Genomic DNA, 53,289 nt, shown 5'->3' with positions numbered 1-53,289 from the left:
GCAAATTTTATTTCAGTACAGCAGTTGGATTTTCTGTGCACAGTAAGGGGCAGATTTATCAAGGGTTGAATTTCGAAGTGGAAAGTACTTTGAAATTCGACCATCGAAAAGAATCCTCCAACATTCGAATTCGAAGGATTTTATTCATCATACGATCGTATTCCAATTGTAGTACGATCGTACTTCGGATCGCACAATTCGAACGATTTTATTGTACAATACGATTTTCTTTCAATACCCAAAAACTTAAGAAAATTGCTCTGGCAGGTCCCCATAGCCTAATATAGCACTTCGGCAGATTTAAGTTGCTGAAGTATTGAAGTCGAAATTTTTTAAAGAGACAGTACTTTGAATGGTCGAATATTCGAACAAAGTAAATTCGAAGTCGCAGTATCCTATTCGATGGTCGAAGTACCCAAAAAATTACTTCGAAATTCGAACTTTTTTAACTTTGAAAATTCACTCAAGCTTAGTAAATCTGCCCCTTACTGTTATGAGACTCACAGGCAGTTGTATCTCGTATTTATTAACCAGTCCTTAAATGAAACCATCAGACTTGTATCTCTGGTATATATAGAGACTGGGAATAAGCTTATTATTGACAATGATAAAATGAAGGAACTCACCTGTGTGTGTAGAATTGCTGGGAGATGTATCTTAACATTTAGGCAATGGATTTAGTTTCTGCCCCTCTGACAGCAGATAATAGACTCCTGTGGGAGGGATTGACATAAATATTATGATTTTGTATATCCCACATCCCCACACTGACACAGGTAGAATATAAATACATTATTTGCCTCTTTATTATCCTCTCTCCAGCCAGTGGGTAAATAACTAAATAAGAGGAATATAATCTGTCCCTGTGGATAGAAGTGATTGCTCTTTTCTCTGGTTTGGACGTATTGGTGTCAGATCTCAGGGATGTGTTGTGGCCTCACCAGTGACTCTTTCAAAATAGAAAATATCTTCCCTTTTGCTTCTCATATACTGCAGTTCAATTGCTTAACCCATAAGCCATTCAATTATATAGTCATTACATAGTTGTGTAGCCTTATTACATAGTAGAAGCAGGTTTAGTGGTGTAGTATATGTCACAAGCTAAGTTCATGGTTTCCAGTAAGTCACAGGCTCAGGTCAGGATACAAAACAATAAAGCACAAATGTAGTTTTCTTTCCAATCTCTATCTCATGTACAAGTATTATAACATCCCACACCTGAGTATTTACTATCAACACGTGTGTGTGTGATACATGGACTGACTCATATATCATACATATAACATAGGGAGCAGGTCATGATTGTCTATTCATCTCCAGTAGAAACCATTAGATGGTATTAGAAAAATGTGTTAGTATGAGCCTGTGTGTGTGGGTATATAGATATAGGATTCCTTGTTGTTACTTACACTAGTGTATATAGTTTATAGTAGGGCAATGACACCCACAGACAAACAATATAACCCACAGGTAATGAAGCCTGAAGAACTGAATTAATTGAGTGATCCTGAGATGTTTGTTACCTGCTAATCAGGAGGAACAAGGATACATTGTATCCCAGCATTACCATATAATTAAATGATATTTATTCACTAGCAGGTTACTTTCTGGAGCAACTGATGCTCTTTAGTTTAATGATAATGTGATGCATTTTACCTGTTCCTTTTTATGTTTGGGGGTTACATGCTTGAACCTTTATGAGAAGTATATTTGGAAACAAAAGTAGAAACAGTGCAAGTTGGATTAAATAGTAAAAATAAAGGACTGCACCACCATTTGTAATTAAAGCAATTGCAAAAGCAGCGTATGAGGGGTGTGACAAACTGGCAGCTTGTACGTGTAACTTTTGGGGGGATTAGTCAATGGTGGGCAGGCAGCGTAGGACAAAGGAGCAGAAAGACAGGGACACAGGTAAAAACAGGAAAACAGCAGTTTTTTTCCCCAATTTAAACAAAGTTAAACAGTCAATTATCCACAGACACAGGGGTGACCATTGTATCAAACAAATCATAAAATAAAGACCTTGCCCACTGAGTATTACCTTCCCACGTTGGAGCAGTCCCTGACTAGACTGGGCCCCTTGTGGACGACTATCACAACAAAACAGTATTGTTTGGTTCTTTCGTGTTAAGGGTAAGACCACACTAAGCGATAGCGCGGCGATTTGACTCGCGGCGACTTTTCGCCGCAACTTTTAATCCGCAATCGCTGGCGAAACTTTGGCGCTGGCGTCTATGGGGAATCGCGCAAAATCGCCAGCGTAAAAACACACGCGGCGATCTTTTTTCTATTGTCGCTCGAAATCGCCTAGCGAGGCGATTTCGAGCGACAATAGAAAAAAGATCGCCGCGTGTGTTTTTACGCAGCGATTCCCCATAGTCGCCAGCGCCAAAGTTTCGCCAGCGATTGCCGTTTAAAAGTCGCGGCGAAAAGTCGCCGCGAGTCAAATCGCCGCGCTATCGCTTAGTGTGGCCTTACCCTAAAGAATTCAGCTTTCTGGCTTCCTTCACTCTTGTAGCCAGACTCACCAGCTTGACCCACTCACGGTCCTGGTCACTTTCTGCTTCAGGCAGCGCCTCCAGCTCCTCTGAGAGATCTTTACACAGTCAGGTCTCCTACCTGCTATACCTGCTGAGAGACTCACTCTCCCATTCCAATTATGTTTAAATAGCCTTTCCACCAGACAGCTTTCCTGTGGAAGGTGAACTCCTTTGTCCGGACTGGATCTGAGGAATGGAGTACCTGGCTACTGTCATGGGGAAAAAACATTTTTCCAAAATGAATCAGTTAATAGTGCTGCTCCAACAGAATTCTGCTCTGAAATTCATATCTCAAAAGACCAGATTTTTTATATTCAATTTTGAAATCTGACATGGGGCTAGACATATTATCAATTTCCCCGCTGCCCCCAGTCACGTGACTTGTGCTCTGATAAACTTCAGTCACTCTTTACTGCTGTACTGTAAGTTGGACTGATATCACCCCCTCTCTTTCCCCCCAGCAGCCAAACAACAGAACAATGGGAAGGTAACCAGATAACAGCTCCCTAACACAAGATAACAGCTGCCTGGTAGATCTAAGAACAACACTCAATAGTAAAAACCCATGTCCCACTGAGACACATTCAGTTACATTGAGAAGGAAAAACAGCAGCCTGCCAGAAAGCATTTCTCTCCTAAAGTGCAGGCACAAGTCACATGACCAGGGACAGCTGGGAAACTGACAATATGTCTAGCCCCATGTCAGATTTCAAAATTGAATATAAAAAAATCTGTTTGCTCTTTTGAGAAATGGATTTCAGAGCAGAATTCTGCTGGAGCAGCACTATTAACTGATGTGTTTTGAAAAAAACATGTTTTCCGATGACAGGATCCCTTTAAACAGAGAACGGATTCTGTGTTTTACAACTCCCTTCCTGCAGTCTATCTCAGTACCTGGGGAGAAATTAAAGGCTACAGTGACCTTTTTCCACCTTTTCCTTGTCCCTCTACCAAAGGAGATAACTCACAGTTCACCCCAGTCTGCAACCTCATGATACGAGAATTTATATGAGCTTCTCAATAATCATAACTATAGTTAACAAAAAATTCATTGAATAGGAATAAAAAACATGTTCCTCTCCAAATAAATTAGCTTTTACTTTGATTAACTATAGTTTTGATTTTTGGAAAGCTCATACAATATTTTCATTTGGATTTACAGGGCCGAGGTGACAGAATCAACATTTTGTGATATTTATGATATTTTATCCTTTAGATAAGAGCAATAAACTTTCTACTGTTTATACACATTGAACCCCTGAACTGGGAACAGCCACTTATATTGCAGTGTTACTCTAAATGTGTCTGTAGGTTACCCACTTAGATTGTAAGCTCTACAGGGTACGGACTTCTGTCTTCTTGTGTCTTTGTATTCTGATGATCAATAACTGTACTTTGTATTTATTATTGTAATTACCTCCTATGAGTTCTATGAATGTATTGTTGTGCTGTACAGAGCTGTATAGTGAATAAGTACTGCTATATAAATACATATATACATACAGTGTGTTCCCACATTCCAAATGGTAAATGTAACATTAATTGTGCCAGTTTGTTCACCTGCTGAGGTATAAATAGGGGTAAAAGGAAACCACACAGGCAAATGTCTGTATCTTTTGTACCAACATTGCCTCTAAGTGCCAGAAATCCCAAGTAGCCCCAATATATATATATATATATATATAGAATGAAACATAGATATTTGGCTGTTACCTCTCTCCCGTAGAAACTCTATCTTCATTGGAGAGTTCAGTGTCTGATGTTGCACCAGAGAAGTGAAGTAGAAATCAGATGGATTCATCTTATCCACAAGATCCATTCCCTCACATATACTGGTGAGTCTGTAGGAGTCGTCACTGTTTGGATATAGTTTATTCTGTACATCAGAGATCATCCAATAATCCTTCTGCTTCCCCACAGCTTTGTACCAGGTAATCTCAATGTTCTGTGGGTAGAACTGATCTATTTCCATGATGATTTGTCTGTCCTTCTGTGTAATGTTTGTCACAACTGGGACCCCTGGGAATGAGAGAGTATATAAAACATACAGCCTTTAAATTTGCAAAACATATATATGTAAGTAGATGTAATTCATTTGTGAATGGGGGCTGCTGTAATATGCCATAAACAGTATTTATTGGGCTGCTGGGGGCTGTTTTGGCCTCTGTGTACTTGAATCTTAGTTTGGATCTAACGTAGTCTTTATTTTTCAATGCAGCATGGTAGAAAATCAAAATTGGTAAATCTTTTTTCCTACTTACAAATAAAAAAACATTACCAGAGTGTTTTGTTTCAGTAATCGTTTTGCTGAAGGACTATTTCAAAAACATTTATTCTGATCTTGGGAACTATTTTACTTCTTGTCCATAAGGACAGATACTTTGCTGCTCTTATAAATAGGCTTTTTGTACATAACAAAAATCTTTTAAAGTCTGTGGAAGTTGAATTCAAGTCACTTTGGGCTCATTTTAGTCTGTTCTACAGCAAAAATTGTCAGATTACAGTAGCACTGTCAATAGATAAGTTGGCCTCAGTATACTTATAGATTGATTTATCAAAAATCAATTTTCAAATTTTTTTTCATTTTGAAAAAAGTTGAAAACTGGCCAATCTCAAATGTGCACTTGTTTATGAAATAATTTGAAAAGTGATTGCCTTCCCTATACTACCTCTGTGTGCCATAATCTGCCTGTCCTATTTTCCCTGTGTGTGCTGTAACGATTGGTATCCCAAACCCAGAACTAACTCCAAGGTTCTGGTCTTATCCTATAGCATATATCTTCTGCCTATAGCAGCTGCCTTTGGCATTGGGTGGAGCCCTCCGCTACTCAGATGCCACCAGGTCTTAATATGGGAGAACCGGGGAAAGAGTTCTGGGCAAGCACGGGAACCAAACATGGATAGGATGGAGGAGCAGTTAGCAAAGTCAAGGAACAGGCTGGGTTGAACCACACTGGCAACGAGGTACCAAAGCGGATGGCAGGAGCAAGGTCGGAGTCAAAGGCCAAGGTCATACACAGATAGGACCACGCAGTACCAAACGGAATCAGAAGAGTGGTCAAAACAGGCAGAGATCAAACCAGGCAGCAAGAGTCATGGACAGGCAGGGGTCAAACACAGATTACCAGGACATGAATCACTATAGAATATATATATATATATATATATATATATATATATATATATATATATATATATCCCTGAGTGTGCCATAATCTGTCTGTCCTATACTCCCTGTGTGTGCCATACTGTATGGATCGCTTACCCTAGTGGCCTGCGGGGATGTCTGCCACATAGTTCCTTGTGTCTTCAATGCCGGTTTCTCTATGGCGTGAATGGAGCGCACTTCCAGGTTTTACAAACCGGCGTGATGATATCGTTGCGCTTTGGTGCAAAATTCAAAAGTATTTAAAGGGACTTCGGATTTGAATTAGTTGCCCGTTGTTAGGTTTAACTTGTTAATTCCTGGGTGCTTATTCTACGTGAATCCTACTGTGTATCCTTGTTTGACCATTGCCTGTCTACCTGACTATTCTGAACTCTCCAATCCTGATCCTTTCCTGCCTGGCTGACTATTCTGAACTCACCAACCCTGATCCTTGACTTTCTGACTATACTGTGAACTCTGCCTATACTGACCCGGCCTGTCTGACCAAGCTTTTCCGATTGATCTTTCTGAGTTGTGTTGCCTTCCGTCCTAAATCCTTGGTGAAGAATCGTGGCATTTGCTTGTCCAGAACTCTTGATTGGCTTCTCTCTCATTAAGACCTGGCAGCCTCTGAGTAGCAGTGCTGGGCCTACTCGGCCAGGCGCCCTAGGCAACCCGGCCATCTACTTCGCCCCCCGCTGCTCATGCATGCGCAGAAGTGTGCTAGTGGAAAGGAAGCGCGAGTTCGCATGCGCAGAAACCGCACAAGTGCACGTGCGCAGAAAATGCGTGAGTGCGCATGCGAAGAAGACAGTAAACTACGTAGAAGTACGGCCACAGATTCTGAACATAGCGGTCCGAGCTAGGGGAAGGCGTCAGAAGAGGTACATGCCTGGGGCCCCTGTGCCTTTGCACCCTAGGCAAGTGCCTCTTCTGCCTACCCCTAGTTCCGGCCCAGCTGAGTAGCTTACGACTCCTCCTGAGGCCAAAGGCGGCTACTATAGGCGGAAGCAGAACCTGACCAGGGAGCCTAGAACCTGTTCTGGATTTAGGATGCCAATTGTGACACATGCTATGCCTGCCCTATGCTCCCCATACTTTGTATTTGTGGCATTTTCTGCAACTTGTGTGTGCCCTACTCTGCCTGTGGAAAATGAGCCTTGCGGGGGTTTGTTAGAATGTGGAAATTGTTAAAATGGGTTCCTAAGGTGTTTAATCATGTGCTGGGGGGGAGCTGTGTTATCCACAGGGGAGGAGGAGGAGGCATTTGGATTTAAAGGGATGTAAAAGCAAAAAAAATACTTTTTAATAATAAAAAAGTAACCTACATCCTGTACACTTTAAATAAAAAATGTGAACCGTTTTTATAAAAAAAACCTGACTGTATGCAGTGAAAGTCTCCCTTCATTTACTTACTTTACTGACTGCTGTGGATAGGAAACTTGAGATGGTCCCTAAAGCTGACCATAGACGCAAAGATCTCATCGTACGAATCAAGGAGATCGGTCGTTTGGTCGATGGGACAGGTTAGAAAATTTCTGTCGGCTGCTGATATTATCTCTGTGTGTATTGCTGATCGTACGATTTTTAGTGTCACTGGCTTTGTCTATCGTAGGATTACTGTCAGGGGCAGAACATCGGCTCATCTGTTCTTTCACTAATTCATTTGGTCGGAATGGTAAGACTTTGATCTGAATGTTTAGTGACAGGTTGGGAGATGGGAAAGTCCGATCGTACATTGATTTGTACAATCGGATCTTTGCGTCTGTGGCAGCTTTACTGCTCTGCAGGGAAACAATCATACTTATGAACAGCAGGGGGAGCCCCCACCTTACTTCCTTTTACACTTTTACACTTACCTCTCACACTGAGGGCCCCAGTGCTTGTCTCTAGGGGTTCCCCCAGACTGGGGTGTCTCACCCGGCAGATAAACTCCGCCCCCTGCTCAGTTATTGCTGACACAGAGACAATGAGACTGACTGTGCAGGAGAAGGTCCCATCAGCTTCTCTCTTCTGCTCCATCTCTGGGATCTTGTATTTCTCACTGGGACACACAGAGAATAATTCCTGCCCTCCTGCTTCTCTCCTCAACCATTTCACCTCCAGAGCATCAGGGAAATACCCCCAGATCTTACACTGGAATTTGCCCTCTTTGCTGTGTATCAGGGTATCAGGATTTATTATCTCTCCCATCTGTGGGTGCCAGGGGAATTCTGTAAATACACAGAGAGAGGGATAATACTAAACACCTGTGTGAAAGAATAAATTGATACAGCACCATTAGTATATATATATATATATATATATATATATATATATATATATATATATATATATAATTCTCCTCTTAGTAATGCAAATTTCAAAAGTAAAAATCATAACCTCCGCTGTATGCTGCAAATGCACAGAGTTTGTCAGGTAAAATGGGAGGAGACCTAGAATTAATTGCTCTAAACATTATGATATAATTGGTGGAGACCTGGTGGGATGAAACATGTGACTGGATTGTGAATTTAAATGGTTACACCCTTTTTAGGAGGGACAGAGGGATTAAATAGCCGGTGGAGGAGTGTGTTTGTATGTAAAGCCTGAATTAAAGCCATGCGCTAAAGAAATAACAATAGCTGCCACTGGTGAGGGTGTAGAATCCCTCTGGGTAGAGATTTTGACTGGGCAAAAGGTAACAAAGAGAATTATCATTGGTGTATGTTATAAACCACCTCATATAAGTGACAAGTATGAAGCCCAGCTACTCTATTCAAAAAAGGATCCCATTCTCAGCCTCAAAACTATAGGCCAGTTAGTCTGACGTCAGTGGTAGGAAAGCTTTTCGAGGGGTCAATAAAGGATAAGATACTGGACTTCATAGCAAATCATAATACTATGAGTTTGTGCCAGCATGGTTTTATGCGTTATAGATCTTGCCAGACTTAATTTCTTTTTATGAGAAGGTAAGTAGAGACCTGGATTCTGGGATGGCAGTGGATGTGATTTACTTAGACTTGGCTAAAGCATTTGATACAGGGCCACACAGAAGGTTACTGGTTAAATGAAGGAATGTTGGCCTGGAACATAGTATTTGTACCTGGATAGAGAACTGGCTAAAAGATAGACTACAAAGAGTGGTGGTAAATGGAACATTTTCTAATTGGACCAGTGTTGTTAGTGGAGTACCGCAGGGCTCTGTACTAGGTCCCTTGCTTTTCAACTTGTTTATTAATGACCTGGAGGTGGCCATTGAAAGTACTGTTTCTATTTGTGCAGATGAGACTAAATTGTGCAGAACTATAGGTTCCATGCAGGATGCTGACACTTTGCACAGTGATTTGTCTAAACTGGAAAACTGGGCAGCAAACTGGAAAATGAGGTTCAATGTTGATAAATGCAGGTTATGCACTTTGGCAAAAATAATATAAATGCAAGTTATACACTAAATGGCAGTGTGTTGGGAGTTTCCTTAAATGAGAAGGATCTTGGGGTCTTTGTAGATAACAAGTTGTCTAATTCTGGGCAGTGTCATTCTGTGGCTACTAAAGCAAATAAAGTTCTTGTATAAAAAAGGGCATTAACTCAAGGGATGAAACATAATTGTGTCTCTTTATAGGTCCCTGGTGAGGCCTCATCTGGAGTATGGGGGCAGTTTTGGACTCCAGTCCTTAAGAGGGATATAAATGAGCTGGAGAGAGTGCAGAGACTAAGTGCAACTAAACTGGTTAGAGGGAGGGAAGAGTTAAATTATGAGGGGAGACTGACAAGGTTGGGGTTGTTTTCTCTGGGGGAAAAAAGGCGCTTGTGAGGGGACATGATTAGACTTTACAAGTACATTAGAGGACATTATAGACAAATAGCAGGGGACCTTTTTACCCATAAAGAGAATCACGTACCAGAGGCCTCCCCTTCAGACTAGAGGAAAAGAAGTTTCATTTAAAGGAACAGAGTAGGGGGTTCATCACAGTGAGGACAGTGAGGTTGGGGAATGCACTGGCGGGTGATGATTCAGTTAATGACTATAAGAGGGACTTGGATGATTTCTTGGACAGACATAATACAAAGGCTATTGTGATACTAAACTCTATAGTTAGTATAGATATGGGGATATATCATTTATGTGACAGTAGGGAGGGGTGTGTGTATGGGGCTGGGTTTTCATTTGGAGGGGTTGAACTTGATGGACTTTGTCTTTTTTTCAACCCAATTTAACTATGTAACTATATAACTGCCTAGCAAGGTACAGAAAACCTCTAGTGACCACCAAATATTCAGTGTCTGAGGTCATGTGGCAGAAAGTGTCCATAAAGAAGTCACACACAAGACAAAGTTCATGATCATTGCTATTATTATTATTATTATTATTAATGTCATCTTCGCCCTGATGGCCTACATGTTGTCAATGTGATTTGATCTTTTGGCCCGGGGCCAGATGATTGAAACAGTTTGATTTTTCATTATTATTATTATTATTAATATTTACAACCAGGGGTTCTATGGGACTTAAGTTTAGGTCTCACTTGTGTCAGTGTTTTTCTCCAGGTACTTACATGACTGTTTCTTCTTTGACAATCAACTGCAGTGCTTTTTTGCTTTATGGCACAAATTGTCTCAGAATCAGAACCCATAACACACACCATAAAGAATCATCAAAGCTGGCCATACATGCATATAATCCCTCATTTGGAAACCTCTTCCAAATGTTTGGCTGCACCACATAATTTGGCCTACAAATCCCATTACCCTGGAAGGCAGTTTTTGGCCGCTTACATTGGCCATTTATGGAAGGATGCAGGGGCAGTTTTGGGCACTTTGTCAGTGGATTAAAAGCCTCATATGCCATCAGCCTTAAAGTGATCATACAAAGGCTGATTAAAACTGCTGCTGGACTGAGTTGGCAGATTATCAGCTCGAGCTTGGGGCCCTCAGATGGGCCTACCTGACTGATATCTGGCCAAACATCTGGCATATGTCGATCGGACTTGCTTAAAAATCCAGTTAGTTCAAGGAATGCATCAGCTGGTTAATGTGGTCCTCACCCCGATGGTCTACATCCTTTTTAATGTGATTCAATCATTTGGGCCAAGGGTCAGATTATTGAATCAGTTTGATATTGTCCACCTCAAACTGGACATAACAGGGAAAGATCTGCTCACCCAAACGCATGGATCTTTAAGTGCATGGCCACCTTGATTTTTTTCAGTGAAAGCGTCTATTACCTTTTGTGCAGAGTTGGTTAGCAATGCCTGTGGTTCAGGCAGGGAAAGTGGAAGTGGAAGGAAAGCTGAGCTCACAGATGTGCTAAAGTTATTTTTATATAAATTAGACCAGATCCCAGTATCTCTTTAAAAATCAATATCCAAGGGAAGAGAGGGTAGACATGTGAAAAAGCTTCTTTAAAAACATCATAGATCATTGTAAATAAATAAAAGCATTGGATCATCCCTCTGCCCAAATCTTGGATTTTGCCTTTTCACATGGATGGCACAACCATTAAGTCATAACAACAAGGGAAAGTTGTGCTCACCACTAATTTTTAAAAACATTAAGCGGGGAAGCAATGAGGGTGTGACCACACAATTCACACAGATAACTACAAGAGGTGTTCTGCACTCAACCTATAATCAATATATTAAGGACATTGAGACATTTTGTGCATTGAGCTACTTAAAATGCCTTACCCTTTAAACAACACAGGGATTGTTTGTCCATATATTGCAATATATTTAAGCTGAACAACTACGTCAAACTCATCCCATATCTGGCCAGTCCTAAGCTTAATTTTCATCTGATTCATTAAGAATTCTATTGCTTCATTATACATTATACACAGAGACTAAGCTTTATCTGCAACTTACTTGCTGCTTTTCAAAATTAAAACTCACAAACATGGCTGCCCTTTTATTGGCCCCCACTGTGTAGCTCAAGGCACAAAATGTTTCAATGTCCTTAATATATTGATAATGGGTTGAGCGCAGAGGACTCTTGTATTTGTCTGTACAACCATTAAGTCACCTTGGAGTTAGAATAATAAGTAACTAGATGATGCAGTACAACACTGATGTTGAAAAATCACCAAAACCTTATTTCGTTGAAATAAATAGTAAAATATATATTCAGCAAGACTTATTTACCTCACGCAAGAAAAAGGCTGGTCTTGTTACCTGGATCTGTTGCTGAGAATTCCCTGGGCTCCTCCCCATCATTGGATTGGTGGTTCCAGGTCACTCGCACTTTGAATCCTGGATCTTTGAAGAGATGTCCTGGGACTATACATTTACTCTCAGTATTAAATGTGCAGTTAGGATTGAGAGTAAACGTTTCATTGGACTCCAGTTGTTGGTAGTGTCCAACTCCACAGCTCCATCTGATCTGGATGTCTCTGGGGTAAAACTCCCTCAGGGTCAGACAGCTCAGAACCTCTCCTGACTCACTCAGGGAAAACTTCATGGAATCCTTGGGCTTTACTGGGAAATAACATGGAAAAGGGTCATTGATTAAATCAGAAAAGTACCATGTACAATCTACCAAGTTTTTCCCCTCAGTCCGAAAAGTAAAGTAAAGTTGTCTTTGGTTTATTTTTGGCAATGGTGAATTTTTTTCCAATCAAATATATTTTGCTGTGTTTACTAAAGTGTTTTTTTTTTTAACTACAACATTAATTCCCCCCCAAGCTTTTCCCAAGGTCTATTTTGGCAAAAAACATTATAACCAATTATAAAACTTCTGTAAATTTGGGGGTGGAATTGCTCCTAAGGAAATGTTATAATTTACAATAAAGACCCAATATAAGAAAAAAATAGAAAAAAAACAAGAAATATTTAATTTGACAGATTTTTTAATCTGTCCTGTAGTTTATAATAAACCGTATTTAAATGCCAGTTTAGGGATATCAGCACCAGGTAGGATATTTGAGGTATAAAAACAGAAACTTATATTTGATCCTAACTGAGCTGCATGAATCCATATTGGAGCCAAACAACCCTACTGAGTTTAGTTACTGTTTAAATTATTTTTAGCAGACGAAAGCTATGGAGATCTAAACTACAAAAGACCTCAGAATCCAGAAATCCACCAAACATTTTGGAGAATGGATCCCATGCTTGTACAGGCACAAATGTGTTTTTGTTCTAAATCAGGCATGTCCAAAGTCAGGCCCGCGGGCCAATTGCCGCCCAATTTCAAATTTACACCGGCCCTCAGCCTCCATCAAAAAAATTAATAATGTGGCCCGCCAGCACAGTGCAATCAGGAATCGCGTAGCCGTAATAATTGGGCACATGAGTGAAATGATCTGCCACTACATGCCAGTACATGTCTATTGCTAACACCTTCAGCACACAGGCAGCAGTATAGACGATTATTTCACTAATCATGTGCCCAAATATTACTGCTACAGCTGCGCGATTCCTTAAATGAGGCGCGGAGAACAAGTCCAAACAGACTGCACTTCTCCACTTCCAAAACTCCATGTATGCGTCCATCTCCAGGATTGAATGATCCTGATCGCAAGCTAGCTACCTCGGAATTGATGTCAGGCTGAATGGTCGGCCCCCACACATTTTCACCTCACCAAATCTGGCCCTCATTGCAAAAAGTTTGGACACCTCTGTTCTAGGTCAATATTAATGGGCTGACCATAAAACCTAAGATCATTTGTCCACCATTTACTTTTGCAAACATTTTAACTCATTGGATTGTCCTGAAATGCTTGTGTACAAGTCATCAAACTAGCAATTGTCTCTGCCAATACAGCTGCTCAGGAAAGAGAAATCCATAACAAAGATGTGAGGATTTCTTACACAAGATGAAGGAACAGTCTAGTTTTTCCTCTTTGGCTCTTCCATCACAGACAAACTTGCAGAACACAGACTTCTTGTGCTTTAATAGATCAGGGGTGAAGCTGAGGGAGGAGGTGACATTGTGTCTCCCGTCTGTCTCTGTTCTGTCTGTTCTTACAGAGAATTCCTGACCCAGCAACATATTCCCTTCTCCTTCTGCCTGGGACTCATTCTCTGTCATCTTCTTCCGATCATTCTCCTCCACTGTCCATATCACGTGGGGGTCCTTAGGGCAGTCAGAGGCCACACAGTACAGAGTCACCTTCTCCCCATCCAACATCTGACTCCTGTGTATGTGACTCACCCGGAATCTCTGGAAATCTAAGGAGAGGGATAAGTATTACTCAATGTCTTAACGTACTCAGGAGACTTTGACATTTTTGTAGTTTTTGAAGAACATGAAACCCAAAATCAATTCCCTTCCCTGCTTGCACAAACGTCTTTGACAATTCTCTGACAATTGTTGCCCAGGAACTTACATAGCAATAAATGGGGGTCCCACCTTCTTAGCTAAAAATAAATATGTTGGTGCTGAAGAACCATGAGCCCTAGTGATATCTTGTCTGAACCACTTGAACAGAAAGACATGGAGACCGAAAATATCTCATCCATTCATTGTCTTTTTGTATTGATGTGGCACATTCATTCCAACTATGGGCCAGATTCAATTCAGTGAGAAAAAGGTTTATCACGTGAAAAGTCATGGATGAGATTCAATTTCTGATGCAATTCAATTCAGAAAAATTTAACTAACGGTTTCTCTATTGAAGTCTATGGAAAAAACTGGAACTGAGTGTACAGAAAAGTTTTTTTTCCTCAAATTGAATCTCGTCCATGAATTTTCACCATGAGATAACTTTTTCTCACTGAATTAAATCTGCCCCATTATATTCAAAGCCTTTGTTTGGCAAGCAAAAATATTGGTTCAGAATGTTAAAATAAACCATGTCCTATGTCATTTGTATATATATCAGTAATACAATGTAGAGAGGGCCATGGGCACTGCCATTTATAGGGAAGAAAAAGCTTCCATCAAACTTCAGTTCAGTGTAGCTCACGGTGAGTTTACTCATTTTACATTCCTCCTGTATCTGGGAGTGTAATAATTATCTGTTATATACAGTCATATTCATGGAGGGGCTTGTGTTCTTCTGGGGCAGAACCAGATTTTTGTCTTAGTTCAGTTTTGTTTCAGCACTGGCTCTGTAACTTTAAGTTACTGCTTCAGACTATAAATTCTTAATGATTCCAACCAATATAATCCAGTCCTGCTGGATCTGGCCTTTTTGTGGGCACAGTCATGTAGTTCCCCTGGGGAAGACCAGCATGTGATGTTACTGCAACTCTGGAACTGAAATACTTATTGTCCCATTTAGAATGTAAAACCATAAATCAGGAGATTTAGCTTATTTTTCAGGGGTCTTCTTTTCTACAATTTGTCTTTAAAAAATGAGAGGTTCTATGGAGGGTTAATGAAAACTGAGTGCTCTTACTTTTTCATCAAATAGGAATTTCCATGCTGCCATCTATAAGCTGTTATTAAATGGTTTAGAGGTTTAAAATGTGTAGTCAGTGGTCAGTATGGAATTAAACAGTATAAGAAGTAAAATGGCCACACACAGGGATTCTGTCATGGAAAAACATGTTTTTTTACAAAACACCTCAGTTACTACTACTAATACTACTCGGTGATACTCCAGTTGAATCCTGCATTGAAATCTGAATGAGAAAATAGAATTTTTTATATTTCATTGTGAAATCTGACATGAGGCTGGACATGTTGTCAGTTTCCTCCCCCTATCAGTCTAACCAAGATAGGATAGGGACATGGGAAGAAAGGGGTGTAGGCAACCTAGGCAACCCAGTTGGCCACTTCACCCCCACCCAGACATGTGTGTGATGTGACAATGCACGGTGGGGGGCGCACTGGAGAGAAGTGCAGGTGGGGGAACAAATGTCTGGACCAGGGGTAGACGAAAGAAGGGGTATATGATTGGTGCCCCCACTTCATTGCACCTTAGGCACGTGCCTCTTTTGTCTACCCCTAGTTCTGGCCCTGACTGGGTTATATATATATAAATATATAGATTTACACTTTAGTTTAGAGGAAGCCCTGAAGAAAGCAGAGGATAGAACTGAGAGAATTCCATAGAGCAGTTATATTAACATTGTGAGTCTTACCAACCAGAATTTATAGCTGAGGGTTAGCAGTGGGGGGAGTGTGAGAAAAAGAGATAAGATGTGATCTGAAAGAGGGAAGGGTCACTGTTACATGCAGACTGTTAATTATTATTTACTAGTAAGTCTAATCACTCATTCATGTCACAGGATTAGAGCAGTGCAAGAGTGAATAGTCCCATATATACAGTCACTTAACTACAAGAGGTCATAAAATCAACAAAATAGAGGAACAGGGAAGATGGACATGAGATACTGGAAATGGAAATAATAGTGCAGCAATTACTAATAAAAAGGCAAAAGAACAAACGGAATAGGAATAATAATAATAATAATAGTGGTCAGATGAATCAGAGAAATATTTCACTGTCAAGATAATTAGCCCATCAATCAGCTGCTTAGTTAAAGGGATCCTGTCATCGGAAAACATGTTTTTTTTTAAAACGCATCAGTTAATAGTGCTACTCCAGCAGAATTCTGCATTGCCATCCATTTCTCAAAAGAGCAAACAGATTTTTTTATATTCAATTTTGAAATCTGACATGGGGCTAGACATTTTGATAATTTCCCAGCTGCCCCCAGTCATGTGACTTGTGCCTGCACTTTAGGAGAGAAATGCTTTCTGGCAGGCTGCTGTTTTTCCTTCTCAATGTAACTGAATGTGTCTCAGTGGGACCTGGGATTTTACTATTGAGTTTTTTTCTTAGATCTACCAGGCAGCTGTTATCTTGTGTTAGGGAGCTGCTATCTGGTTACCTTCCCATTGTTCTGTTGTTTGGCTGCTGGGGGGGGTGATATCACTCCAACTTGTAGTACAGTAGTAAAGAGTGATTGAATGTTTATCAGAGCACAATCACATGACTGGGGGCAGCTGGGAAATTGACAAAATGTCTAGCCCCATGACAGATTTCAAAATTGAATATAAAAAAATCTGTTTGCTATTTTGAGAAATGGATTTCAGTGCAGAATTCTGCTGGAGCAGCACTATTAACTGATTCATTTTTTCCCAAGACAGTATCCCTTTAAGTGGGTGCTGGTTTATTTCATAGGGATTCCACATTATATTAAATATAAATTCAATCCTAAAGCTGAGAAGCTGAGAAATCTTCAATCAATCTAAATATGTTTTCCAGAGACCTATTTGGATGTTGTAATAGCAATAACAAATCAAAACAAATGCACATATATATGTACTGTATATAAACTCTTATCAATAACAATACTTGATATTTAAACAACCCCTACTAAGAGCCCAGAGAGCCTTTTCCATTATCTAAACAATAATTTAGCAGACGGACCCACCTGTCTGGTCCCCTATATATAATATAAAGAAACAACATAGATCCAGCTACAAAAATCTGAGATTTAGGATTTGAAAATAAATAGTTATATAATTAACAAAAGGACCATTGATACCAAAGGAATTTAGGCAATGTCTGTATGGTCCCATGATGTGTTGTGAAAAGCTCTCTCAGCATAGGGAATATTAGTTTATTTACAAGTCTAAACAGCTGCAGTAATGGCAAAATATTCTCAATAAAAGTCATTCTGATCTTTACATATAATTGAAGTCAAAAGTATTAATAATACATTTGCCAAAATCTTAGCAAGTATTTGAATTTCTTGTTTTAATAATTTGTCTATAAGAAGGAAGGGAAAGAAAAATGTAGACAAAGAGGTAGATGTTTTCCAGTTGGTGTATTACATAGAGGTGGAAAAAAAGTCCATGTTGACTTGCAACTTTATTTTTCTTTAACTTTATTGTAGATTGTAATTTTATCATTATTTGCTCTTAAAGCATGCATAAACCAAATCTGTGATAATTTGAATTTTTAAAAAACAAAGTACAGGATTACCAGGGGAGCAAGAAAAGAGAGATTCTGGTCTTTACATATGTTTACAGTTTTAGAAAAATACTAGTGGGAGAGTTAACCTTGTATAAATTATGAAAAATGTTTCTGCAACTCAAAATTGTAATAAGTACAAAATGTTTTGAAAACATGAATCTTATATTCACATCTTGTTTATGGAAATCCTCATCCAATGAACAGTAATGTGTGCAGAATATTAATAACATCCCAACCCATGATACAGTATTTACAGTATATATAATATATTAAAGTGATGTAACTTAATTTGAGTTTCAAGTATGGGCAGGAGGGAGTTTGTTCCCTTTTTAAACCACCCATGGTATGAAGGTTTCAAATTGTTTATAATTAAATACCAGAAGGTACTTTTTAAACATCATAACCTTTATTGGTGAATAAGAAGAAAAACCAGTACATGTACTTTCAGTGTTACATCGTCTGACAAACACTATAAATATTTGCATGTTGCTTAACGAGTGAACAATAGACTTTCATTGTACATAAATTTTGCATAATGGCCTGGTTCCAACTCCGTAGTTTATACTAACATAAGATTAAATAAAAGAAATTAAAACAAAACAACCAAAACTAAAATCCCAAGGTAAAACAACATTTGTACGTGTAAGGTAAAAGCAAGTGTGCTAGTGTTGAAGGGTTCACATTTGGTAAGTATACGATATTGGTGTAGTAAATACAGCCGCTTCCCATATTTAGCAGGTTGGCCACGTGCCCCAAACCTTTTCAAATTTCCCAGTAGATTTCCTTTTTGTATAAAGATATGACATACAGTTTATATACTTCTGCTTTAGTTCCATCCATAATTGATGAGTTGGGGGGTCTACTTTTTTCCACTTTAGAGTTACACATTTATGTGCCTGAAATAGACTATTGTGTATAGTAGTCAAGTGGTGTTTATTGAACTGAGATTCATTGCATGCTCCTAATATAGCTAATTCTGGAGTTGGATCAAGAGGTATTCCCAGTATGTCGGCTATTGTGGCGAACACTTCTGTCCAGTACCTTTGTATTTTCGTACAGTCCCATAGCATATGTTTAAATGTTCCCAAATCTGTGCAGGAAGGGGGAATCTGGGGATTTATTCTATGCAGGCGTACCGGGGTGAAATATGCTCTATGAAGGATATATCTCTGGATCATCCTATGGTCTGCATTGGGAGAGACATACCCAGGTGCCTCCAAAGTATCTAGTCATTCCTCATCAGTGAGTGAGGGAATGTCAGCCTGCCATATATCCTAAATAAGCTTGCATTGGTTTTGTCATATTTACTAGCTCTCAATACCTTGTAAACATTTGAAACTAAATGTTGATAATCCTGTCGTTCCAATATCCTACAGAATGATGGTTTCCCTATTTTAAACGGGTTGGTTAGATATGCATGCTGAATTTGTCTTTATAGTAACCAATACCAAATACCTAGTTGGAATCCCAAACTCTTGCTGGTTCTTGTCAAAGGTTTTAAGGTTGTTATCCTGTATCAAGTGGTGCTCCACCGTTATTCCCTTACTCTGCCATACCCGAGCTGCCTCCACATGAGCAAATTCCCAAAGTTGCTGATTTTCCCATATAGGGGTGTCTGACTGTAGTGCACATATAACTTGCTCTCGTGACAATATTTTCGTTTGTGCCTTGTATGTTGGGGATCTCAACACCTCTTGTAGCAGTGGGTTCTCTTGGTTATATAGTGCCATAAATAAAACAGAGAAGGGTAATTGTGGATCAATGAAAGTCCAAGGTTTTAGATGGGCCAGCTGGGTTGCCAAGTAATAAAGCTCAAAATCTGGCAGAACTGCACCTCCACTATCTGTGGCTTTCTTAAGGGTGTCTAGCTTTAGTCTATTTCTCCCAGCCCCCCACACAAATGGACTTATCAATTTGTCCAGTTTTTGAAAGAATACTTTGGAACTCACTATGGGTGCCTGTGTAAGTATATATAGAATCTTGGGGAGTATGGTCATTTTGAAAAGGCTAATAAGCCCTTATGGGCTAAGCGGTAGACCGGACCAGGCCCGGACTGGCAATCTTTGAGTTCTGGCAAATGCCAGAGGGGCTGCTGTAAGATAAATTTCAAAAATGGATTTCCATGGCTCGTTTTTGGTGAAATAATAAAAGCTTCTTTATTTTATGCTGTTCTGGGTAATGTTTGGATTACAGGGATGCTTTACATATAATCTTATATCCCTGTAATTCAAACATTACCCAGAAAAGCATACATGGATCTACGATGTTTATAGCATTCATCTGTTTTTAAATGTTTTTATTAAAATTAAAATAGAGAAGTGTGACAATAAATTGATATAAGAACTAGGGTATATCCCTTTAAGATAATGGGTGTGATATTTGCCTGTAATCAAGGTTAGCTACAGTATAAAGTTGTGAATTGCGTGAGAAAATGTATACTCTGAGGAAGTACCATGAGGTACGAAACCGGTCAGTAGTAATGTGCACTGTGTCAAAGCTGACATGCAATTAATATAACAATAAATAAAGAAGCTTTTATTATTTCAAGAAAAACAAGCCATGGAAATCCATTTTTGAAATTTGTGAGGACGCTCTGTTGCCAGGGAGCTGGATCTTGGACACGTGATTGTCAAGAGCCAATTGGGGATCTTCACACTGGTGAGAGAGCTGCTGTAAAATACCATAGACAGTCACTATTTATTGGGCTGCTGGGGGACTGGTTGGGCCTCTGTGTTCTTGAAATGCCAGGACCTATTTAGAGCCCCAGTCCAGACCTGGACCGGACCACTATTTAAACTTAGTTTCTACCATCCAATAAAGGTAAAACATTCATTGGCCAGAAGGAGGATATTGGCATAGATATCCTAACACCTAGGTATTTGATCTCTGAGGCCTCTACCAGTGAGTGCTGCTTGGGGATTTTATCTCCTTCATGTTTATCAATTAGGCATAGCATAGATTTTGACAGGTTCACTCTTAGAATCGAGTGGTCCCCAAAGGACTGGAGATGGGATGCTAGTTTATCTAAAGAGGCTTTGCGATTGGCCAAATATATCAATGAATCTTCAACGTATAGCTGTATTTTCTCCTAGATTTGTCCCACCTTCCAGCCTATTATCCCTGGGTCATGTTGGATGATTGCGGCTAGTGGTTCAATCACAATTGCGAATAGGAACAGGTACAGGGGGCATCCCTGCCTTGTTCCTTGTGCTAATGTGAAATTTGGGGAGGCCATTCCATTTACTACCACTGATGCCACTTGATTGGAGTATAATAATTGAGTGCCAAGAACTGAGGGCCGAACCCCATCTTATTCATCACCTGCCAAAGAAAGGGCCACTCTTCTGTATCAAAAGCCTTGGCAATATCCAGCATTGCCAGGGCTCTGTCCCCCTTATTGTCATACTCTATAGTTAAATTCGTATATAGCCGTCGAAGATTTATTGCGGTGCTGTTATGGGGCATGAAGCTGGTTTGATCAGGGGCTATCAGCGTCTCTATTACTTGCTGCAATCTTCTAGCCAACACTTTGCCAAGATTTTCATGTCACAGTTCAATAGGGAAATGGGTCTATAAGACCTAAGACCCGCAGTCTAGTGTGTCCTTACCGGGTTTTGGTAATACTATAATTGTTGCCTCTCTCATTGAGGGGGGAGTTCCCCAGTGGTAAGAGCTGATTGGTATATTGACAGTAGTTGGGGAGCTATTGTGTCAGCGTATGTTTTGTGGAGTCCATTCCTCCCAGGCGACTTCCCACTAGAGAGTTATTTAATGGCTTCTAGGATTTCTGCGGTGGTGATTTCCACCTCTAGACTATTTTTATGTTCAATTTGTAGGACTGGGAGTTGAGTTTGGTCCAGGTAGGTGGATATTTGGTCGCTATCATGTTCTAACCGAGATTGGTATAGCTGTTCATAATAAGTTCCAAATATCGTACTAACCATCTTAGGGTCTTCTATTATGTTGCTTGCTATATTCCTAATTGCTAAAATAATAAGGGGGGGAGCAGACTCGGCCCTTGCTAAGTGGGCTAGCATTTTCCCTGTTCCGGCCCCCTGTTCGAACACATTCTAATTGAGAAAAATATATTTCTTGTTGGTTTTGGGTTCTAGGAACTTGAGGTATTCTTCCTGAGCTTTCTGCAGAGCTGAGTGTGTGGGTTAGGGTTGGCTGTTACTAGTTGTTCAGTAAGGATGACCTGTGTTTGTAGCCGAGTTTCTGCCATTTTTGTTTTGGACTTAATAGCGTTAATTTCAGAGACATATATATGCCCCTCAAATATGCTTTGAATGCATCCCAGTTGTATGTTATATCCCCTAGGGGGGTATTGTTAACTGAGTATTCTTTTATTAAGGCTTCCATCTCCTCGGTTTTCCGAACTATATCTATCCAAACAGGGTTAAGGCGCCAGGTCCTTGAACCAGGTGCCTCTCCCCATGTCCATACCATTTACAAGGGGGCATGGTTGGAATTACCCCTTGGTAGATATTCTAGACTGTGAATCAATGGTATTATTTCCCCTCAGGGCTAAAGCCAAGTCTATTAGGGACAGGCACTGATGAGATTTGGAATAGCAGGAATATTGCTGCAGGGATGGGTGGAATGTTCTCCAGGTATCTATTAGTTCCACAGATTGGGGGAAGTTGCTAAATTTCATGTTATCTCCACTACCCATTGTTCCGTCCTTTTTCCATCTATCTAGGGCTGGGTTTGGGGTGGTTTTGAAGTCCCCCGCTAATAGAGTGATGGAGTTATAAAGACGTACCTCCCTTTAGGTTTAGTTTTAGGTGTAACAATTTAACTATTACCCTTTATTTATTAGGGTAGAGACTCCTCCCATATACGCTGAATAAGTAGAGCAGGCATGTCCAAAATCAGGCCAATTGTGGCCCGTTTTCAAATTTGAATGGCCCTCAGCCTTTATGAAATGAATAATATTGCAGCCCGCCAGCATAGTGCAATCAGGAATGGCATATCCATAGCAGTAATATTTGGTGTTAAGTGTTAGTAATAGACAAGTACTGGCACATAGTGACGCTCTCACATACTTCTTTAGGGCTGAAGGTGCAATAGATGTTCTGATGTGCCAGTACAGTAAACTAAAGAAGTATGGTGTCTCTACATGCCAGTACTTGTCTATTACTAACACTTCCACACGCAGGCAGCAGTATAGACCAAGTGGCAGTGGCAGATCATTTCACTAATGTGCCCAAATGTTAATGCTAAAGCTACGCCATTCCTTGTTTAAATGATGTTTATGGTTTAAAGAATGTCAGGCTGAATGGTCGGCCCCCACACATTTTCACCTCACCAAATCTGGCCCTCGTTGCAAAAAGTTTGGACACCCCTGAAGTAGAGTGATAGCTCCATCCTACCCAGGGCTTTTTGAGGGCTAAGGTTGCCGATCCTGTGAGATGGGTTTCTTGAATAAAAAAGAATATCAGGGTTCAACTTTCTGGCATAGTTTAAGGACGTGCGTCTCTTAATAGGATCATTAAGTCCCCGGACATTCCATGTTACAAGTTTTATGTTACCCGCCATAGTTTATACTATAAGGGTCTCCTGCTTGTCCCCCTGTGGATTCCATCTTGGACAATGCTCCCATTGCATATATCTTTACCAAACCTTTCGTACTCATGTATACCTTTGCAGATGGTACTTTTTTGAATTAATGCCAGGTTTCAAATTGATTTAGTACTTTTCAGAATTTTGATTAGCAGGAGAATTTTTCACAATTTGTATAAATATTGCCTGGTGGTTCTGGGGGCTTTATCCTACTCTCAGTGGCTCTCTTGACTGAGACTTTTTTATTTCCCACCTAGAAAAGACTAATAGATCCGGAGAGCTATCCTTACCCTTAATCATTAGAAGCAAAGATTGTTTTTTTCAAACTTTTCCAAGCTTGGCTTTAGAGAAAGTAGATCAAAATGAGTCTCTTAAAGGTTCATGTGTCTCAAGTTTCAAATGATAAAGACTAAATCACCTGCTTTCAAAATAATAATTCATTCCATTTACCCACAGAAAGAGACAGTGACTTACATTTCTTTTTGTAGATGAGAAACCAGAGCCCCGCAGTGATCCCGGCCACTGTCAGCAGCATGGTGAGAAATATGGCCCCCGCAATGTTCCCTGCAGAATATTTTGCCCCATCATCTGAAAGAGAATCCAGAAGAAAACATCTAATAAATTGCTACATGTAACTGTCATTACATAGTGAGAATCTGACAGCCAGAGTCCCCAATTGCAATAAATAGTGTTAAATGTTATAGTTGTCATATAGGCTTAAAGTGGAAAAAAGAAAGGGCTGATGGGAATTGTCCTTGCCAGGGGCCCACTGAGAGATTCTCATACTTGTTCCCAGTGTTGGACTGGGGGGGGGGTAAGGGCCCACTGGGTCTGCCACAATAAGGACCCACAAACTACTGGGCTTCCGCCACTTCCATGAGCCTCCTGCTGCATCCCCTTCCACTTCCCTCCATTGTATAACATTGTATTTATTATTCAGTCACAATCAGGTCAGTCAACTGTGGGGAGCTGGTCTGTGCCAGTTGGGCTGAAGCCAACCATATCCAACCAGTCCTCCTTGCTTGGCCCTGTCTGACCCTGTAAACAAATGATTACTGCACAGACCTAGAACTCACAGTGCAAACAGAGCACCTTTAATTAGTGACTACTACAAGCAATAACATCATTCTGGCTGGTCATTATATTGGATTTGTGCTGTTCTTACAACTGAAGAAAATATATTAAGATAAATGGCCAGGGGGGACAGATAATTCCTGCATGGAGCAACTCTACTATAAATGAAAGTTCAATTTGGGGATTAGGTAGAGGCCCTGGCCTAGCCACTCGCCAGTAATATACAATTTGAAAAAGATTGATGCCAATACCTTGTCTGTTGCAAATGGGGGGTTCCCAATCTTTATTCCATTCACAATGATCATTATGAAGAGTCATGAGCACCATTGAATAAAGATTGGGAACCCCCCATTTGCAGCAGACAATGTATTGGCAACTCTACTATAACCTGACCTGCCATTTTGTCTGTATCAATTACAGGGATTTCTGAATAATCTTCATGGATTACTGAGAAATTGATGTGAGAAAAATGTGTGTTGATTCTTTATACTTACCTTGCCTTGTTGCTGTTTGATTTCCACAGTGCAGAACTTCACTTGTTATCCATTAGGAGCTATACCAAGAATCAGAGCCCAAACAAGAATTGTACTTCCCTGCAGGATTGGCCTGAATCCAATATGGTGGCTAGTTAGTGGGTATGAGGGATAATGCACAGACTTACAATAGGGGATACGCTGTAAGTATAGGGGGTTATACCCAGAATCAGAGGCCTGAGGGATAGAATAAGAACTGTACTTCCCTGCTGGGTTGGCCTGAATCCAATATGGTGGCTGGTTATTGGGTATGGGGGGTGGAGGATAATGCTCAGACTTACATTAGGGGATACACTGTGAGTATGGGGGCTATACCCAGAATCAGAGCTCTGAGGGATAAAACTGTGATCCTGATGGAAGAGTTGGAAATATAACCACTAATGATCTCTGTTTACCTCCCTATAATGGGACTCTGAACTCCCATCTTGTCTTTCCTGGGACACACACAGTAACAGAAGAAATGGAAACTGAAATAATAATCTACAGGAATCCCCACATATCAGCAGTCAGTCACAAGATGTTTATTCCTACCATTGTTGCAAAGGGTCCCTGACCCCTCACATGACTCATTTGCAAGAAAAAGAAACCAGAAGTGAGATTTTGCACAATAACCTGGGCCAGCACACAAAAAGGGGGATTTTATTCTTATGAAAGAGGTGCTGACACCAGATTAAGGCAATCATTTCCCAATGAAGCGTTAAATAGTAACTGCAGGGTTAGTAGAACATACAGTAAAGCCTCTCTCTCTCTCTCTCTCTCTCTCTCTCTCTCTCTCTCTCTCTCTCTCTCTATATATATATATATATATACAGTTCAGGCTGTGGTACAATCCAATCCAGCAGAGTTTTACTGCCTGGGTGCTCTCATATATAGTGTAGATAGTCATGTTCCAAGGAATGACGCACTCCAGGACTTCATAATGAGATCAAGCAAAGTGAAGTTTATTTGTCAACGTTTTGGTCCAGTCTGGACCTTTCTCCAGACACATATATATTTATATATAACAATAGGAATGGTGCACTCCGTAGACAAAATTATTACCTGGGTGCCAGCATGGGAAATAAGCAGTGAAAAAGGATTGCGGCACTCACAGGGTTTTTATCCAGCCCAGCCATGGAGTGTGTGGTATTCAGGACACGATCGCTGTCAAATCGGTTCTCAGTGTCGCTGCACAAAAGTTGAAAGAACTAGAGGGTAAATAGACTCCAGGCCTGTCATCAGGGTAAAGGATTACTGTTACTGGTACACATCAGTACTCCCACTTGCGGTGGGGGATGGTATGCCCGGCGCTGCACCACTCCGGCAAGGTGGGTGGCTATCAGATACACAGAGTACTTTGACCACAACTCACATGCTACTGTGTTGCTAGGACCCGTCACGTATGGAAACACATAGGAGTCTAGTGGCTACTGGTTGGTCCGGTGCCCCAGTACTGCGTAGGGTTAAAAAAACAGATAACAGGACAGAACATGAACAAAAGGAAAGATGGGGGTTAAGGGATGGAGGAAGCACAAAGAAATGTTTCAATAAAAATCATAAAGCTGAAGCAAATAAAGAGAGCTACAAATGTAGCTTGTAAGCTTGTCAGAGAAAGTCTATAATGAGGATCTCTTACACCAGCAACTGCAGAGGGCCCTAACACATACTCAGGCGGACTTGATAAGTGAAAAACCGCATGTTACTAAATCAGAGAATACACAGTTCATTTTCACCACCACATACTCACATCTGTCCAAGGACCTAAAGAAGTGTGTGCAAAAAATTGGCCAATTATCGCCATGGACGAGACACTTTCCTTACACCATGTCCCAGCACCTATGTTTGGCCACAGCAGGAATCGTAGCCTGAAAGATATTCTGGTGAAAACTGACTTTGTGAACAGAACTAAGGAAGCCCCGAATTGGCTCTCGGGTCAACAGAAATTGGGGTGCTACCGGTGCCCTGACTGCACGATGTGTAGATCTATGTTTACTGGCAAAGACTTCCCCCACCCACATACTGGAAAACGCATAAAAATACAGTATTGATTGACTTGCACCACATCGTTTGTGGCTTACATTGTAACTTGCCCGTGTGGCCTCTATTATGTAGGCAAAGCCACTACACCACTGAAGGACAGGATCGCACACCACAGGTCAGCTATAAGTAAAGCCCTAAAAGAAAAAACCTCTAGATATTTTCTACAAATGGGCCACACCCTACCCACTTTCCGTTGTATGGCGATCGATCACCAACCCCCTTTGGCGACAGGGAGCAACAGAGATTTGGCCCTCCTTAGACGGGAGTCGAGATATCGCCTAGACACAGTCGCTCCCCGTAGATTGAACGAAACCCTCCCCCTTGGCTGCCTTATATGAATCCTTGGATTGAACTTCTATATGGGGATAGCTGATATCACTAAGTACATAACTCTGGACAATGGCGATATTGATATATTCATTATAGCCCCTCTCTAGAAAACGTGTAAATGTCTCTCAACGTTGTAACAGTGTCTTTTGAGGGTTACTGTTGTTGCGTATAGTCCGTAAGAATTGTGAGTATGGGAGGGCTCTGGAGGTGGCTGGTGGGTGGTCGCTGCTAGCGTGCAACATCGTATTACGATCCGTTGGTTTCCTATACAGACTGGTACCTAAGCCCTGTTCTGTTTTAGAACATATACACCCACCGCTGCTCAGTGATAGGTCGCCAGGCCCGCCTTTGTCACGCACTGACAGTTAGAGCATGAGTTGGGGGAGTGGCCTTTATACTGACACTTTGCACTCACAGTACTGCGCTCTTGTTTTCTTTTTCTCTTAATCTTTTTTGTGCGTTTCACCCTGCTCTTATACCTTTCCCCTTGTGCCTTTTAGATTATATCACTGGCTAATAGATTTGAGCACTTTCACTGACAACTGTATGTTGCCTAGCAACAGATTTTGGCACCATTTCAAGGCTTTATTACCTCTAGGGGGTTGTGGGTGCTGGATGTTTGTTTGTTTGTTTTTGCTCCTGACGAAGATCCCTGTGGGGGATCGAAACGTTGAGGCTTAATAATAAAACATTTTTTGTTTTTTCACTAAAACCTTGTGAGTGCCGCAATCCTTTTTCACTATATATATATATATATATATATATATATATATATATATATATATATATATATATATATATATATATATATATACTGTATATATACTGTATATATATAATATATATACACATACACTGACTGCACCCGGGCATATTTGAACTAAGTATCGAGAGTACTGACTCCTCTATGGATGGATATATTTATTTATATATATAACCCCAGCTCTAAGCTCATTCTCTGCCCATTGTAAGTCAGCTGGTAAGTGAAAACTCACAACTAAATGTAACTCTGGGACAATGAGACTCTCATATTGAGCTGGATATGAGCAAATGATTCCTGGAATGAGCAAATGAAAATGTTGCCGTGAAAATGTTTGTTTTTCCTATTAAATTCAATGCATGTTGTGCAAAATTAGAGGTAAAAAGACGCCCATTGACTTTGATGTGTTTTGTTAATTTTTCAGTGTTTTGCTCATCACTATACAATAACCATTGAGTTGAAGTGAGAGGGAGATACAGCGCCAAATTCTCATAAACTGAGATTAAGGAACAGAAAGGCAAAAACAGACTCTGTAGGTCACATAAGACAAATGCAAAACCAAGGGAGTAACTTGGTTCCAGTCTTGGTGAGCTCTTCTGCCTAAAACATCAGATTTAATCACACTAGAATCCACAGACTCCCACAAATGTAGAACTCAGAGAAGCATCTGGTAAGGACAGATCTAGTTGTAATCAGATGAACCAGATAATCAACCATAAAACAAGGGACAAGGGCAAGGGCAGGAACCATAAATAAAGGAGTATAAAGAAAACAGGAATCAGGCCCTGGTATTTCATATACTAAATTTGGCATTTGCCCAAATCCATAGTCAGTCTTGTGCTGTACCCAGTTACCATTAGGGATGTTGCGGACTGTTCGACCACAAACTAATTCGCGCGAACATCGGCCGTTCGCGTCCACCGAATGTTCGCGAACGTCGCGCGACGTTCGCCAATTTGGGTTCGCCTTAGCTGGCGCTTATTTTTGACCTCTCACCCCAGACCAGCAGATACATGGCAGCCAATCAGGAAGCTCTCCCTCCTGGACCACCCCCACACCCCCTGGACCACTCCCCTTCCATATATAAACTGAAGCCCTGCAGCGTTTTTTCATTCTGCCTGTGTGTGCTTGGAAGAGCTAGTGTAGGGAGAGAGCTGTTAGTGATTTGAGGGACAGTTGATAGTAACTTTGCGTCTTTGCTGGCTAGTAATCTACTTGATACTGCTCTGTATTGTAGGGACAGAAGTCTGCAGGGATTTGAGGGACATTTTAGGTTAGTTAGCTTTGCTGGCTAGTAATCTACCTTCTACTGCAGTGCTCTGTATGTAGCTGCTGTGGGCACTGCTGCTGATCTCTCATCTGCTGACTGCTGTAATAACCCAATAGTCCTTGTAAGGACTGCTTTTATTTTCTTTTTTGTTTTTTTACTTTGCTACTATAAGAGCCCAGTGCTATTAGTCTAGCTGTGTTGGGGAGTGGGACTGGTGTGCTGCTCCTCCTAGTAATTCACCACTACCAGCACCAACCAGAGTCAAAATTGTTACAAAGTATCTTATTTGCACCTGTTAGCTGTTCTGAGCTCTCTGCCAAAAGCTAATTAAGTTAGAAACTGTTTTTTTTCTGGCTGTTCAGTGCAGATAAGAGAGGGACTTTCCAGTACAAAAGAGGGACAGGGGGTTGAGTGGTCAAAAGAGGGACAGTTGGGAGGTATGCAAGTGCCACCTAGCTGTGTGATGATGTTTTTACAGCAGCAATAATATATTCCGTATCCACTACTGTATACGTTGCCCTTGCAGGCATTGTTTGCCCAGTCTTTAACCAAGTGCCACCTAGCTGTGTGAGCTTTTTCACATTCCGTGTCCAGAAACATCACCTGAGTGACGTAGTGTGATTTCTGCCCTTTACAGCACAAAACGCAGCGCTGTGTCAACAATGTATTTTTCAGATACATTTTTGCCCTTGATCCCCCTCTGGCATGCCACTGTCCAGGTCGTTGCACCCTTTAAACAACTTTAAAATCATTTTTCTGGCCATAAATGTCTTTTCTAGCTTTTAAAATTCGCCTTCCCATTGAAGTCTATGGGGTTCGCGACGTTCGCGAACCGTTCGCATTTTTGGACGCAAGTTCGCGAATATGTTCGCGAACATTTTTTCCGCCGTTCGCTACATCCCTAGTTACCATCTGACTTGGCCTACAACAGTTAGAGAGTAAGTTTAGAGCTAGGTGTATATAGGGAGGCTCATGGGAAAATCAGATAAAGAGCAGCTCAGCAGACTAAAGTAAAAGAAAGTATAGAAGCAGGACGTAGCTTTCTCTTCATATAGAAGTATCACATAGTAACCTGCAGGTCCCTGGTTCAGATCCAGACCAGATGTTACACGGCAGTTTCATTTCACCAACTGCACATCAGCAAAACTGGAAACTCTGAACTTATAGGGGCCCATCAACCCCTACAGACCCAAGAACTGCCATCCTGTGAATGTATTGCCACACTGCAGTAATATGTCTCCTGTTGGATAGAACATTTACTTTTCTCTGTTGGGTTTTTTTCTTTTGAAAATCATATGAAATACAAAAATGATGAGCACTTTCTAGATTTCAGCATTTGCAGCTGTGGATTTGAACCAAAAAAAACACAATATAATTGGAAGCAGATATTGGTTGGTGGCACAGTCAGTAGGAACACAAGGCTGACACAGGGATACAGTGAGGGGACAGTATATTGGGTTTGGGGGTCACTCACCCTCTTGTCTCAGCTGTAGAGTCTCAGTGATGGGATGTAGCAGAGTCTCATGTTCCACCACACAGGAGATGTTTCCTTCTTGGCTCCCACTCGTTGGGTTGATCAAATAATAGGAACCTTTTTTATACCCCCCATCTTTGCTTTTCCTCGGATCTTCAGCAATTTTCCCATTCAGGATCCATTTTATCTGCACTGGTTCTGGTTGGAACTGACTCGCTTCACACACCAATACCTGCTCCGGCCGTCCATTGATCTTGGCTGAATAGACTTGTACTGACGGAGGCACTGGGGAGACACGGCTCACAATTAAGTGTAGGAAATATATCATGGTACTTGTGTCTGACTTCTACACTGGTTCTGGCCCAATACTAAACACTACTTGTTCCTTTATCCTCTCTCTGTGCTCTGGTTTCCTCCAAAGAAATACAAGATTAGTTCTTGATAAATCTGATCCTACTGTCTGTGTGAATGTGTTTGGGACCCAATATGTGAAGCTATACCGGGGCAAGGACTGATGGGAATGATGTAAACGAAAATCTCACCATCAGCATAGGAAGGGGGTCTTTACTGTAAGGGCAGTCAGGTTATGGGATTCCCTACCAAGAGAGGGGGAATGAGTGATTCATTGGTGGGGAGGAAAGGAGATCTCACCATCAGCATAGGAAGGGGATCTTTACTGTAAGAACAGTCAGGTTATGGGATTCCCTACCAAGAGAGGGGGAATGAGTGATCCATTGGTGGGGAGGAAAGGAGATCTCACCATCAGCATAGGAAGGGGGTCTTTACTGTAAGGGCAGTCAGGTTATGGGATTCCCTACCAAGAGAGGGAATGAGTGATTCATTAGTGGGGAGGAAAGGAGATTTCACCATCAGCATAGGAAGGGGTTCTTTACTTGATCCAAAGAGAGAGAGAAAGACCCAAACTGACCCAATGTTTCACTATATAACATTAATAAAAGTGCACTCACCTCCATACTTCACCTTGTAACCATCTTGCCTGGGGGTGGGGAGGGATTCATGTTGCACCTGACAGACAATCTCTGGGTTATTCAGGGTGTCGGAGGGGGTGAGAGTCAGGGTGCTGTTCTGTCGGAACGTTCCATCTGCATTCCGCTGAAGGGGCCCCAGAGCTGAGTTGGCCAATAGCTTCCCATTCCTGAGCCAAGTCACAGTGATGGATTGTGGGTAGAAATCAGTTACTGAGCACTGAAGGGATGTTCCCTGGTTCTTAAGGAGAATTCTCTTAGCAACCACAACCTCTGGCACCGCTAGGGACAAGGACACAGATACACAATTTGCAGAGAAACGAGAAAACAGAAGAAATATGGAAAGAAGGTTAAAAAGTGAGAGGTGTCTGTGAACAGAATATGCTGAGGGGCTCCTAGTCCCCCCACTCAGCACTGTTCCTTTGTTACATTGTAATTCACTATCATTTCAAATCTACCAGATCAATAAGATAATAAATGTAACTTAATCATTAGTATCCTATGTAGATCCCCTTAAAGGTTGATTAGAGGTGGTTCTTAGGGTAAGGTGAGTTTGGTCTGAACAAGTATTTATAAATTGTCACTCACTCTTTGTACCTGTCCAGTTTCCTACCTATTTACAAACAGTTATTACCCAGCAACCCTTGGTTTAGAGAGCAATTGCTTATTGTACTGTATCAAACACTTTGGCACAACCTAATGGAGATAAAGAGAAGGGTTAAAATTGTGCTCAGCCACACGAAATCTCTCATTAGCCAAAACAGCTGCCAAACTTCAAGCTTGTAGAAGAAATATTTTGGTAAACCAAATTTTGAGGGGTTCATCATTCTGTAACTGTGAGGGAGTGAATGTAGGAGGATGTTCCCAGTTCCTTGGTTCCTACCATGAATGTGCAGCCTGATCTCCTTATGTTGGGTGTTTGGGCTGTAAATGACTGAGCACCTGTAGGTTCCTCTATCAGAGATGGTCACGTTGGAGAGAGACAATGAGGCATTGCCTTCCAGTATAAGTTTCTCATCTATGGATAACCGGGGGCTGGAAACCTTCCCTTTGTTGTCATATCTCAGAATCTCCTTGTCTCCAAAATGCCACAAGAGAGCGAGGAACTTGGGATTCACTGGAGGATTATCCACTCGGAATGTGCAGGGAAGTAGGACATCTCTTCCAATCAGGGAGGACTGAGAGGAGGGGGCTGTTACCTCCAGAGCTGAACCTAATTACGGAAAGAAATACTTTGAATTGTTATCATCAAACATGTGTGATTATTTACAGACAAAGTAGGATCGTATTGAATGAATACAGGAGCCCAGGATCTCTGGGAAGCACCAGAGCTGGTTCTACACAAGAAGGAATTAGAATGTACCAGTAGATGCCACCAACCACTGAATGTTCCTTCATTACATGACACGGTCCCTCCATCAACTCACTGTCCCATGTAACACAAAGTTTTTTGGGATGAAGATGTAGTTGCTGTTGTGGATCTGTGGGGGGGGGCTATTAACATAATAGTTACATAGTCAGTTACATAGTTACATAGTTAAATTGGGTTGAAAAAAGACAAAGTCCATCAAGTTCAACCCCTCCAAATGAAAACCCAGCCCCATACACACACCCCTCCCTACTTTTAATTAAATTCTATATACCCATATCTATACTAACTATAGAGTTTAGTATCACAATAGCCTTTGTATTATGTCTGTCCAAGAAATCATCCAAGTCCCTCTTATAGTCATTAACTGAATCATCACCCGGCAGTGCATTCCCCAACCTCACTGTCCTCACTGTGATGAACCCCTACTCTGTTCCTTTAAATGAAACTTCTTTTCCTCTAGTCTGAAGGGGAGGCCTCTGGTACGTGATTCTCTTTATGGGTAAAAAGGTCCCCTGCTATTTGTCTATAATGTCCTCTAATGTACTTGTAAAGTCTAATCATGTCCCCTCACAAGCGCCTTTTTTCCAGAGAAAACAACCCCAACCTTGTCAGTCTCCCCTCATAATTTAACTCTTCCCTCCCTCTAACCAGTTTAGTTGCACTTAGTCTCTGCACTCTCTCCAGCTCATTTATATCCCTCTTAAGGACTGGAGTCCAAAACTGCCCCCATACTCCAGATGAGGTCTCACCAGGGACCTATAAAGAGGTAGAATTATGTTTCATCCCTTGAGTTAATGCCCTTTTTTATACAAGAACTTTATTTGCTTTAGTAGCCACAGAATGACACTGCCCAGAATTAGACAACTTGTTATCTACAAAGACCCCAAGATCCTTCTCATTTAAGGAAACTCCCAACACACTGCCATTTAGTGTAGAACTTGCATTTATATTATTTTTGCCAAAGTGCATAACCTGCATTTATCAACATTGAACCTCATTTTCCAGTTTGCTGCCCAGTTTTCCAGTTTAGACAAATCACTGTGCAAAGTGGCAGCATCCTGCATGGAACCTATAGTTCTGCACAATTTAGTATCATCTGCAAAAATAGTAACAGTACTTTCAATGGCCACCTCCAGGTCATTAATAAACAAGTTGAAAAGCAAGGGACCTAGTACAGAGCCCTGCGGTACTCCACTAACAACACTGGTCCAATTAGAAAATGTTCCATTTCCCACCACTCTTTGTAGTCTATCTTTTAGCCAGTTCTCTATCCAGGTACAAATACTATGTTCCAGGCCAACATTCCTTCATTTAACCAGTAACCTTTTGTGTGGCACTGTATCAAATGCTTTAGCAAAGTCTAAGTAAATCACATCCACTGCCATCCCAGAATCAAGGTCTCTACTTACCTTCTCATAAAAAGAAATTAAGTTAGTCTGGCAAGATCTATTACGCATAAAACCATGCTGGCACAAACTCATAGTATTATGATTTGCTATGAAGTCCAGTATCTTATCCTTTATTAACCCTTCGAAAAGCTTTCCTACCACGGACGTCAGACTAACTGGCCTATAGTTTTGAGGCTGAGAACGGGATCCTTTTTTGAATAGAGGCACCACATTAGCAATTCGCCAGTCTCTCGGCACTATGCCAGACCTCAATGAATCCTGAAAAATTAAGTAAAGAGGTTTGGCAATCACAGAGCTAAGGTCGCTAATTACCCTGGGATGAATACCATCTGGCCCTGGACCTTTGTAAATCTTAACATGTTCTAGTCTCTTTTGAATTTCCTCATGTGTGAACCATGCATCATTAGTTGTATTACTAGAATTGGGACTGTTAAGAAGGAAACCTTCACTTACTGGTTCCTCATTTGTGTAGACAGATGAAAAATATGAGTTCAGAATCTGCGCTTTTATTTTGTTTTCATCAACCAGCTGACCCCCCTCTGATAGTAAGGGTCCCACCCCTTCCTGCTTCATTTTTTTACTATTAACATATTTAAAAAATAATTTTGGATTTTTTTTTTACTGCTTGCTGCAATATCCTTTTCTATAGCAATTTTAGCTTGCCTTATAGCTTCTTTGCATGATTTATTGGCCTCATTGTAACTTATAAATGTTTCGGCTGTACCAGCAAACTTGAAAGCCTTAAAAGCAGGTATTTTCTTACCCACCTCAACACCAACACTTCTATTGAACCAAAACGGTTTTGCTTTGCAACGACGTTCCTTTCTTACATATGGAATATAGTGACAAGTAGATTTATTAAGCAGCATTTTAAAGACTTCCCATTTTTGTTCTGTGTTTAACCCTGTGAAAAGCATTTCCCACTTAATATGTTGCAGAGATGCCCTTATACTGTCACAGTTTGCACGTCTGAAATGTAGTGTTTTAGTTGGTCCCTTATAGAATTGCTTCTGCAACAGAATCTCAAAGGAGACCATGTTATGATCACTATTCCCTAAATGCCCCTCACCCACACAAATGTTAGAGATGAGTTCAGTATTATTAGTTATTACAGGTACAAAAGAGAGTTATTCCTAGTAGGTTCTTGAACGAGCTGGAATAAAAAGTTGTCATTCAGCATATTTACAAACCTACTAGCTTTTTGTGTCTTAGCAACCCCATTACCCCAGTCAATGTCTGGATAATTGAAGTCACCCATAGCAAGAACTTGACCCAGCTGTGAAGCCGCTTGTATGTGCAAGAGTAGCTGGGCTTCATACTCGACACTTATACCAGGTGGTTTATAACATACACCAATGAGAATTCTCTTTGTTACCTTTTGCCCAGTCAAAATCTCTACCCAGAGGGATTCTACACCCTCACCAGTGGCAGCTATTGTTATTTCTTTAGCGCATGGCTTTAATTCCGGCTTTACATACAAACACACTCCTCCACCCGCTATTTAATCCCTCTGTCCCTCCTAAAAAGGGTGTAACCATTTAAATTCACAATCCAGTCACATGTTTCATCCCACCAGGTCTCAGTGATACCAATTATATCATAATGTTTAGAGCAATTAATTCTAGGTCTCCCATTTTACCTGACAAACTCCGTGCATTTGCAGCATACAGCCGAGGTTACTACTTTTACTTGTGAAATTTGCATTACTTAGTGGAGAATTATATGTTAAGTTAGTATTATTCTGTTTTCCTTGTAACAGAGGGACCTCCTTAGCTGGTAAACTGTATGCCCCCCTCACTCCTCCCCCATGACCCCTTACTAACCCCACTGCCCCGTCTACCCTAGCTTCCCCATAATTCTTTATCTCACCCCCCCTTGCCTATTTTAAACACTCCTCCAACCTCTTAGCCATTCTTTCCCCTAGCACCGCGGACCCCCTTCCATTGAGGTGCAAACCGTCACGACTGTATAGGTTGTACCCCAAGGAAAAGTCAGCCCAGTGCTCTAGGAACCCAAACCCTTCCTTCCTACACCAAGACTTGAGCCACACATTTAGCTCCCTAAACTCCCGCTGTTTTCCTAAACTTGCACGTGGCACAGGCACAATTTCAGAAAAGATGACATTGGAAGACCTTTCCTTGATCTTAGAGCCTAGATCCCTGAAATCATTCTTTAAGGTCTTCCATCTACCATTTATTTTGTCATTAGTACCGATATGCACTAAGACAGTTGGGTCATGCCCAGCCCCACCCAATAATTTGTCTATCCGATCAACCACATGCCGAACCCTGGCACCAGGTAGACAGCAAACTGTTCGGTTGTAGCGATCCGGACGACAAATTACCCTATCCACTTTCCTAATAATTGAGTCCCCTACAACCACAATCTGCTTAGGACTGACTCTACTCTCCTCCCCACCACTACTAGAGAAACTGGTCTCCCGGCTGTTAGAGAGATCAGCCCCATCTAGAATTGCCAATCCAGAGTTCATACTCCCATCATCTTCTCACAATCTGGCAAATTTGTTGCGATGTATAAGCTCCGTATCAGCCTCCATTTTCCTTTTGCCCACCTTAGATTTTCTAACTGTCACCCAGCTAACTGCCTCAATATCCTGCTGCTGTTCTGTTCCCCCCAAACTATCTGACCCCACTAGGTCCTGCTCAGTGAGCAAAAGACTCCTTTCAAGATTGTCAATCGACTGCAGTGTTGCAATTTGTTGCTCTAGTGACTCGAACTTGAGCCTCCAAAGTGGCAATTTGCTCACAACCACCACAGAGGTAAGTATTGTGGATCTCTTGTTCCCAACATACATATGGCAGACTGTGCACTGAGTCAGACCTTCAATCTTTCTAGCACTCATTATCCCAGTTACACATCAAAACAGGAATAAAAAAAAAAAAAATTAGGGGTTAGAACAAACTTGACCTAGTTTGAACCTCCTTTTATATGAAACTCCTGTATTTATAACTCCACTTACAGATCCCCCACTTAACGAGCAAACACTTAAGATCAGCTAAACACTAGAGCATGTTCCACTGGAGTCCCAGGGCTTCTATTTATACAGTCTATTTATGACTGAAGGTTGGACCATAACAAGTGGCTTCAAACCAAATAATCTTAATGTCTCTATATCAAGACATGGTTACTAAATGCTTAAGGGTGGTCCACAGTAGTGAGTGGGAGTGTAGTCTCTGGGCAAATCAGAGGGGTATTATTGGACAATGTTTATTTGCCGTTCGACCAAACTTAAAATCTGGTCATTTCTTGAATCCAGAATGAGGCTGGTGTCAGAGCAGATGGAAAACAAGAGTGGTGATTAGATATCTGATTAATAACTTATAGCTGGTCATAGACCAAAGGATAAATGTTGTACAATTTTCATGCCATGTGTGGAGTGTCCCACAATTTTTCAATTTTTAGAAGATGATAATATTAATATATCATGATGGAAGTTACATACAAGTTACATTATATGAACCTGTTGGTTGAAATAAAAGAGTCCAATAACAACGTTCCATTGGTCATGTCTATATCTTGTGGCTCAGAGGAGGAGCTTTTTTTCCAGAGGAAAGTCGGGGTGTGCTGATGGGGTACAGTGCTATCAGATGGATATCTAGAAGCAGTAAGGGCCATGCTAAGTTCTAACATGTTGGGAAATTACTGAGGGGGGGGTGAAATTTAGGGGCAACATGGCAGCAGCCTATGAGGGTTCAGCAGAGATCTGTTTCCCTTGTTAGAGAGTGGGGAACATATTGACTGATGTGATTGTGAGAATATTGGTTTTTATGATGAGGAAATTGAGGTTTTGGAGAAGATTCAGTGCCACCAAAACTCCATAAATCAGGTTCCTGTCACACACTAAATACTCACAAATAAATCCTCCTGTCTTGTCCTTACAGTTCCTTCCCTCAATATTCAATCACCCCATAACTGCACAAGGAACCATCACAGACACCCCCTGTTTCTTCCCTTCACACTCTTCCTCCTGTTCCTCAGCTCCCACTGACCCAACAGAACCCCCTGCCCTGAGATTTTACTTACCGACTCCATTTCACTGGGGTTGTTACAGCCAGAAAGAGTAAAACTCATAAAAATACTTTACTCCCTACTTTTTGAAAGGAAAAAAAACTTTTTGGTGTAGGGTGGGGTAAAAAGAAAAGACTTGGGGAGCAAAGTGTAAAATACAGTAACTGACCCGTACTATTGAGTTTACACTCACACTTACACTTTAGTCATTACAGTCAAGTTTAGGAAAAAGTCAGCAAGCACTCCGGAGACCTCTTGTAGTGAGTAAAAGTTATTGCTTTATTTCAAAGTACATTAAAACCATTGCATCCTGACGCGTTTCGTATCTAAGCGATACGTAGTCATAGGCATAATTTCACAGAAACTTCTAACGGCTTTTAAAGGAGTTTTAAGGAAATGACATCATCCTACGCTAGTAATCCGATCAAAGCCGGTATTTAGCGTTCATTGGAAACTCCTGATATTAACTATTTCATAGCTGTAGTACACCTTAAAATGCCGTTTTTAAACAAATAATCTTAAAACCTTTATATTATAAGGAAAAAATGTTATTGAAACAAAGCTCATCAAAAAAATAGAACCTAAGAGAAATAAATATATAATAATATAATAAAGGTGTAGTATAATAATCAATTCTGTTGAAAACCAAAGAATTAGATTGCTTCACGCTTAAATCATTTTTCTTTCTTTTTCTCTTTTTAAATATATATAATAAATCCATAGGATTTCAGAGCATATTTAGTCAATTAAAATTCTTTTTAGTAACTCTTATTTATTTTCGGCAAACATTTTAAGCCAAAGCTCTGTACGGTTCTATATAGTTAATGAATTTTACTCAGATGGAAACAACTTAACGAGGATAACTAAGGAAAAACTAAGGAAACAATGTAGATCAAAGCTGAAGTTGTAGCTAAAAAATTGAAAGCGTAGCGATCTTGGTTACTAGCGTGATATGTGCCTATAATTAAACATAACTTTTCAAAGAGTCAGTTTTAAAGGCTTATAGTATCAAGAAATGAGACATACTTAAGGAATAGTCAAGAATTTTTAAGCAAATAAACATATAAAGATAAAAATAAAATTAAAATAAAAATAAGAAGTTCAGAAAATAGTGATAAAGTGTTCAGAAAAAGGGGAAGGACTCACACCAGGGTAGTCAAGAGCCTAAACATGACAGGCTATATCAAATCTGAAATTGAGACCTGTAGGCTGTCGAGTCCCTAGTGTGAAAATCCAAAAAGCTTCTCTATGGAGAAGTTTCTCCATTAAGTTTCCTCCTCTATACGCAGGCTCAATTTTTTCTATACCCTGAATATCCAGATATTTAATGTCTCCATTGCCGCATTCCAGAAAATGTCTCGAAACTACTGAGGAATTTCTCTGAGATGTTATATGATTAATATGCTCCCTCATTCTATTCTTTAAATTTCTGGAAGTGCACCCGACATATTGTATGCCACATTTTGAACAACTAAGTAAATAAATAACAAACTTAGTGTTACAATTTATGAAATGATTCATTTTAAAGGATTTGCCTGTGCTGTTACTTTTAAACTCCTTAGATACTAAAATCCTTTCACATGTAACACACCTATTAGCACCACATTTATAGGTGCCTTTCGTTTGTAACCAGGTTCCTCCTTTTACTTTGCCTGGTACAGCACTAGGTGCCAATAGGTTACCTAATGTAGGTGCTCGTCGTGTGACGAATTTACAACCATCCTTGAGAATGTTATGCAGACTTACATCATTGAACAAAATGGGTAAATTTTTCTCAACAATTGTTTTGATCTTCTGGTATTGCCTGCTAAAGGAAGTAATAAACATAGGTTTATCATTTGTTTTGTCGTTATCACTATCTTTATTTCTTGCTTTTTTATGATCATTCAAAAGGGTCATTCGGTCAGTCCTGAACGCTTTTAGAAAAGACGATTCCAGAAGATCAAAGGAATAGTTTCTCTGAAGGAGACGGTTTTTTAGATCAACCGATTTTTTAACGAACTCTTCATCCGTACTACAATTTCGTCGGAGTCGTTGAAATTGTCCGAATGGTATGGCTTTGAAAACATGTTTTGGATGGCATGAGTCAGCTCTGAGTAGTGTATTGCCTGCAGTCTCCTTCCGAAACACTGTACTTACTATTTGCCTACTTCTATGGGTGAGCTCCAGGTCGAGAAAACTAATTTTGTTTTGACTAAATTCACTTGTAAACCGTAAATTACAATCATTCTGATTTATTTTGTCAACAAAATTATTGAACTCAACCTGTGTATCTCCCCAAATAAAAAGCAGATCATCCACATATCTCTTGTAGAATTTTATATGATTTAAGTTGTTCATTATACCTCCAAAAATGCGGGTTTCTTCCCACCAACCCATATACAGGTTGGCATATGTTGGGGCAAATTTTGCTCCCATTGATGTCCCGCATTTTTGGAGGTAATAGTCAGAATCAAATTTAAAGAAATTATGTGTTAGCAAGTATTCCAATGCCTCCAAAATGAAATCAATCACTGTGTCATCATAATTACTGTAGGTGACAAGGTGATATTCCACAGCCTCAAGACCTTTCTTATGTGGGATGCATGTGTACAGGCTCACTACATCAACTGTGGCCCAACTAAACCTTGTTTCATCCCAGTCTAGCTTTTCAAATGTTTGTAAGACATGCTTAGTATCCCGCAAGTAAGAATCCAAACGCTTAACGAGAGGTTGTAATAACATATCTATCAGTTCGGATAGGTTTTCATTTAAGGAGCCTACACATGAAACTATAGGCCTTCCCTCAGGGGGAAATTTGTTCTTGTGAATTTTAGGGAAATGGTGGAAAATGGGAATATTAACATTTTCAGGTGCAAGGTAGTTTTTCACACGATAACTAAACACCCCTCTCTGATAGCCCATTTCCACCAATTTCAATAAAACCTCCCTAAAAACTTTTTGTGGATTATATGTTAGTTTTTGGTATGCATTTTCATCATTTAACTGCCTAAGGGCCTCGTTGATATATTCGCTAGTATCCAAAACAACTACTTTTCCCCCTTTATCCGCCTTACGTATGACTATGGAATGATCAGATTTTAATTCCCTTAATGCCTGTAATTCTTTTGGGCTTAAATTAGAATTTCTTTTTTGTGTGGAACTACTCAGATTGATCAGGTCCTGTTCAATTACATTTTGAAAGATGTCAACACTAGGGCTTCTAAAGTGTACTGGGTAAAAATCCGATTTACCTCGTAGTTCATTTAAAGCCTTCATATCTATACCACAGGTATTTAAAGCCCTGGTGTTAGTTTCACTAGTAAGGGAGTTCAAGGTGTATAATGCTCTTTCATCCTGAAAATCAAAGGGAACTATCTGATTTGCCTCTGAAGCACTTGAGGTAGACGACACTAAGGAGGAGGAAAAGGAAAAAGACGAAGACATAGACATAGAGGATGTAGAGTTTTCAAAATGCTCTATTTCTCCAAGTGAATTTGTGTCAATCACATCTTGTGTATGGTTCTCAATCAAAAAAATATTTTTTTAACACAATCTTACGTATAAACTTATTAACATCAATTAAAGTCTCAAAAACATTAAAGTCCCGCGTGGGTGAAAAAGATAAACCTTTTGCCAAAAGTGTATAGTGATGCTGAGTAAGCGTAAGTTTAGACAGATTTAGTACCGATTCCTCGTGGTTCTCTTGTTCTTGTATGTGGTTTCTTGATGTCCTCCTCTTTGTTCTCTTCCCCCGTCTGGTTGGTTTTGTGGGTCTGTGTTCGGTTTCTTCTGTTGTTGATATTCTATAAATGTGGTGCTAATAGGTGTGTTACATGTGAAAGGATTTTAGTATCTAAGGAGTTTAAAAGTAACAGCACAGGCAAATCCTTTAAAATGAATCATTTCATAAATTGTAACACTAAGTTTGTTATTTATTTACTTAGTTGTTCAAAATGTGGCATACAATATGTCGGGTGCACTTCCAGAAATTTAAAGAATAGAATGAGGGAGCATATTAATCATATAACATCTCAGAGAAATTCCTCAGTAGTTTCGAGACATTTTCTGGAATGCGGCAATGGAGACATTAAATATCTGGATATTCAGGGTATAGAAAAAATTGAGCCTGCGTATAGAGGAGGAAACTTAATGGAGAAACTTCTCCATAGAGAAGCTTTTTGGATTTTCACACTAGGGACTCGACAGCCTACAGGTCTCAATTTCAGATTTGATATAGCCTGTCATGTTTAGGCTCTTGACTACCCTGGTGTGAGTCCTTCCCCTTTTTCTGAACACTTTATCACTATTTTCTGAACTTCTTATTTTTATTTTAATTTTATTTTTATCTTTATATGTTTATTTGCTTAAAAATTCTTGACTATTCCTTAAGTATGTCTCATTTCTTGATACTATAAGCCTTTAAAACTGACTCTTTGAAAAGTTATGTTTAATTATAGGCACATATCACGCTAGTAACCAAGATCGCTATGCTTTCAATTTTTTAGCTACAACTTCAGCTTTGATCTACATTGTTTCCTTAGTTTTTCCTTAGTTATCCTCGTTAAGTTGTTTCCATCTGAGTAAAATTCATTAACTATATAGAACCGTACAGAGCTTTGGCTTAAAATGTTTGCCGAAAATAAATAAGAGTTACTAAAAAGAATTTTAATTGACTAAATATGCTCTGAAATCCTATGGATTTATTATATATATTTAAAAAGAGAAAAAGAAAGAAAAATGATTTAAGCGTGAAGCAATCTAATTCTTTGGTTTTCAACAGAATTGATTATTATACTACACCTTTATTATATTATTATATATTTATTTCTCTTAGGTTCTATTTTTTTGATGAGCTTTGTTTCAATAACATTTTTTCCTTATAATATAAAGGTTTTAAGATTATTTGTTTAAAAACGGCATTTTAAGGTGTACTACAGCTATGAAATAGTTAATATCAGGAGTTTCCAATGAACGCTAAATACCGGCTTTGATCGGATTACTAGCGTAGGATGATGTCATTTCCTTAAAACTCCTTTAAAAGCCGTTAGAAGTTTCTGTGAAATTATGCCTATGACTACGTATCGCTTAGATACGAAACGCGTCAGGATGCAATGGTTTTAATGTACTTTGAAATAAAGCAATAACTTTTACTCACTACAAGAGGTCTCCGGAGTGCTTGCTGACTTTTTCCTAAACTTCACAAGTGCATACACCCGCAGCTACGGGTTCGGGGCGATGCACCCGGACCACTTGAGACGTCGGGTGAGTGCTTTTCCCTCTTTTACTTGAGACTCCACACCATAATCTTCATTTATGTGATTGACCTGGGGTTTGTACACCCAGGTCACTGCTGTTACCGGGTGAGATATTTCCCATTGCTCATCCAGCGAACATATCCAGTAGCATTTTGCAATTTGTATTAGGACTGTGCAGCTGTTTATTTTTTTCATTTTTTTTTCACTTGTTAGTCATTACAGTCAGACTCCAGACTTAGCTCCTGGCAGATTATTGCCCATCATATTGTCAGTGTTACTAACTCGTCCCTGTAATTGAGATTCAGCTTTATCTACACAGGTTGGATCTGACACATTCATCTCAATGGGAAGAGACACACAGACTCCCAGTGTCCCACTCTCAGCAGTTCCACACTGTTTTCCAACTTTCCCCAATCTCAGCAGCCGCTCCCTGACATCATATCTCATGATTATTATACAGACTCACCCCATGTCTCCTGCCCATGTCTCACATTATGTAACATCTCTTATTCTGTATCTTATCTGTTAAAGGGCAAGTGCCCTGCTATTGACAGTGACAGTAGAATAGTCGAGGGATAACAAGTGAATTGGTTAAACTGTAACTGCAGGGAAGGGGCTGTTTTTGTCATTGGTACATTGTGCACTACACAAACACTTTAGCACTTTACAGACACTTTACATGGGGAATGTAAGTGAGTGAAGAGAAGGGTAGGTATGGCGTATGAGGAGATTGAGAAGAGTGCAGGGGAAGAGAGAGAGAGAGAGAGAGAGAGAGAGAGAGAGAGAGAGAGAGAGAGAGAGAGAGAGAGAGAGAGAGAGAGAGAGAGAGAGAGAGAAAGGAGAGACCCCAGTACATGAGAGAGAGGAGAGTAGTACTTACATTGCTGCTGCAGCAGGAGGAGCAGAAAGAAGTAGAGAAATCCCAGCACTTTCCCAGTGACACAATATTCCATGTTCTCGGCTCAGGCACAGACTCCTCTCATTATTCCCTCTCTGTCTGTCTGTCTCACTCTGTCTGTCTGTCTCTTACTCTGTGTGTCTGTGTCTCACTGCTTCCCGTTGCACTTCAACTAACAGGAAACTCATGTCACATGCTCCCATACATATCACACGTCACACACACATGTCCAGAATCTGGACACAAGGATATTTGCACAGTCAGAATAAAAGTGCAAGTGAGAGACATTAGTTCATATTCACACAGTCAATAAGAAATTAAAGGGTAAGTACTACTGCCCCCCACCTTGGTTTCATACCACTTCTGCTTTAAGACTTATGGGCAGGTCCCTCTTTACATCTTGTAATGATTATCTTCTCAGTTGTTTTTTGTACCCAGTGTGTAAGTTCAGTTTATATCAGTAAAGTATCAATCAGAGCTTTGTCCTGTGTTACTGAACTGCAGCTTCTGTCCCATATACTCACACTGAGGCTTCAGCTCACACTCACACTCATACACACACACTCACTGAGGCTTCAGCTCACACTCACTGAGGCTTCAGCTCACACTCATACAGACACACACACTCATATTCACTGAGGCTTCAGCTCACACTCACACTCATACACACACACTCACTGAGGCTTCAGCTCACACTCACACTTATACACACATACTCTCTGAGGCTTCAGCTCACACTCACAAACACACTCACAGTCACTGAGGCTTCAACTCACACTCATACAGACACACACACTCACACACTCACTGAGGCTTCAGCTCACAATCACACTCATACTCATACACTCACATACACACACTCATACTCATACATTCACACACACACACTCACTAAGGCTTCAGCTCAGGGGGATATAAATACCAATAGAAACGATGCTGTAATAATTACCCACGCTGCACTAATAAATAAATATATATATATACAGGCTATGGACTCCCAGAAGCCTTGGAGAGACACACAGAGCAGATATAATGTCAGGCAGTGGTGGGAATGGATTATACTAATTCTGCTCTAATTTATCATCTGTCACAGTGTGACCTCATACATGCACCGACCAATCAGCTTGTATTCTGCTCTGTCACCCTCACATCTCCAGATACACACGGAATTGTACAATATGATCTCCCATCCCTTATGTGCATTACTGTAGTGTCACATTGCGTACCTCCCAACTGTGCTGTTTTATTTGGCAGCTCAGCCCACAGTCCCGAATTGTTACTGAAATGTCCCAACTTTCTCTTTGATCTCCTGCACTGAACAGTCAGAGAACATACAACATTTTAAACTTAATTGACAGAGAGCCCAGAATACGTGGCAGGTGCACTTAGATACTTTTGCAACAATTTAAGATAAGCAACGATACATATATACAGTATATATATATATATATAAAAGAATGCTTTGGTGTCCACACTCAATCTTAGGTAGAGTAGAGGTGCAAGATCAATATTCATAATATACAGTAGTAATAGATCAGCACAATCATTGTAGTAGTGAAGTGTTTTATTGGTAACACAGTTTTGTATCAAGGATCCGTGAGAAAGGTCCCCAGGTGGGACTGAAACGTCGGATACAATGTTGTGTTACCAATAAAACACTTCATTCACTACTACAATGAGTGTGCTGATCCATTAATACTGTGTATATATATATATATGTTAAAGTGTCAGCTCCCCTGACTATATAAGAAATAGGGGCTGGTGGAGCTGATACAGACCCAGTATTCTGTGCTGTTCCCTGTCAGGTATCCTCTGTTTGTATCCGGCTCCAGTTGTCTGTGTCGCTCCATCTTATTTCATGATCTCAGTGTGAGTGCTGTGAATATGTAATGAGACCCCATTATATTGGTGCTTGTCATGCTCTGCACATACCAACTTGTCTACAGGAGCCCCTCTGCCCACAGAGTTAACTCTTCTGCTCCCAGTCCTCCTGGCTGTATAATGTCACCAATGGGACAGGTTCTTGGGGTGTTGGCTTTGGCCAAGGGAAAGGGGGTTCAGCACTGTTATTGAATAAACAGAAAGTAAAGGAACAACTATGGGATGTATCACAGTTACACTATGTACTGGGCTCCTGTCTAAGGCTTCTCTATAACTGGGACTGGTCACACAGGTTCTATCTGTTGCACCATTAGATTTCTGGGGTTCTCTCTGTTGCACCATTAGATTTCTGGGGTTCTATCTGTTGCACCATTAGATTTCTGGGGTTCTATCTGTTGGCACCATTAGATTTCTGGGGTTCTATCTGTTGCACCATTAGATTTCTGGGGTTCTATCTGTTGGCACCATTAGATTCCTGGGGTTCTATCTGTTGCACCATTAGATTTCTGGGGTTCTATTTGTTGGCACCATTAGATTTCTGGGGTTCTATCTGTTGGCACCATTAGATTCCTGGGGTTGTATCTGTTGGCACCATTAGATTCCTGGGGTTCTATCTGTTGCAATATTAGATTTCTGGGGTTCTATCTGTTGGCACCCTTAGATTTCTGGGGTTCTATCTGTTGGCACCATTAGATTTCTGGGGTTCTATCTGTTGCACCATTAGATTTCTGGGGTTCTATCTGTTGGCACCATTAGATTTCTGGGGTTCTATCTGTTGGCACCATTAGATTTCTGGGGTTCTATCTGTTGGCACCATTAGATTCCTGGGGTTCTATCTGTTGCAACATTAGATTTCTGGGGTTCTATCTGTTGGCACCATTAGATTTCTGGGGTTCTATCTGTTGGCACCATTAGATTTCTGGGGTTCTATCTGTTGCAACATTAGATTTCTGGGGTTCTATCTGTTGCACCATTAGATTCATGGGGTTCTATCTGTTGCACCATTAGATTCCTGGGGTTCTATCTGTTGCACCATTAGATTCCTGGGGTTCTATCTGTTGTACCATTAGATTCCTGGGGTTCTATCTGTTGCACCATTAGATTCATGGGGTTCTATCTGTTGCACCATTAGATTCATGGGGTTCTATCTGTTGCACAATTAGATTCCTGGGGTTCTATCTGTTGGCACCATTAGATTCCTGGGGTTCTATCTGTTGCACCATTAGATTTCTGGGGTTCTATCTGTTGCACCATTAGATTTCTGGGGTTCTATCTGTTGCACCATTAGATTCCTGGGGTTCTATCTGTTGCACCATTAGATTTCTGGGGTTCTATCTGTTGCACCATTAGATTCCTGGGGTTCTATCTGTTGGCACCATTAGATTCCTGGGGTTCTATCTGTTGGCACCATTAGATTCCTGGGGTTCTATCTGTTGGCACCATTATATTCCTGGGGTGGATCTATGTTGGCAGCAGGTAGTTGGATGAGGATTACACTACCCAACTGAACTGATATAATCAGCAGAGGATCTGTCACACTTCCCAGTGAGTTTTAACACTAATTAGCCTAATTATGTTCATTCTGCTCCCACAATCCTCACTGAGCCTGTGACGTTGCTGCTGTACAACCCAGGAGCCTCCCACTGTCACTGCCCTGCTCCATACAGAACAATGTGCTACAGGCGAGGAGCCCAGGGGGAACTGAATAACTACAATGCTGTAAAGTCACATGTGAATGGCCCAAAAATATCAGCCGAAAGTACCTTTGTATTTGATTTAAAGGGGATGTAAAGTCAAAAAATTTAATTCCTTTCACGGGTCCACTGTCTACAAATAAACCTATTGTCAATATACTTCCATTAAAAATTCTGTACCATTTTCATAACAATCCTGATTTTCTGCGCTCCAGCTCCCCCTTCTCTCACGTACTTGAGCCTGCATCAATTCCTCAACACGGAGGGGGCCGGCCCGTGGCTACTTTACTTCAAGATAATAATTTTTAGACAATGGACCTGTTCAAGGAATTTCATTTTTTTGACTTTACATCCCCTTGAAGGGCACATTTCCATTGTAATAAGCTTTGTGGGAAATTTAAAGGGGAACTATCATAAAAATGATAATGTAATATAAGCTTCATCATACTGAAACAAGAAACTTTCTAAATACAATCAATTAAATATTCTGCATTGTTTCTGAAATAATCAAGTTTATCTTCACTATTCCTCTCTCAGCATCTGTTTCTCTTAAAGCGATAGTTTTAAAAACAATGCAGAATTTTTATATGAGTGTATTAATAAAACTTCTTATTTCAGTATGAAAAGGTTATATTAGATTAAATTTTTCGCATTAGTTCCCCTAGTGAAAAGCAGATAAGGAATATAAAATCTTTTTACTGCTGCCTAAACATGTTGTCTCTGTAACCAGTTTTTCTGGAAATGAATTTCCCCTTTGCCATAAACAGTTTCACTTGTATCACATACAACTCATGTTCTGTTTGTCTGGTTTCCTCTGCCTCCTGCTATAAATCCCATAGTCATAGCTCCCAACTGTCCCGTTTTTAGAGGGACAGTCCCTCTTTTGACAGCTCATCCCGCAGTCCCTCATTTGTACTGGAAAGTCCCGTTTTCTCTGCACTGAACAGCCAGAGAAAAAAACCACCAATGTTTCTAACTTAATAGGCTTTTGGCAGAGAGCTCAGAACAGCCACAGCAGCAGATTAGATACTTTTGTAACAATCTCGAGATAAGCAAATAAGTCATTGTAACAATATAAGATAACAGGTCCCTTGGGAAAAGTCACACTCACAGCTTAAAGGTCAATTCACCTTCATTAGCAAAATTGTAATAAATGGAAAAAAAAAATACAGAAATATGTTCAAACTTTTATAACCTGCCAAATTTTGTAAAAATGAACATGGTAATTAGGGGGTTGGGCACAAAAATGGGCGTGGCCAAAAAAATCACCACATTACCTGCAACAACTTTTTTGTCCCTCTGTTTATTTCCAAAATGTTGGGAGGTACGACATCGGTCTCTGTGACTGAGCTTTCTTGTAGTTCAGCTTCTGTGATAAATGTATGAAATGGGAGTAATTGTATCCAATAGGGCAATGGTGATATATATATATATATATATATATATATATTTATTTATATAAACCAATATCCATGATACTCATGTGAATGCATTTTCTTCATTACCCACTTCTCTGGGCTGTTACAGTAAGTTCAGTGTGTCCATATTCAGTGTACAAAATACACCATTTCTAGCCTGATTCTGTGTATTCTTTAGTTCCCCTTTAATCCTGTAAGGTTTTGTTTGTAAAGCTGTAGTATATATATATATATATATATATAATACACAAAAGCCATGAATATCCTGTAAATTATATCCTTATAAACGGTGAGTTCTGATGTCATCAGTTATAAACGGTGAGTTCTGATGTCATTTCTGTCACATGACTCACTAAAATTTGTGTATTATAATTAATAAAGTACCCCCTGTTGTAAAATATGAGGATATTAGAAGTTACCTTGGAGTTCCATGACCTGTATAACTCGGCCTTCGGCCTCGTACTTTTATATGGTCATGAAACTCCTTGGTAACTTATAATATCCTTATATTTTACAAGAGGGGGTACTTTATTCACTATATAAATCCAGTTGGATTCCCTGGTACTTTTCGGAGCCAGTGGTGCTTCCCCGGGGCAAACAAGTCTAATATAAAATAAACAGGTTTATGAAATACAGAGATTAGTTGTGTAGATAAAACAACTGGTTTTAGTTTAACTCCTTAGTGACAAGACACAAGGACAAGACCTTTAGTTCTACTGATACAAAGGGGCAATTAATTATTACCCTGGGGCATATGGGCATTTACTTTTTACTTTAACCTTCACTTCTTGTAGTTCACTGGTATAATCACCTCCCCAGTTCCAGTACAGTGGGGGTTCCCTTATTACAGTTATTATAGGTAGTAATTGAATAATAAGCTGTAAGGGTCAATATTGTGTGTAATGGACTGGGGCTCATTTATCAACACTGGGCAATTTTGCCCATGGGCAGTTACCTATAGCAACCAATCAGTGATTAGCTTTTTGAAGCCAGCAGCAAGTAGAACAACGAATGCAGCAATTTGATTGGTTGCCACGGGTTACTGCCCATGGGCAAATTTGCCCAGCGTTGATAAATGACCCCCAGTGTGTCTGTGGATAAGAGTGAGGTTTAATTAAATATATCAATTATACTCATACAATGGCAGTGGGACATGAAAGGCAATACAGGTATGGGACCTGTTATCCAGAATGCTCGGGACCTGCGGTTTTCCGGATAATGGATCTTTCTGTAATTTGGATCTTCATCCCTTAAATCTACTAGAAAATCATATAAATATTAAATAAAGCCAATAGGCTGGTTTTGCTTCCAATAAGGATTAATTATATCTTAGTTGGGATCAAGTACAAGCGACTGTTTTATTATTACACAGAAAAAGGAAATCATTTTTAAAATATGGATTATTTGAGATGACCTTTCTGTAATTCGTAGATTTCCGGATAACGGATCCCATTCTTGTATTTTATAAAAAATATCACAGAATCTGGTGAAACCTGGGTCTCCAATAACAAAGTCCATGTTCCAACCCCACCAATCACAATGTCCCCCAATACTCCAGGCTGTAGCCAATCAGATGATGTATAAAGGGGTAAGTGTAGGGGGAGGGGCAGATAAAGGGCCACAGTTGTACAAAGCAGATGAGACAGAAAAAAGACACAAGTCCAATTTTTTCTGTCTGTATAAAACCTGCCCAACTGCAAATGAAAAGGTTAATATAATGACTTTACATAAGGAGCCACATTGTCCCATTCTATTTGCAGGTCAGTGTCCCTTTAAGGGGGGGGGTTCATAAACATTTAGAGGAAGAGAAACAGGGAGGGGTGAGTAAATACAGAGTTGGCTGAAGCCCCTTCTACTGATTCCTGAAACTCACAGATTTCCCGGAAAGTGAAAGAACCAACAGCCATTGCTGCACAAACACAGAACTGTCACTGCTGGGCCAGACTCCTGACTCAAGGGGAGGAGCCATAGACCCCGATATTTGCTGCTCCCAGAGTTTAGTGCAAATAAGCGGCACATAGTGCAATGCTGAATATCTGTATGTTCCTGGGTATTATATCCTGCTGGGCTCATACACTTACTTCTTACTTCTATTTCTACTCATGTACATGAACCTAAACATCACTGTCTCTCTCTCTATATATATAATTATATATAATACTGAACTACAACTCCCACAATCACTAGAAAACCTTTGGCTGCCATTTCTGAACTGGGAAACACAAGTCTGGGGTAATTATTGTTATAAAGCTGCGTCTCCCAATAACAAACAGTAATTACACCAGTTTGCAGTAGATGAGCCTGGCACAACAGCAGCAGATTAGAGGGAATGCTGGGAATTGTAGTTCAATAGAATCTGATCAGGAACAATACGCAGATTATTGGCTCAGACTGAATTGTGAGGACTGTGAATGTGGAAGGTAGTTGTATAGAGGACTCATCTATTGTGAATGGCGGAGAATGATGGGAATTGTGGTTATAATTCCCATTGGGAAGGTACAAGAGAAGGGATGTGGTTCCTTAGGAGACAGATATACAGGCTTCTTATTGGTTAGTGTGTGTGTATCATTTATATACAGCCAACACTTACACTAAGGGGTAAATTTATCAAAGGTTGAGGTGAATTTTTGAATGAAAACAAAATCAAATTTCTATCTATTTTTTCTGTACTTTGGGAACAGTCCAAATTCAATTTGAATTTGAACTAAATTTGAACATTTGAATATCAAAATTTATCATGTACTGTCTCTTTAAAAATTCGACTTTAACCATTCGCCATCTAAAACCTGCTGTTTTAGCCTATGTGGGACCTCCGAGAATCTATTTGGATTCGATTGGTGGACTTTGAAAATTTTATGTTTTTTTTGGTAAAATGCCTAATTGAATTCGATCAAATGTGCTATTCCTTTGATTTGTGTGATTCGAATTCGGCCGAATACAGACCTATCTGATCGAAAACGGACCTATTAGACCAAAAACAAAAAAACATCAACTTCATTTCAGTTGGTCTTATGAAATTCGAATTTCGAAAGTTTTTTCAATTATTAATTCGACCCTTGATAAATATGCCTCTAATTATTGTTACTTTAAAGTGAATGTAAATCCAACTGTAACTCTGTCCCACAGCGCCCCCTACTTTTCTACAGAAGTGGCCAAAAAACATAATTCTAGAACCTCGTTATAAATACATATAAATGAACTGACCAATGAGAACGCAGATTCCCAGCACTATGTCAGCCATCTTGCTCTTATCTTACACACACACATTATTTTATTTCTTTCATTATATGACACTGGAATGAGACATGGGGATAAAGGACAGACTTGTTCACTGAAACTGGGCTTAATGTTTCCAACTCCAGTTGCAGAACAAACAACATGGAGCCACATTTACTCACATCAGCGGCGATTCTCATTGGAGGATTAGTTTGTATTTTAATTCCTAGGCCCTTGAGTAATATTGCTTGGACTACAGCTCCCAGCATGCCTTAAGGGGTTGTTTAGCATCTAAATACTTCAGTTCAGTTGATTTCAGATTGTTCACCAGAAATAAAGATTTTATTATATTTCCATCTTTTATTTTTGATGTTTTTTTACCAGAATCTCAGTGTAAAGTGTAATGTTGGTGTGAGTGTGAGTGTGAGTGGGGCAGCTGAGTGATCCAGGGCAGGTTCCAATTGGCTGATCCATGAGTTGGTCCATTTCTCAGTAGGATCTATGGGGAATATAAGTGTAACTATTGGATCAAGTCTAACAGTTGCCTTTAATGTCACTCAGGGATTCTGCTCAGCAGAGATA

General features: G+C 40.2%; 1 protein-coding gene across 1 annotated transcript; it reads right to left on the bottom strand.

Moving 5' to 3' along the window:
• Positions 1 to 626: 626 nt before the first annotated feature.
• On the bottom strand, positions 627 to 44,653 carry LOC108703904. The gene is made up of 10 exons (XM_041575911.1): positions 44,481 to 44,653; positions 32,437 to 32,766; positions 31,536 to 31,835; positions 30,568 to 30,852; positions 23,582 to 23,695; positions 13,479 to 13,838; positions 11,841 to 12,143; positions 7,548 to 7,901; positions 4,254 to 4,559; positions 627 to 713 (listed from the first exon to the last, which is right to left on the bottom strand). The coding sequence occupies exons 1-10, from the start codon at positions 44,551 to 44,553 to the stop codon at positions 658 to 660; spliced, it is 2,481 nt and encodes an 826-aa protein (XP_041431845.1). The 5' UTR covers positions 44,554 to 44,653; the 3' UTR covers positions 627 to 657.
• Positions 44,654 to 53,289: the final 8,636 nt, after the last annotated feature.

Source organism: Xenopus laevis, chromosome 9_10L, assembly GCF_017654675.1.
Source record: "Xenopus laevis strain J_2021 chromosome 9_10L, Xenopus_laevis_v10.1, whole genome shotgun sequence".
Lineage (NCBI taxonomy): Eukaryota > Metazoa > Chordata > Amphibia > Anura > Pipidae > Xenopus > Xenopus laevis.
This window is presented reverse-complemented; position numbering and strand designations above follow the sequence as displayed.

What these genes read in the sequence shown, in the direction of transcription:
- LOC108703904 (XM_041575911.1), bottom strand. Translation starts at nt 44,553, where the DNA reads ATGGAATATTGTGTCACTGGGAAAGTGCTGGGATTTCTCTACTTCTTT. An exon ending in TGGGGCCCTCAGTGTGAGAG is followed by an intron (nt 4,560 to 7,547) that starts GTAAGTGTAAAA and finishes TCTCATTCCCAG; the next exon opens with GGGTCCCAGTTGTGACAAAC. An exon ending in AGAGTTTCTACGGGAGAGAG is followed by an intron (nt 714 to 4,253) that starts GTAACAGCCAAA and finishes TCCCTCCCACAG; the next exon opens with GAGTCTATTATCTGCTGTCA.